The sequence below is a fragment of the Meleagris gallopavo genome, chromosome 24 (genome assembly GCF_905368555.1).
Source record: "Meleagris gallopavo chromosome 24, MGAL_WU_HG_1.1, whole genome shotgun sequence".
NCBI lineage: Eukaryota > Metazoa > Chordata > Aves > Galliformes > Phasianidae > Meleagris > Meleagris gallopavo.
Window position 1 is genome coordinate 4,439,131 of NC_139427.1, and position 71,754 is coordinate 4,510,884.

The window sequence follows — 71,754 nt, forward strand, 5'->3', positions numbered from 1 at the left end:
GAACACAACCATCCCTGTGCTTTCCGGGGAGCAGATTCAGGTAGAACTTCTTTCAACTCTCAGTAATGTAAGAGTCACTACTTCCAAAGTTTATTAGACTGGTCTCAAAGCAAAACTGCAGATACTGAACTCTGATAACTCCAACTCCATCACTTGTAAAAGAGGCCCGTCTCTCTGCTCATTAGTGTTCCCAAAAGGACATTGTAAATATTCACAGTAGCTTCCATTCCAAGACCTAAGACAATAAAGATTGATTGCTGTTGTATAATAAAAGTCAGATGGGTTTTCAAATGCCTTTGGGTTCCTACCTTGAAGTGCTATAAAAGAGCACAAGCCATACGCCTCCTTTCGGAAATGGCAGCCCATGAATTATCTTAGCCAGACATTTAAAATCAACAACCTCATTTAAGAACAAAATGTTTGTTTCTCTCTAAGATTAGCCATTGTGGACTTGTAAACTTTAGATTTCAAAAGGCAAGAGAACTTAATAAAATGGCACTCCATTAAACACTCACATTACTTTATTTTGCTGCTTTACGTTGTAATCTTTGGAAGTGGTAACATTAGGACAGCCTCAGGTAGGGGAAGGCGAGAGAAGAGATGCAAGACTAATAATCTAAAGCAAATAAACTCTAACAAATCAAGGTTTCTCCAATAACTAAGTAGAATATGGAAATACATAAACCTGGGGCCATTACAAAACAAGCTTCATTTGTTACCTTAGCCTATCCTGAATCTTGATATAAACAAAAATAAGAAGAAAATACCCTGTTGTGTTGTGAAAGAGAACTCTGAGTACTCGCTACTCCATTAAAAATGCATTCTTAGGAACAAGACATCACATATATCACTCCCTGCTAAGGAAGGGCTTGCATCATTAAATTAATTCAATTTCTCCTGTTGCTCACTTCAGTGTTTCACTACTTGAAGTGAAATTCCTGCTATTTTACAATTGGTTCCAGCCTCTTATTAAAAGGAGCCTTACCTTCCTCCAGATGGTCTGTGCTAATTATCAGCCTTTTGCGCTGCATTATCTTAGTCTGCATTGTGAAGCAAAAAGATTCATTTTAATCACACAGTAATAAAATCATCTCCGTGGGGAATTCCACAATGTGGGTTTTTTTTTTCACCTACAGAATAGTCTTAAGCATTTAATGATTTATTGATGGAGTTGCTTTGGCTTTATAAGCTTTTTAATTCTCTTTAATATGCATAATGCCTTCCAGACCCTTGATTACACCACTCGCCTTAATCATTTACAACTTGACATCATCTTAGCAGGCTCTTACCAAGTTCTGTTTCATAACATTTGGCAAATAAATATAAACAACAGCAGTAAACATTTATTTTTCCTATTAATTGAGGTTCTTGTATTGTGACCTCTAGCAATGGGATGCTGTACCCTCATCATTAACAGGACCAAGTCCTTTAGGACAGAGATCGTCTACTAATTACACTGCAGAAATTCGTACTACTGCAGAAGTACTGTCCTCCTCCCATGAGAATAAATGTCTTCTCTGCATGCCAAATTCTCATCTGGGTCTTACAAGTACTAATCTGTTGATAGCTTTGCAGCATGACTTCTATTCTCTCATCATATTTCTCTATACAGAGATTCACTTGTCGCCTGTAACTGGATAACATGGGATACTCAGAGCAAATGGGATAAGGAACATCAGTGCTGACCTGGCAACTTGGAACATAAAGATTATTTAGTGCAGTCGAAGCTATTGGTCACATTGACAATATGAACCAAAAGGAGAAATCAAAACATGGTTTACAGTAGTAATGATGATCACACTAGTGAGCTGTTGCTGCCACAGTTCAGCATGAGGTCTAGACAAAAAACATTGGGAGAAAATGTTTGTATGTGCATCCTTAGACACACACACACACACACACACACACGTGTGTGTCTATTATCAGCGAATCATAAAATATTCCAAGTTGGAAGGATCATTGGGTGCAGCTCAAGTCTCCAGTATACTCATATTCATCATCATCACAGATGAAACAAACAATTTATTTTACTTCTAACAACTTACTTCTGGCTCATACTCAGTGCCTGTGCATTTCCAGTGCAGGATTCCTGTATTTGCATTTTTATTAAAACCTTATCAAGCCTAATGCCTCCATTTGTCATGGTGCAATTATATGAAACTAGAGATTAGGGAGTCTTACACATCCCGTCTTTTAGGTGCTTTATCATGTCCTTGTAGTGATGGCATTCATCAAGTCAAACCCAATGGCCCCAATGACCACTTATCTGCACTAGTGTTTACTCTGCCTGTCACCTTTGTTTTCCCAGTGTTGCTTCCCAGACAGACTGTTTCTGAATAATATTAGTGCTGGAAAATCAGCACTGATTTGCCCTAGGCATTCACTGAAGGGCTGGGTGGAACACACTCTGATTGTAAGTGAACTCAATAGAAAATGTTCAGATGAGAAACCAGAAGAATCACTGTTAGCCTTTAATCCCAGCAGTTTTAAGAAAGAAGCAGCAGGTGTATAACTCAAGCAAGTTCTCTTCAAAAGCACAGAGGATATTGTGTCCCCCTGCAAAATCCACAGCTTTCCTTCAGCATAATGAATCACCTCAGCTTAGTCAGGAATATACACCCTTTCTGGAGGAAAAAAAACAACAATCAAAACACTCATTGATGCTCTTTGCTTCCTGCAAACAAAGCACTGTATCTGCAATACCCTCCTGCAGCATAAATTCAACCATTAATTGGGATCCTAAATCACAGCTTTGAAATCAGCACTGCTTTCTCTCAAACGCATTCCACCATTGCTTATTAGAGATAAAACAAGAAGCCTTTCATTTAAACACCACTGTAGCAGTACCTATGCTGGCTTCACTCCAGTTCCCAAGGCACTGGTAAACTTGAGAAGAGATTTCAGACTTCAGAGACCTTCCTACCACTTTTTTCCTCTCTGGTGACACCAACACTAATGCTCTCTCACCCCCGAGGAACTGCAGGAATAGTAGGCTCAGCAGTGAGATATCAAGCTCCTACTTGATATCCTAAAATAGTTTTTAAACCACCATATTATTTATTAGAGGAATTACAGTGGAAATATTAGCAAGCTGAAATTATTATATGATTTAACTTCGAGGATGACAAGACCATATTTTGATAGATGCCACTGTTGGACATACAAGCTCGTTGCAACATGAGGACTTTTCCAGATTCAATTTTCTCCCTGTTTTCATTGCTCTCATCGCATCACTGTGCATGTGTAGGCAATCAGAGATCAAACAGTATGTGACAAATTCACAGCTGAATCACAGAACGATGTTTTCATGATGAATACACCATCCTATGGAGGAAGGGTTTTGCACAACACAAGAGCACGGTTTTCAGAAATAAATGCAAAGCATTTGTTGGCTGAAAACCTGGAAGCTCTGAAAGGGGTAGACAGTAAGACTGGCCAATTGCCATCAACTCTGGGGAAAAGATGCCCGACTGTTCAAATTTACCCATCAAGACAGAAGATAAGGCAGTGAAAGGTATCCTCTACAGGGCCTTTTTCTTTAGGGTTCACATTATTAACCTCAAAAATCTCAACTGCAATACCAAACAGTCTCAGCTCCTAGTGAAGTCAATGGGAAGACTGGAACTGAACTTATTCAGGGAAGAGCTGAGTGATCCCAATTCCCTTCTAAGTCTGATGTGACTTGTCTGAGTAACTCCCAGGTGAATGAGAAACTGTCTGCATCTGAAGCTTGGCCTGCTTTTATCAGAAGGAATGGCAGCACTCATCTTGTAGGGCAGCTTCCCTAGCTTGCTCTTGGGCTTGCTTGCTTCAGAGAGCAGAGATCCATATTAGCTGTAAATAGCTGAACAGACACAATATTTCAAAGTGGACATGTGCAAATAGACTGAGTCATTTTTATTCCTTAGTGCTCCAGAAAAGGAGAAACCTCTCACTGGAGCAATTTCCCCACCTTAATGAAAGAGAGAAGTGGAGAGGAAAAACTGGGAATGTTTACCTCTAAACTTTTAAGTGTCCTTTTATCCTTTCAGTGAATCTCATCATGGGCATTGGAGAGAGTCATGAAGCAACACCCAGAAGTGATGAACAGCCACCTCCTTTCCCTACTTACTTCCAGCTCAGAAAGCACCAATTGGTTCCATGCAGAGCATTCCCTGAATGCAGGAGAGATGCAAATCAACATGTGGCTGGCAGAGATCTTCCAGCTGTTTGCAGTGTGGATTGGGGAACAATAGTAGGATGACATATCAAATTTCCCATTCAGCTATAAATATGCTGCTGCAATCATAATGTATCAACCATGGATTAATTCACACCCCCTTGAACTTCATTGGGAAGGGATCTTCCCTAATTCCTTCTGGTAACCTAGCTCTCTAGTTCTGAAAAGTTACTTTCCAGGTGAGCAAATGCTATCGCACCCCCCAGCAAAATCTGCTGCAAAGCAATGAGTTGGGCTGATGGTGCTTTGAAGCAAACAGTGGCTAAATCACTGCAAAAAAAAAAACCCTCACTTGGCACAAAACACTGCAAGCAGCAAAGCCAGTTTGTAGCAGCACAGAGGAAAAGAGGCTTAGCGGCCCAAGCATTGCGTTTCCAGCACTGTAAAAGCTGGTCAAATAATGGAAAAAATTTATGCAAATATAAAATCATTTGATGATAGATGGGGAGGATTAAGCTCGGTTGAATAAGTTATCCTCTGCAGAATATATTTTAGCCTTACCATCCTGCTTGATAAATAACGGGCAGATTAACTGGCTAAATTTTGCACAAGGTAATGTTTCCTAGGGTTGTAAACCATCCCGTTAATATACTAAAGTTAAAAAAAAAAAAAAAATTAAGCTTTTTTTTTTTAATCTGAAACTTGCTTTTTGAAATTTTTGCTCCTCATCTTTAAAAATTTATCCTCACAAAAGAGCACAATAAAATTAATCTGCACAAAGTCCCCAAATGGATTTATTAAGCTGTGTTAAATCCCCATGATGACTATGTGTTCATTTTAATATTTTTCATAAATGCAGTATGATAAAATGACCCAAGGCTACTCTGAATCCACATGAGAATTACAGTGTGGTTTAATTAACCCACTCCAAGTTCAAAATTTCTGTGACTTCACCAAAAAAATTCTTAAAAGAGTTTAGAAATTCGTCTGCACTCTGGCAGTCATCAGATGAAATGCAGAAGTATTATTCCAGTTCCTGTTCCAGAACGGAATATTTTCACACCAGAGTCTTTGTTATGCCAAAGACCCTCACAATAAATGATCTGCAGACATCTCACTCGAGTCCTCTGGCTGAAAGTGAATACCAATACCATTACTTAGATTTCCCATAAAGGGAGAAAAGCCATTTTTCTTGCCTTCCTGTCTGCCTTCCCCTCCCAAATCAAATAAATTTTAGATATTTAAATGAATTAAAAGGTAATAAATCCTCACCTGAGAAATGGTAGGAGTGCATAGCAAACACTGTGCTTAAATAATTTAGAAAAATGACCTGCTGTGATATTATGCCTTCTGAAGTTCAGATATTTATTAGAGTCCCTTTCTTTGTGCTTTGGTTCTTTCATGAATACCATCACATCAGCAGAGGTGTCCCATGCTGCAGTAATGGTTCATTGGCTTAGTGCACCTCTAACAGCTCCTCACGTTCCTTTCTGATGGCTGTGGCACCTTGGAATAAGAGCAATGATGTGGTCCATAAATTGTGTAAGGCCTAAGCAAGTAAAGAGAATGTAACATTTCTGATGTGCAGGGCTATGAATCTCCTCAAAATCCTTCCCAAAAGCTCAACCAAAGACTCAAGATCACTTTGCCTCCAACAGGACTACACCAGTGATGACCCTGATGCAAAGCAAAGATCCAAAGCAACAAGATATTGTAGCTCATTTCTGCAAAGGTTAGCTATGGGAAGGATGAATTTTAGCAACCATGTTGTTCCTCATCCAAATAACATCCTTGCCTCCAAAGCCAAAACAAATCTCAATAAGAACAAAAAAAAAAAAAAAAAGAGATTTCTAGAGATAGAAAGAAGGTGATTTCACTGTTTTTATGAATGCTTTTATGAAATGTTTTATGATTCTAAACAAGCCATTTTATTTCTGTCTCCCATCTGGATAAAAAGGATAAAACTACTTTTTTCCTCTAGCTGCCTTGACTGTAAATTCTCTGGAGCAACGATCACTTCTTCATATGTCTCTGGACACAAATTAACACATTGAGCACTTGTCTCTGGTGCAGCATCCATTAACGGAATTAATTAAAGTTATACAAGCACACTTTCTAAAAATGTTCACACTTCTTTCCACACTCTAAATGGATTTTTGCCACTATAAACCTGCTGCTTAGACTACCCTGAGCAAATTCCCCATAGCAAATGCCCAAGAAGGAAATCATTTACTTAAAGGTTATATATATATATATATATGCAAATCCCAGTTTACAGTACAGCCTAGGAAACAGGAAAGTATTTGAGAATTATTGTTCTTCATGTAGCATAAGGTTCTGTCAAGTGTTCTAAATGTTTCCCTGAAAAAATTGCTTTTAAATAGTCAAGACAATCAAAAGCAGAGAGAGCAGAAGGATAATTCCCTTAATTTTACAGAAGGAGCCACAGCTGATTGAGATCCCCATCTGACCCCAACCACTTCCAGTCATTCTACTCCCTCCTATCCTAGCCTTCCATGTGGGCAGATACAACTGCTTGTGAGTTCAAAAGGCAGTCAGAACAATACTAGATTCAGGTTAAGAACAATCCTTTCTTCTTGTAGAACTAATTTTAAAGCACATTGATTACCTTGTTATTCATATATCAGCCAGACGAGTGCTTGAAGTGGATCAGCAGGCCATGACAGAACTTGAGTGGAAAGTAGAAGGCATCTGCTGCTGCCAACATCCCCATGTCTAACTAAAGAGAGGACTGAAGAGCCAACATCTTAGCCATGCATATGCTTTTTGGTACAACTTCTAGTACAATAAGGGCCAAAAGACTGGATTTTCTGGGCCCTAATTCAACAGAAGTGCTAATTCCTCATGAGAAGGTCACAATGAGAGTTCAAGCAGAGCTAAGCTATGAACAGGTAGATCCACAGGCATGCGATTCATGAATTCATTTGGATGTGGGCAAGATGATCTAGGAAACAGGTAAACTACTTCCAAAGCTGATTTGCTGAAAATTTACTTCATTAGTCAACATGTTTGATTCAGATGGTATTGTACTTTATTCTACATTCAGTAACATAGACAATGCACAGAGTCATAGAATCATAGAATGGGTTGGGTTGGACAGGATCTCAAAGATCACCTAGTTCCATCCTCCTGAAGCAGACAGGGCTGCCAACTACTAAGTGTATCTGTTTTAATATGCAGTAAACTCTTGTCAGTTTAGCAAATGGACCATCTGATAAGCGTGATCTGTTATCAAATAAGAAATGAAGTCTTTTTGGATGGATTGCTTTTTTTTTTTTTTTGTCCATGTAAACAGTATGTTGGATGTATGATGGTTGTTGGGTGACACACACCAAGCCACTTCCCAACTCCTTCATTTCTCATCCTCAGCTCAGAGCCTTCACATTTCTGAGAATCCCAAACAAGATATTTCATATCCATTTTATAATAAATACCCACTGATAGATATTGAGCCCACACTGGTGGGTAACTTAATCAACAGTCAGTTTCCAGCAAATTATAGCTGGCATTTAATGGAACTGTAAAGCAGAAATAGCTTTAACACACCAGTTGGTATTTTAAACCACATAATAAATTCAGTGCTACCCAGTTACATATCAATTAATAGCACTAAACATCTTTAATGTATTAACAAAGAAGTCATTCCGACATTAAAATTTGGATTAATTAAAGCAACAATGAGGTTATAACTGCCTGATATTTTAGAATTCACCTGATCTTTTCAGCCATTACAAAAGGACCTTTAGCCAACATATATCTGCCTCATGAAATTTAAACTCTAGAGAAAATTAAAAACATGCACTTGCAAATATTGCCACGGTGCACTTGACTCCGGGTCAGCACAGGGCACGGAGGCAGCCCAAAAGCAGCAGAGTGAACAAAAGAGCCTTTCCAGAAACTGTGTTATTATTTGAGGTGTTCTGAACCTGCAGCAGACCCACACACAAATGGAAATCAAGTAAACTGTTCCATTAAAAATCTCACCAGTGACTCTATGTATTTACCCAGTGGTTTGTGGCTGGCTGGCTGGGTTGCACAGTTAACTGGGAAAAAGCAAACAGGAGCACCAGAGCCGTGTCTGCAATGACACCTGCTGACCTGTAAATATTGAGGCAAAGAAAGGAAAGAATAATAGGATGGACTCACCCTGACACAAGCTTTTAGCACAGAGGTTCCTCCAGGATGATTATGGCCCATTTGTAGGTGTACTTTTTTGTGCCGATGGTTTCACAATTTGCAACTTGTCTGTGTGCTTGCTCCCTAAGGCCAAAAGGAAATGTTTACAAGATCACCAAGGCAGTGTTTTTCCCTCGCAGATCTTTACACATCGTCAAAAGAGACGTATTTACAACGGACCTTTTGCCTGTTATTCTCAGGATACTTTGCACAGGGATTTACAAGACCTGAAGGTAATGTAGAAAAGCTGCCTTCACTCCAGGACTAGCAAATTGCACTAATGAATTTAATATAATTTTCCTGCCTTCGCCTGATTAGTTCGGGGCCCAGGCTAAATCAATCAACCTTTATACTCTCAGGTCATCTCCATCTCTTTCCTCATGCTCTCTCCCATCTTATCCCATCTCACACTTTGCTGAGAGCTGCACAGAAGCTGCTGATGCTCAGAAATACTTTCCTGTGTTGCTCAGAAGTCCATCTTGGGACTGGTACTCTTTAACATCTTTATCGATGACATAGACTGTTGGATTGAGTGCTCCCTCAGCAGTTTGCTGATGACACCAAGCTCAACAGTGCAGTTGACCCAATAGAAGGGAGGGATGCCATCCAGAGGGGTCTGGACAGGCTCAAAGAAGTGGGCACATGAGAATCTAATGAGGCTTGACAAGGTCAAGTGCAAGGGATTGAGGTGGAGCAATCCCAGATATGAGTGCAGAGTGGGAGAAGAACCTGAGCAGCTCTGCAAAGAAGGACCTGGGTGTTCTGGTGGATAAAAATTGGGACATGATGCAGCAGTGTGCTCTTGGGGCTTGGATGGTCAAGCATCCTGGGCTGCAGCAACAGAGGGTTGACAGTAGGGGGTTGACAGCTCTGCCCTGCCCTTGTGAGGCCACATCTGGGGTACTGCATGAAGCTTTGGGGACTCCAGAACAGAAGGGATGCAGAAAGGAGGGCCATGAGGATGCCCAGAGGGCTGGAGCACTTCTCCTATGGAGACAGACTGAGAGAGATAGGATTGTTCAGTTTGGAGATGAGAAGGCTGCAGGAAGATTTCATTGTGACCTTCCAATATTTAAAGGGAGATTATAAACAGGAGGGAGGTCAACTTTTTACATGAGTAGTTTCTAATAGGACAAGAAGAAATGGTCATAAACTATGGGAGAGAGGGGAGATTTGAGTTTTCACTGAGAGGGCAGTAAGATGCTGGCACTTCTGCCCAGAGAGGTGTGGGTGTCCCATCCCACAGAGTGTTCAAGGCCAGGCTGGATAGGATGCTGGGCAACATGATCTGGTGCTTGATTTAGCAGTCAGCAATCCTTCTCATGGCAGAAGGAGATGGATCTAGATGATCTGTGAGGTCCCTTGCAACCCAACCCATTCTATGGTTCTATGAGAGTGTAAGCATCTTACCAACCAACACCAGAACTGCTTAGAGGTGTTGTAATGCTAGGTTACAAAAAAAAAAACAACAGGGGAGGAGGGGGGGAGGTCTAATTAGAAAGGCTAATCAGGCAGAACTGTTTCCTCTCATCACTTTCTTAGCAGATGGATCCTAAAATTTTGTCCCTCACTACAGTGCACAGACCTTCAGCTCTTGATTCCCCCCAGTCAACAAAGCAATGGGATATGCACAATACTGTACAGAACCAGAGGGCATCAGTTGATTTCATGGTGCCACTTGAGTCAAATTGCCCTCTGCATCTGTATGCAAAAAATGTATTCTGCCTGTTCCAACTTGTGCCTGCACTCACAGACAAAAGACTGCTGGATTCGTGTCCACGTTCTGCTTTATGTTGAATTCTAGTGCTGGAAACACTAAATCCTAGTATCTACTGTGATTTACTTTCCTTTTGAATAGCAATCAAATTAAGCTTGACTTTTACTTAACCGCCTCCAGGTGGGCCCCCATGGCCGAGGTCTATCACTGAAAGCAGTAGGTGTGTAATCAAATTGAGTTAGACAGTGATTGATATTTTGCATACCCTCTAATTATGTTATTAAAGATCTGGCATGTTGTTTGATGTCAAATAATATGTGGTTGCTAGAAATGAAATGCAATTCATTTCTTAGTTTGGAAGGGGAGAGAGAGGCTGATAATAGGTTATGAGAGACACGAGTCATATTCTGCCAGCCTTTGGGGTGCATCGTGTGCAGTTTTGATATTCATCAGCATTAATCCATCAGTGTGCCTGGACTGAGCAGATTGTATATTGGTACAGTTCTTTATCTGATAGATCTTTATCTGATATAATGACATATCCTAATGTATCTGGCAAATCTGCACCAATAGGAGCTTCAGCGTAGCACAAGAAACACAGATTTGTTTTTCAGCCATTGTGGAGCTGTTATACCTACAGTACAGCCAGAGGGATTTCCTCCCAGCATTCCCAATCCTGTGACCAGGCTCCAGACTCCCTCCATTATGGAAACCATTACCAGAAGACTGTATGAGTGGCAATTCCTCATCCCCATGGAATAGATCTCATTCGCTTTCCTCCACTCACCCCAGATAGAAACCAGCATAACCTACAAGCCTATCTACACTTGAAAGTTAATTCAAGGTTATAGTAGAGCGTGAATTTAAAGAGAAAGAGATAATCTTTAATAACCACACAGAGGCAGCTATTCTGGAATAAAAGGGTTGTATTTAGTTTAATTCACTTTCTTTAATCACTAATCCTAAACAGGTGATTAGCTCTTTATTAACACACTGAAACTATATCCCAACCCTTCAAAAGCCATTTATTAGAATTCCCTGGATAACAAGCCTGGTCACAGACTGTAATTAAGCTCAGAGTGAGAAAGTGTTGTTCTGTGTGGCAGAGCCAAGCTGAGCTGACCGGGTGTCAAACTGGAGCTATGCTTCAAGTCCCACAGCCACGTCATCTTTCTTTTGTTGGTAATTGCAGCTCTGGATAGAGAGCAAACTTGTCAAAAGAAGTGTTAGCTAAACTGCCCCCCTGTTTATTTGCGCGATCAGGAGGAGTGCTTTGGAAATGAGGTTTTTATGATCCGTTATAACAACCCTCCAGCACAGAGACTTCGCAACCAGAGGTTTCAATTTATTTGCATGATTGTTTTAGAAAGAGTTGCCCACAACAAGATGCCCTTAGAGCATCATAAATAACGCACTGCTAAGGCTGAATCTTTGTAAGAAATCCCTCAGCAGAAGAGAATGAAAGAAATTTGCAGAAATTCCAGAAATACAGAAATTACACAGGAGAAATAACAGAGGCAATATTCTTTTAAGCTTTCACAAGGAACTATCAGCATTTCATTCTTGGATAATTTACTCCTTTTATTTAAATTAGAAATGTGTGTAGAAAGAAAAAAAAAAAAAAAGGAAATTGCCATGTTTTCTGAAACAGTCTTGCAACAGATACAGCCTCACAAGCCTGGGATACTGGCCTTGGATTTAAGGGTGGAATCCTGAGAAACCAGACCCCCCCCCCAACTCTCCCCAAACCCCTGAAGTGTCACTGAGCAAGCCTTGCGGGAAGAAATTTGGGAATTTGTTAATTCCCATGGACTTAACACACTTTTGGAAAAGCAAAAACACATATCTCTGTGACCCATGTGGTTTGCACAGCCCCGGATTTCCCAGGGGTGTTTGGAAATAAAAATATATCAACCCTGAAAGTATATTTGGATATTTTGGTAGGAGACACCTGTATCATGAAAAGGACTAAAAAAGGGAATTTAAGGGCTTCACAAAAATAAATCTTGCCAAATACATAGATGTAACTTATCCTGTAGACTTGTTCACGTAGGATACAATTATCTGCTCTTTTTAATTTAAAATGATAGAAAAAAAAGAATTAAATTAAGTTCAAGAGAGCTTTGCAATCAGACCACAAGAAGCCCAACAAAAATCCTGCAGTGGATTACTGAAATGGATACTCAAAGCAGGGGAGCCTTTGAAAACTGAATCCATATCTTAAGTAATTTATATTGGCCTTGTAAAGCAAACTGTAAGGACCTTAATGTAGAAGAATCTTGTGCAGAGGAAGCCCAGCTTTTAGTGTGTCATAAGATGAGAACTCAGACCACAGTGTCACAATGATGAAGACTTTGATCAACTCCATCCATTCTAAAGGTGCAGTCCCAGTCTGTAGGATCACGTAATGCAAGCTGCCTCCACCTCAATTCCTCAATCTGTTTTTATTTCCTGTGGGAAAAGGTCACTTCATCCTCTGCTTGCCAAGCATTATAAACAGTGGAGAGGCATAAAAGCAAAGTCTGGGCACCCAAACTAAGACAGACTTTCTCTATAACTTTGGAGCCATGTTGAGCCAGGTTGATAGTGTTGAGTTTTGGAAGGCTTGGGTTGCTTTTCAATCTCAGATGTGATTCTGGAAGTATAAAACAGTTATAGCAGTATTTGGGTTCACATCCATCTCTACAATCGAAAAATAATGAAGTTCTCTATTGCAAATTCATTTGGTGTGAGAAGGCCGAGGATTAATCTTCCTTCTCTCAACTGAAACTGAGACATAGGTGTACTGGGGAAGCTACGTTGCTGCTCTAGGTGTGCTTGACCTTTTGATATTAAATCTGTGATTGACTAAAACTGGTGCTTTCATTTGGTTCATTTTGTACGCTTGGTCGACAACGTTTGTGCACATAAACTGCCATAACCAATGGGGTTGCTCTGCATATTCAGGAAAGATAATCTTCTCCCCTGTTGTTGCCATCTCTTGTGGTTTTTACCATTTGGAAGTTACATTCAAGACTGTTCTGTTGGAATATGAGATATGGGATATGAGAATATAATTTTGTTCAGTTATAAAATACTTTAAGACACTGGCCAAAGATTGAAAAATATGATGTCAATGAATTAGAAGACAAAAAAATAACTGCATTTAACAAGAAACCTCTCCCTTGTTACACTGAGAGATCCTGGTCCATTATTTTGAATATTTTGTACTGGTAATGGATACTAAGGTGCTCAGATACAACTTTAAACCCTAACATGAGGTTGAAGATTTTCAGATTGTGGCCTTATCTACTATTTCTTTTCACTGCATCAGTTAGTATGGAATCACAGAAGGGCTTGGGTTGGAAAGGACCTTCATGATCATCTAGTTCCAATCCCCTGCCAGGGGCTTGTTGCCACCCACTAGATCAGTATAACCCACAGCAGCCAGAACAGGAGGCAGAAATAACCAGGCAGAATCCCAAATTCCAATTCAAGATTGTTTGTGGTCTTTATTCATCCCACTGCAGGTCATTCTACCCGCAGAAGCTGTTTGTATGTGTATGAGCCTACACTTGTCAGCCAGATGGAATCACATTCATGGTCCAGCAGTAAATACCTTTTGCACAATGAACTAGATCTATTGGTTCCATTTCATACAATGCTGAGCCTTTAAATCAAGGGAATAATTCAAACTGACTCCTTGCACACTCACAGCTAAGCACATACTTAACACTGTAGAAGTTGGGCAGGCTCAGGATATTCTACCCTTCCTTCCCGGCAATCAGAATTGACACGAGGCTTAGGAACCTCACTTATCTTCATTAAAAGCCACCACTGGGACTGTATAAACCTTATCTGGGCTTTAACAAAGCTGATTTCACAACTGCACCGAAGAACTGCAAAAATGATGCTAATGCTCAAGGCTTCAGATTAGCTTTAATTCTTCACACAAAAGCTTGAGAAGAGCCTACTCTTGGAGAAATACATTAGAGGCTGCAAGGCTGGAATGATTTCTGAGGACTATTTATGGAAAATTCAGTAAAATCAGAATGTCCAGAAACAAAATGTGACAACTGGAAGCACCAGTTTAACAGCAGCACCAGTTAATTCAGCTCCAGTTCACATCATTGGCCATGATGACACAGTTCAGTGCATGTCATAAAATCATAGAATCATTAAGGTTGGAAAAATCGCTAAGATCATCTAATTCAACCATCAACCTATCACAAGGACAGGTTCATGAAAGAATGAGATTCATGAAATGACCTGGGTTCCTTCTTCACTCTCTCTGAGTGGGTTTTCCTCCCCCTTTTAGCTATTAGGAATGAAACCCTTTCAGAACAACTTGTTTAAGAACACAAGCGAGATCAATGCAAAGATGGTAGATAGGCATGAATAAAATGTAGAAGTAATAACACATTTAAAAAGTTGTCACTCATTCCATTTTCTTAAATTTCCAATTTATTAAAGCTAACTTAATCATAACATCTATTGTATTATTATTATTATTATAGTATCCATCCGCCATTGTTTTTTCATAGGTAATTTGCATGTCCTTCAAAGTAAATCTTCATATATTCAAAACAAAGATGTGGTAACAAGACACAGGATATTTACATAACACAAAGCAGGTCAGCATTCAGAGAAGAAACAAAACAGCAACTCTCAGCACAGCAAGGTACCAATTTTCTCCACTATTCCAAGGTATTCTGCAGAAAACAAGCTACTGCGTCCAAAGGGAAACGTCAAAAAGTTCACAACTGCAATTATCACTTTCACCAAATGCTTAGCACCCTGCAGCTCAATTAAAAATAAATAGGTCAGCTGGATTGAATGAAAAAGCACTAATTAAGGCATTTTTTATTTTTTATTTTGCCCATAAGAACTGAATACTCGGCTAGGATTTTTATTGAAGCTACCTGATTTATATAACGCTGAATTAATTAATTTTGAACCACTATTTGATCTCTTATGATATTACTTTACTTTCTTCCTCCTGCTTGCAAAGAGTGATTAGGCTGTGCCACTAATGAGAAACATTAATTTAATAGTTTTAAAATACATCATTAAACTCATTTCTTGAACACATTAATATTTCTGATTTATTTTGAATTTAAACACCAGCTCTTCCCCTTTAAGCAATGAAAACTTCACTCTGCATTTCTAATACAAACAGCTGATGGTGTGTAGGGGCATCTGCCTTCCCTGTGACTCTATTGAAGTGCAGAAATTGCTAAATTCAGAGACCAACTCTTTCTTCCATGTCTGATAGGCACGATGACCAATAGAGCAGATAACAGGAAAATTCCTAATGCATCGTATAGCCCTAAATATTCCTCATCCTACAGCATACTCTATATTTCAACTGCAGATCAATATAATCACTACGGTCAGATCTCTCAGTACACCAAGCATTTCATTAATTCCTAGGAAGAACAATTCTGCCAACACACTGCAGCCAAGGAGCTCACCCATGGTTTTAAATATTGCCAAGCAAAGTATTTGCCCTGTACCAGATCTCTGAAGCCAGTGCTGTGTCTGTTGAGAGATGATTTACTTTTATGACTGTAGAAAAGGAGAGATAAAACCATTTTACAATAAGGGTGGGGATTTATTTAACTTATCTTTCTGCTAAGTCACTGTGATACATCTTGATGTAATACACTGTTGTGTCCCATTAAAAGGAAGAAGAATCTGAAGGGGAAAAAAAAGCAGAAAAACAAAATTACATTTCTTCTAGGTTTTCAGTAACCTCTTCTGGCGTTTCCTATTTCATCTAATTTTGGTATTACTAACAAAACAATAAAGAGTATAGTTGTCAGCTTGTCAGCATCTGAAACACAACAGTCTTCAGAAGGCAACGCATTCCTGTCTATCTTTTTTCTTCTTACTATCAATGAATAGTGCAAAAGGAAGAAAAAAAAAAAAAAGAAAAAAGAAAAAAAAAAGTGCTACCCTTGGAATCACACATAGCAAAAAGAGCAGAATAAATGAAACCAAAAATTATTTCAACTGATGAGGATGCCAGCTCTAAGACAAATGATGTTGAACATAGCTGTTTCATCAATTTCATGAATCCATCTCTCAAGGAAGTTTCAGGGGTTTCCAGGTTTGTATTGTATCAGTGGTTCTGCACAGTTCATTGCTTTCAGATGTGCTCACTTCAGATTGTTTGACCGCAGCTGGAATTCATTTGGTGATGGATTGTACTGAGAAATGTAAGGAGGCATTTAATAGCAATCGCATCAGATCGCTTTGCTTGTGCAGTCAAACAGAAACATATTACTCTGCTAGGGTAAAGCAATAATGGATTTAGGCAACAGGGCATAGATACATGTGTGTATGACACTGACCAGTATCTCTGAGCTACCCATTCTTTCCTTTACTTCTATGGAAATGAGAATGGAGACCAACCGGTATGTATCAATCAATTAAAGAAATCCAAGAACAAGAAATAAAAATAGGCACTACTTCATTAGTAGTAAAACCAGATGCCAACATGTCTGAAGTTGAGCATAGGTCTTACTGCTGGACAAAGCAAAGTGGATGGAGTAAATACTAATTAGAAAAAATAGGCTCAATTGCACTGATTTTACACTAAAAACACTCTCCAGGTATCTCCAGTTTATTCAAGACATAGGGTGTGAATTTAGGAGCACAACCTTAGGAACATGACAAAATTCAAACACATTCAGTGCACATTTAAACCGTTGCTGAATAGCTAAGTACTGCAGCTCATGCTTGAGTGAGTGCACTTCACTAATTGGTCATGTTGAATGGTCTTGTGCCATATTTTGCTCTTTATCTACTGCAGTAGGTGGTGAGAATATCACATAAATGCCTTCCTACCACTCAATCCTCAACACAAGACTGGGGGTCATCATGCTGTGCTGGACTCATAGTAAGATAAGAGGAAGGTTTTGTGCTTTTATACGCCAGTTAAAAAAATGATTGACATTCAATTTCCTTGCAAAGCTTTGTCCCTTTGTAAAGAAAAAGGGCCTTTTCTTTTCCTTTCCCCCATTCCTTCTCCTGATATTTAGATGTGTTTTAAGCAGGGAAGATCAACTTCCACACATGCATCCAGCTCTTGCTGTCACGATGCCCATCTCCTAGATGCAATACAACAACAACAAGTAGAGTGGAACTTCTTTCCAAGATCAAGCCCAGTGAGAGTGGTGCTTTTGTGTTTTTTTTTAATTGCAGATTAATTTATTGGTAAACAATAAGGGTTATAAAAGCAGTCATCTCAAGGTTAACGTGCTACTCAAAAATCCAACAGTCAAGCAGAGTGAATAATTCATAACTAATTGCTTATTTAATTGCACACTCTTTGTACATGATGCAAATGTAATATTCCTGGAGGCTTCAGATTCCCCCCTTCTTTTCAGCAAGCCATAAAACTTCTATATCTGGTCTCTAAAACATGTGCTCTGCTGCTTCACTGTATCAAGCAAGGGATATTTCCATTTCCCAAATAGTTTGCTTCCAAAAACATTAATTGTAGCATTATAATAACAACAACCCAGTGAAAACTTTGTATAATCCATTTTTAAACGTTGGCTGTATTTTCTTCTCTTTGTTGGAGAAATAATTGGAATCAAACATGGGGCTTCTGAAGGAAAGAGACCCACACTGAAGATCTCCAGTGAAGGAAACAAGAAGAGATTATCTCATGTTTCGTCCTGCATGGTCTTGTCAGCATTATTTATCAAGCAGCGCAGGTAGTCCCAGCTACCCAAAACTGAAGCATGGGGTAGCATGCCACAAGCTAAATTATAAGCCCAGTTTCAATGATTCCCCTACTCATTGCCCTTTTCTTCATTTTTTTCTTTTTTTTTTAAATATCAAAACTTCATTATAATATATCAAATATCAAAGCTTCATTATAATTCAAACATGTTTACCTTTGAAACTTTAATTTATTTACTCTTTATCTATAGGCACATATAGGAATATCAACATGTAATAATATCATTTAATTTTTCTGAAAAATGACTATGGAATATCCAATTTGTGGACCTAAATACTTAATACTGACTTGTATTTCTTACATACTTTAAGTCCCCTAAACTGGATATGCCATCATTCTTAATCTACTATAGGTAGATACTAAAGGTATATATAGTATATATAAAAACTATATAAAGTATACTATACTTTAAAGTAGAGATTATAGTCCTAAGCATCCTTTGTGCAGGTACTACTCTAAAATGTATTACCTCACACTACAATCTTGTATCACTATTTATAGTTTCTCATAGAAGGAAAGTCTGAGCTGAAAGCAAAACCCTTTTGGAGCTCTTCCAGGTTCTTCCTGACAGATTTTGGGTTCCTCTTTTCCACTATCTGGAATACATTTTCTTCCTTTTCAGACTACCCCAATTAAAATCAGAGCCCGAATCTTCCACACTTGCTGACAAACTTCAAGCACAGTGTTTATAGAATTCATTTTAAACTTTATTAACCTGTTGATATGGGTTCTGAGGAAGATGTAGGAGCACATTATCACCTGCTGTCCATAGGTCATAGGCATCAGCACACCCCCTCATGTCCAATGCAGATGTTACTATCACCTGCCTGAGTAAAACACATTTCTATCCCAATTTACCTAATTGCAAATGGAATGTGCTGTCCCACTGCACCAGCATCAGATATCAGTTTCTCAGAACAGACACAACTTTGCCACTATTTCTAGCTCAAAACATCCATTCCTTTACTCTTCTTTCTCCATGTCCTTTTCTAAACTGACCTCTAGCAGACAAAATATCACCCCCACATCTGGATGATACCCACAAGTGCTCACAAAAGAGCAATGACATTTTACCATTAGCCAGCACATGCATTTTGCTGCCTACATACAGCAGAAGAGAGGGGTGGTGATATATAAAGATTCTAATTCTATTCATACTGACATTTACTGTGGAATTCCAGCAACAGAGAAAACCTCTCATTTTCAAATCCTTCTCACAGACAAGTAGTCTAGAAAATGAGGTAGAAGTTTTAAACCCCTGCAAGGAATTTGCAAAACCAAGTGACTTGTTACATGAAAATACCAGCATGTTTTAATTAATCAAAATAAATATATTAAAAGTTTCCAAATTAAAGTCTTGGAAAGGAAGTGATTTTTATGCTAAAAGTTAGTTATTAGGCATATGTAGGCTTGGATTTTTAATGTATTTTTTAAGTGAAGTCTAGCCACCAGCATTACAAGACCCCAATTCAGACAAAAAAGAATTGGACAATTCTGCCTATACATATCTGTAAGGAGCTTTTTGGTGCAGGAGCCCATCAAGTCATGGCAGTCAGCAGTGTCTGCACAAAGGGTCCCACAGCTGGAAATGAGAGAATAGTTTCTTTTGACAACAGGACTACAGGAAATAATTTGTAGTTACAGCTTGCAAAACAAAAAGTAATTCTTTCCATTACTGAATATTGTCATTTATTCACTGTATTCTGCCCACTCTGCAGCACGGTGCAGGAACCCTATCAAGGTAACTTCTGCAGGACTGGAAGGTTTGGAACAAGCTGGCTGGCCACCCATGGGAGCAAATCCCAGCTTTTAGTAGATGATCTTTCAATCAGCAAGGCACTCCAGTCTGGTAAACCCCCAAGTCTGGTGACATCCCATCCAGGTGACAAGTTCTTTACTCTTTGTATGTTAAAGATGCTTGCTATGGGAAAGATATTGCCCTGAGAGTACTCTTGTCTCCAGAAGTCTCCAAACTGGCCAGCCACTGGACAGAAGGCTACTGAGCAAAGCTTTAAGGCCTACAGCTCAAAACACAGCCCATTCTGTATAAAATATCAGTACTAAAAGGCAAAAAAAAAAAAAAAAAAAGTATTGCAGATAAATCCATAGATTCACCTTCTTTGTAAAGCTATTTGACTAGCTCTCAGTTTATCAAGGTGCATCAGCAAGTGTTCAAGCCCATTTCTATATAACCTACCAGTTAAATATGAAGTAGTGAGCATGTTTTTCAAGTCCCAAAAGTTGTTAGGCTCAATCCTCTGTTTAAAATGAACGAGGTGCTTCATTAAATCAGAAAAAATCTCATTTCTCTGGATTCCATCATGCACGCTCACGAGGATGCATTTTGCATATTGCAATAGTTGCTCTCACCACCAGAGACTGATTCCGTAACTGCAAAATCAGGTGATAGATATGATTTTATCAAGAGCTTCCAATAGTATTTCCTTTTAACTTATTCCAGTAGCTCATGTTATGGAGAACCTGCTAACAAAGGAAATAATTGATTTCAGCAGGGTACCAAAGAACTTAGGCTCATCCAGATGCAGTCTCTTTGCTTGAATCCATCCAGCCTAGTTGATCACAGTGATTTAATGGGAAAAAGTCCATTTCAGTTATGCTCCAACCGCACACCTCCTCTCTTGGCAGAAGACACTCCCTGAAGCCGTTACTCCATCCTCTTCTTCTTAAGTGATATGATTCCCAAAGAAAACTGGAGAAGTAATTCAAGATTAAAACATTGTTATTTTTTTTTTTACTCTAAGAAATGAAGATGTTCAAGCCACTACCTGCCTCTTGGCAGTAATTTGCATGCCAACAGATTATGTGGGGTCTTTATATGTAATTGTTTTGTAATTCAAAATGAACTGTTGCCATAGCAATCCCTACACACTATCTAAGATGTGTGTAGTGTCTCAAAGAAAAAGCTTACCCAGACATGCATTCACAGCTTCAATAGACTCCATAAGCCAACCCATACATCTCGACATCTGCATACTCGAGACATTTCAAAACCAGAGATTCAAAGAGAAGGAGGTCAAAAGAACAGACCACTAGAATTAGCCATTTTTTGATTCCTTCTTTTACAACAAAACTCTCATACAACTGATGTACCTTGTGAATTATTTTCTAGTAGAGGAGCATTTTGACTTTAGGATTTTTCTATTCTTATTTATTTTTTATTTATCTCTAAACCTCTAGGTGGGGACCGGGGTCGTAAATGCCCCCCTCCCGCTGTGAGGACAGAGCATGTCCCATCCCTCCTTTCAAAATCCCCTCCCCTCCTCAGTCAGCACTGGGTTGCAATACAGGGATGGGGAATGGCTGGCCTCCAGTCACTGCCTCCTCAGTCAGCACCATCCCCTCCATCTCTGTTACAGCAGGAGACACGCACAGCTCCATACAGCTACAAACACGTGGAGTGGGGCAGGAAATCCCCCCACTGTAAGGGGATTTGATGGGTGGAGCACTGATGGATAAGGAATTGGCTGAAAGGCCGCAGACAGAGGGCGGTGATCAATGGCTCCGTGTCCAGGTGGAGGCCGGCAACGAGCGGCTCCCCCAGGGCTCTGTCCTGGGACCGGTGCTCCTTAACACCTTTATCAGTGACAGCAATGATGGCATCGAGTGCACCCTCAGCAAGTTTGCTGACAACACCCAGCTGAGTGGTGCGGTCGACACGGAGGGAGGAAGGGATGCCATCAGAGGGACCTTGAGAGGCTGGAAAGGTGGGCCCAGGTGAACCTGATGAGGTTCAACACAACAAAGTGCAAAGCTCCTGCAGAAGCTGGCTGCCTGTGGCTTGGATAGGTACCCTCTTGGCTGGGTAAGGAACTGGCTGGAGGGCCGGGCCCAGGGAGTGGTGGTGAATGGAGCTAAATCCAGCTGGCAACCAGTGGTGTCCCCCAGGGGTGGGTGCTGGCTGTCCTCTTCAATGTCTTTATTGGTGACCTGGATGAGGGCATCGAGTGCACCCTCAGCAAGTTTGCAGGTGACACCAAGTTGGCTGGAAGTGTGGATCTGCCTGGGGGCAGCGAGGCCCTACAGAGGGATCTGGACAGGCTGGAGAGCTGGGCTGAAGCCAATGGGATGAGGTTCAACAAGGCTGCGTAGAGGAAATGGACCTGGGGGTGTTGGTTGATGCTCGGCTGAACACGAGCCAGCAGTGTGCCCGGGTGGCCAAGAAGGCCAATGGCCTCCTGGCCTGCATCAGAAACAGCGTTGTCTGCAGGAGCAGGGCAGTGATCGTCCCCTGTACTGAGATCTGGTGAGGCCGCACCTCGAGTACTGTGTCCAGTTCTGGGCCCTCACTGCAAGAAAGACATTGAGGCCCTGGAGCGGGTTCAAAGAAGGGCAACAAAACTGGTGAGGGGTCTGGAGCACAAATCCTACGGGGAGGGGCTGAAGGAGCTGGGATTGTTCAGTCTGGAGAAGAGGAGGCTCAGGGGAGACCTCACTGCACTCTACAGCTTCCTGAAGGGAGGTTGTGATGTAGAGGGTTTGGCCTCTTCTCCCAGGCAACAAACAGGAGCCGAGGAAATGGCCGCAAGTTGCAGCAGAGGAGGTTTAGGTTGGACATAAGGAAGAACTTTTTCTCTCAGGCACTGCAATGGCTGCCCAGGGAGGCGGTGGAGTCGCCGTCCCTGGCAGCGTTCGAGAGGCGTCTGGATGAGGAGCTGCGAGATCTGGTTTAGGGCTTGTGGTAGCAGCGGTGATGGGAGGGCGGTTGGACTGGATGATCTTGCAGGTCCTTTCCAACCTTGTGATTCTATGATTCTATGGTTGTATGTCACGGGGGCACTGGGCAGGACTGGTGGCCCTGGGAAGCAGGGAAGCTGCTCTGGGGGGAGGCTGTACTGCGGTCATCTCCGGAGGCCCCTTCCAGCCCCTGTCCTTTGTGACAGGCGGATGTGTGAAGGACACAGGCAGCAGGTGGAAGTTTGGTGGCCCTCCAGAGTCAAAGCACGGCAGCCCTGCGATGCCACTGGGAGTTTGAGTGTCGTCAGCCACGTCCCTCCCTTTGTCTCCATTCACTGCAGTGGGACCTGGGCACCCACGGGCTCTCTGGGCAGCAGCGCCCGGTCCTCAGCTGCCTCCGTGATGAAGTTCCCTGACATCTAATCCCAGTCGCCCCCCTTGGCGTTAAAACCATTCCCCTTAGTCCCATCACCATCTCGACACGTAAAAAGCTCATTTTCATCACGTTTATCATCTCCACCGAAACAATGGAAGGCCACAACGAGCAGCCACAGCAAGTGTTGGTGACGGGGCAGGCACAGAGCAATGCCTGTGACAGTGTCACAGAGAGTTCTTGTGAGCTCAGGGCAGAGGGGCTGACCCCAGCGCTCACGGAACCCCCCGCTGCCACTCTCGAGCCCCCTTGGCAGGTAAGGCAGCAGGCTCCTCTGCTCCTGGCACTGAGGCCCTCCAGGGGATCCCAGTGCCCCAGATCTCACCCAGCGCCCATTTGGGCATTTCCCCACAGAGAGAACCCCTTCACCCACGCCGACGGTGCTTCCGACACCCGACGCCGCTTTCTTTGGATCCCTTGTGCCACCACCGGCCACTGCTGCAATGCAGCCCAGCATCGGCGCAGCAGTGCTGCTGTCCTTCCAACCCCTCTACGTCCCCACCATCACCTACGTGGTGCCTCAGGCCTCCGTCTGGCCTGGGGTGCCGGGTGTCCAGGGACAGGGAGCGCAGCTCCCACCTGGGGAGCTGCCTCCATCTGTGGGTCAGCTCCCACCTTGGGGGCTGCACCCAGCTATGGCTCCCCCCACGGCCTCCGCCCACGGCTGCATCCATCACCTGCAGGCAGGGCCGTGGCCTGGGGCCGTGCTCCACTGGGAGCCCCCGCAGCCCGCAGGCAGCTCCCCGCTGCAGGACCCCCATCGCCACGTCCTTCTGCCGGCACCTCCAGTGCAGCAGCAGGTGCTCCCCGCGCCCTGCACCCTGCCCAGCAGCCGGGAGCGGGCGGTGGGGCCCTTTGGAGATGCCGTGGTGCTCACGGAGGACCGGGGGCACCCAGCACCCACCGACGCGTGCCCCCAACCCAGCACGGCTCCGCTCGGTTGCAGCAGCACAGCGCTGGAAGCAGGTGGTGAGTTTGGGGGCTGCAGAGCGGGCGGCAGGCTGTCCGCACCGGGTGGCAAAGCTGGCACTGCCTCACTGGGGATGGTCTTGCTTTTCCAGCAGCGACAACGAGCGCAGCCGTCGCGGAGGACATCGATGATCTGCTCACGTGGATCAGCGGTGAGTCTGTGGTCTGCAGAGGTGGCGGGGGGGCGTCCGCACCGAGTGGGTGTGGGAAAGCTGGCATTGCCCCCGTGGGGATTTTCTTGCTCTTTGCAGAAGTGACATCCAGTGCAGACATCCCAGTCGACGCCGCGGAGATCGATGACATCCTGACGTGGATCAGCAACGGTGAGTTCAGGGGCTGCAGAGCAGGCGGGGATGTCTGCACCGAGTGGCTGTGGGAAAGCTGGCGTTGCCCCTGTGCGGATTTCCTTCCTTTTTCCAGAAGGGACACCCGGCTCAGCCATTCCAGATGACAAGTTGGAAATCGACAGCGTGCTCACCTGGATCGCTGGTGAGTTCAGGGGCCGCAGCGGTGGCGGGCGGATGTGCGCACCGAGCGGCTGTGGGAAGGCTGCCATCATCGTTCTGGGGGTGGTTTTGCTTTGACAGAAGCGTCGAGCTGTGCGGAGGTCCCCCAGCAGCCACTGCCAGCCGTCCCCAGCAGCCTCAGCACCTCTCCTGACATCGGAGCAGCCCCTGACTTTCCCAAGAGCAGCAGGGAGCTCAGCAGAGAGGCGCAGGCTGACGCCGGGCCCCTCAGCGAGCCGTTCTCAGGGCAGCCAGCATCCTGTGGGCAGCTCTCTGAGTCGCTGCTCCGCAGGCATCTGATGGAAGAGGCGCGGCAGAGGCAGCCCCGGGTGGTTCTCACCCGCCTGGCACTGCCGACCCCCCTGCATGCTCGCGTGCCTCCTTCAGCCCACGCTGCACGGCTGATAGAAGAGGCGAAGCAGAAGCAGCCCCGGGTGGTTCTCACCCGCCTGGCACTGCCACCCGGCTGCACCTCCTGCCGTGTGCCACACAGCCACCACGAGGATGGCACCGAGCCGGCCGAGTGCCCAGCGCCCGCCTGCACCACCAGGAGAGGCAGGAGCAGAGGGCACCAGCAGCGCAATGACAGCGTCCCAGCCAGGAAGAGGAAGCTGCCGCGTGGCCAGGACGCTCCAGGGCAGAAACGCCGGCGCTAAGCGAAGCTGGGTGGGCTCAGCACAAACGGGAGCCTCTGCAGAAACCGGCCCACCTGCTGCAGCAGGAGGTACGGCCACGGCCAGCAAATAAGGCTCCCTGTAGCCCTGGGCTCCTCGCCGGCCCTGCGGCACACAGAGCAGCAGCAGTGCTCCAGGGGCACCAGCACCGGCCCCAGCCCTACCCCTCCCAACCTGGGCTTCCACCGATGTCATCTTGGACTGTTAAGTTCTGTTACATTATGTTAAGTTACATTAAATTATTAAATGTTTTATATTCACTTTCCTACGCCTCCACTTGCAGTCGTTCCTGCAGCACTAAACCCCCCAGAGCCCAGTGCCCACCTGCGGGGCAGGACGGGGCAGCACAAAGGGCCGTGTCCCAGAGCTGCCCCCACCGGCCCCATCCTTCCCCTCCAAAATCCCCTCCCCTCCTCAGTCAGCACTGGGTTGCAATGCAGGGATGGGGAACGGCTGGCCTCCAGTCACTGCCTCCTCAGTCAGCACCATCCCCTCCATCTCTGTTACAGCAGGAGACACGCACAGCTCCATACAGCTACAAACACGTGGAGTGGGGCAGGAAATCCCCCCCACTGTAAGGGGATTTGATGGGTGGAGCACTGATGGATAAGGAATTGGCTGAAAGGCCGCAGACAGAGGGCGGTGATCAATGGCTCCGTGTCCAGGTGGAGGCCGGCAACGAGCGGCTCCCCCAGGGCTCTGTCCTGGGACCGGTGCTCCTTAACACCTTTATCAGTGACAGCAATGATGGCATCGAGTGCACCCTCAGCAAGTTTGCTGACGACACCCAGCTGAGTGGTGCGGTCGACACGGAGGGAGGAAGGGATGCCATCAGAGGGACCTCGAGAGGCTGGAAAGGTGGGCCCAGGTGAACCTGATGAGGTTCAACACAACAAAGTGCAAAGCTCCTGCAGAAGCTGGCTGCCTGTGGCTTGGATAGGTACCCTCTTGGCTGGGTAAGGAACTGGCTGGAGGGCCGGGCCCAGGGAGTGGTGGTGAATGGAGCTAAATCCAGCTGGCAACCAGTGGTGTCCCCCAGGGGTGGGTGCTGGCTGTCCTCTTCAATGTCTTTATTGGTGACCTGGATGAGGGCATCGAGTGCACCCTCAGCAAGTTTGCAGGTGACACCAAGTTGGCTGGAAGTGTGGATCTGCCTGGGGGCAGCGAGGCCCTACAGAGGGATCTGGACAGGCTGGAGAGCTGGGCTGAAGCCAATGGGATGAGGTTCAACAAGGCTGCGTAGAGGAAATGGACCTGGGGGTGTTGGTTGATGCTCGGCTGAACACGAGCCAGCAGTGTGCCCGGGTGGCCAAGAAGGCCAATGGCCTCCTGGCCTGCATCAGAAACAGCGTTGTCTGCAGGAGCAGGGCAGTGATCGTCCCCTGTACTGAGATCTGGTGAGGCCGCACCTCGAGTACTGTGTCCAGTTCTGGGCCCTCACTGCAAGAAAGACATTGAGGCCCTGGAGCGGGTTCAAAGAAGGGCAACAAAACTGGTGAGGGGTCTGGAGCACAAATCCTACGGGGAGGGGCTGAAGGAGCTGGGATTGTTCAGTCTGGAGAAGAGGAGGCTCAGGGGAGACCTCACTGCACTCTACAGCTTCCTGAAGGGAGGTTGTGATGTAGAGGGGTTTGGCCTCTTCTCCCAGGCAACAAACAGGAGCCGAGGAAATGGCCGCAAGTTGCAGCAGAGGAGGTTTAGGTTGGACATAAGGAAGAACTTTTTCTCTCAGGCACTGCAATGGCTGCCCAGGGAGGCGGTGGAGTCGCCGTCCCTGGCAGCGTTCGAGAGGCGTCTGGATGAGGAGCTGCGAGATCTGGTTTAGGGCTTGTGGTAGCAGCGGTGATGGGAGGGCGGTTGGACTGGATGATCTTGCAGGTCCTTTCCAACCTTGTGATTCTATGATTCTATGGTTGTATGTCACGGGGGCACTGGGCAGGACTGGTGGCCCTGGGAAGCAGGGAAGCTGCTCTGGGGGGAGGCTGTACTGCGGTCATCTCCGGAGGCCCCTTCCAGCCCCTGTCCTTTGTGACAGGCGGATGTGTGAAGGACACAGGCAGCAGGTGGAAGTTTGGTGGCCCTCCAGAGTCAAAGCACGGCAGCCCTGCGATGCCACTGGGAGTTTGAGTGTCGTCAGCCACGTCCCTCCCTTTGTCTCCATTCACTGCAGTGGGACCTGGGCACCCACGGGCTCTCTGGGCAGCAGCGCCCGGTCCTCAGCTGCCTCCGTGATGAAGTTCCCTGACATCTAATCCCAGTCGCCCCCCTTGGCGTTAAAACCATTCCCCTTTGTCCCATCACCATCTCGACACGTAAAAAGCTCATTTTCATCACGTTTATCATCTCCACCGAAACAATGGAAGGCCACAACGAGCAGCTACAGCAAGTGTTGGTGACGGGGCAGGCACAGAGCAATGCCTGTGACAGTGTCACAGAGAGTTCTTGTGAGCTCAGGGCAGAGGGGCTGACCCCAGCGCTCACGGAACCCCCCGCTGCCACTCTCGAGCCCCCTTGGCAGGTAAGGCAGCAGGCTCCTCTGCTCCTGGCACTGAGGCCCTCCAGGGGATCCCAGTGCCCCAGATCTCACCCAGCGCCCATTTGGGCATTTCCCCACAGAGAGAACCCCTTCACCCACGCCGACGGTGCTTCCGACACCCGACGCCGCTTTCTTTGGATCCCTTGTGCCACCACCGGCCACTGCTGCAATGCAGCCCAGCATCGGCGCAGCAGTGCTGCTGTCCTTCCAACCCCTCTACGTCCCCACCATCACCTACGTGGTGCCTCAGGCCTCTGTCTGGCCTGGGGTGCCGGGTGTCCAGGGACAGGGAGCGCAGCTCCCACCTGGGGAGCTGCCTCCATCTGTGGGTCAGCTCCCACCTTGGGGGCTGCACCCAGCTATGGCTCCCCCCACGGCCTCCGCCCACGGCTGCATCCATCACCTGCAGGCAGGGCCGTGGCCTGGGGCCGTGCTCCACTGGGAGCCCCCGCAGCCCGCAGGCAGCTGCCTGCTGCAGGACCCCCATCGCCACGTCCTTCTGCCGGCACCTCCAGTGCAGCAGCAGGTGCTCCCCGCGCCCTGCACCCTGCCCAGCAGCCGGGAGCGGGCGGTGGGGCCCTTTGGAGATGCCGTGGTGCTCACGGAGGACCGGGGGCACCCAGCACCCACCGACGCGTGCCCCCAACCCAGCACGGCTCCGCTCGGCTGCAGCGGCACAGCGCTGGAAGCAGGTGGTGAGTTTGGGGGCTGCAGAGCGGGCGGCAGGCTGTCCGCACCGGGTGGCAAAGCTGGCACTGCCTCACTGGGGATGGTCTTGCTTTTCCAGCAGCGACAACGAGCGCAGCCGTCGCGGAGGACATCGATGATCTGCTCACGTGGATCAGCGGTGAGTCTGTGGTCTGCAGAGGTGGCGGGGGGCGTCCGCACCGAGTGGGTGTGGGAAAGCTGGCATTGCCCCCGTGGGGATTTTCTTGCTCTTTGCAGAAGTGACATCCAGTGCAGACATCCCGGTCAACGCCGCGGAGATCGATGACATCCTGACGTGGATCAGCAACGGTGAGTTCAGGGCTGCAGAGCAGGCGGGGATGTCTGCACCGAGTGGCTGTGGGAAAGCTGGCGTTGCCCCTGTGCGGATTTCCTTCCTTTTTCCAGAAGGGACACCCGGCTCAGCCATTCCAGATGACAAGATGGAAATCGACAGCGTGCTCACCTGGATCGCTGGTGAGTTCAGGGGCCACAGCGGTGGCGGGCGGATGTCCGCACCGAGCGGCTGTGGGAAGGCTGCCATCATCGTTCTGGGGGTGGTTTTGCTTTGACAGAAGCGTCGAGCTGTGCGGAGGTTCCCCAGCAGCCACTGCCAGCCGTCCCCAGCAGCCTCAGCACCTCTCCTGACATCGGAGCAGCCCCTGACTTTCCCAAGAGCAGCAGGGAGCTCAGCAGAGAGGCGCAGGCTGACGCCGGGCCCCTCAGCGAGCCGTTCTCAGGGCAGCCAGCATCCTGTGGGCAGCTCTCTGAGTCGCTGCTCCGCAGGCATCTGATGGAAGAGGCGCGGCAGAGGCAGCCCCGGGTGGTTCTCACCCGCCTGGCACTGCCGACCCCCCTGCATGCTCGCGTGCCTCCTTCAGCCCACGCTGCACGGCTGATAGAAGAGGCGAAGCAGAAGCAGCCCCGGGTGGTTCTCACCCGCCTGGCACTGCCACCCGGCTGCACCTCCTGCCGTGTGCCACACAGCCACCACGAGGATGGCACCGAGCCGGCCGAGTGCCCAGCGCCCGCCTGCACCACCAGGAGAGGCAGGAGCAGAGGGCACCAGCAGCGCAATGACAGCGTCCCAGCCAGGAAGAGGAAGCTGCCGCGTGGCCAGGACGCTCCAGGGCAGAAACGCCGGCGCTAGGCGAAGCTGGGTGGGCTCAGCACAAACGGGAGCCTCTGCAGAAACCGGCCCACCTGCTGCAGCAGGAGGCACGGCCACGGCCAGCAAATAAGGCTCCCTGTAGCCCTGGGCTCCTCGCCGGCCCTGCGGCACACAGAGCAGCAGCAGTGCTCCAGGGGCACCAGCACCGGCCCCAGCCCTACCCCTCCCAACCTGGGCTTCCACCGATGTCATCTTGGACTGTTAAGTTCTGTTACATTATGTTAAGTTACATTAAATTATTAAATGTTTTATATTCACTTTCCTACGCCTCCACTTGCAGTCGTTCCTGCAGCACTAAACCCCCCAGAGCCCAGTGCCCACCTGCGGGGCAGGACGGGGCAGCACAAAGGGCCGTGTCCCAGAGCTGCCCCCACCGGCCCCAAAAAATCCCTCCAAAATCCCCTCCAAAATCCCCTCCCCTCCTCAGTCAGCACTGGGTTGCAATGCAGGGATGGGGAACGGCTGGCCTCCAGTCACTGCCTCCTCAGTCAGCACCATCCCCTCCATCTCTGTTACAGCAGGAGACACGCACAGCTCCATACAGCTACAAACACGTGGAGTGGGGCAGGAAATCCCCCCCACTGTAAGGGGATTTGATGGGTGGAGCACTGATGGATAAGGAATTGGCTGAAAGGCCGCAGACAGAGGGCGGTGATCAATGGCTCCGTGTCCAGGTGGAGGCCGGCAACGAGCGGCTCCCCAGGGCTCTGTCCTGGGACCGGTGCTCCTTAACACCTTTATCAGTGACAGCAATGATGGCATCGAGTGCACCCTCAGCAAGTTTGCAGGTGACACCAAGTTGGCTGGAAGTGTGGATCTGCCTGGGGGCAGCGAGGCCCTACAGAGGGATCTGGACAGGCTGGAGAGCTGGGCTGAAGCCAATGGGATGAGGTTCAACAAGGCTGCGTAGAGGAAATGGACCTGGGGGTGTTGGTTGATGCTCGGCTGAACACGAGCCAGCAGTGTGCCCCGGTGGCCAAGAAGGCCAATGGCCTCCTGGCCTGCATCAGAAACAGCGTTGCCTGCAGGAGCAGGGCAGTGATCGTCCCCTGTACTGAGATCTGGTGAGGCCGCACCTCGCGTACTGTGTCCAGTTCTGGGCCCTCACTGCAAGAAAGACACTGAGGCCCTGGAGCGGGTTCAAAGAAGGGCAACAAAACTGGTGAGGGGTCTGGAGCACAAATCCTACGGGGAGGGGCTGAAGGAGCTGGGATTGTTCAGTCTGGAGAAGAGGAGGCTCAGGGGAGACCTCACTGCACTCTACAGCTTCCTGAAGGGAGGTTGTGATGTGGAGGGGTTTGGCCTCTTCTCCCAGGCAACAAACAGGAGCCGAGGAAATGGCCGCAAGTTGCAGCAGAGGAGGTTTAGGTTGGACATAAGGAAGAACTTTTTCTCTCAGGCACTGCAATGGCTGCCCAGGGAGGCGGTGGAGTCGCCGTCCCTGGCAGCGTTCGAGAGGCGTCTGGATGAGGAGCTGCGAGATCTGGTTTAGGGCTTGTGGTAGCAGCGGTGATGGGAGGGCGGTTGGACTGGATGATCTTGCAGGTCCTTTCCAACCTTGTGATTCTATGATTCTATGGTTGTATGTCACGGGGGCACTGGGCAGGACTGGTGGCCCTGGGAAGCAGGGAAGCTGCTCTGGGGGGAGGCTGTACTGCGGTCATCTCCGGAGGCCCCTTCCAGCCCCTGTCCTTTGTGACAGGCGGATGTGTGAAGGACACAGGCAGCAGGTGGAAGTTTGGTGGCCCTCCAGAGTCAAAGCACGGCAGCCCTGCGATGCCACTGGGAGTTTGAGTGTCGTCAGCCACGTCCCTCCCTTTGTCTCCATTCACTGCAGTGGGACCTGGGCACCCACGGGCTCTCTGGGCAGCAGCGCCCGGTCCTCAGCTGCCTCCGTGATGAAGTTCCCTGACATCTAATCCCAGTCGCCCCCCTTGGCGTTAAAACCATTCCCCTTAGTCCCATCACCATCTCGACACGTTAAAAGCTCATTTTCATCACGTTTATCATCTGCACCGAAACAATGGAAGGCCGCAACGAGTAGCCACAGCAAGTGTTGGTGACGGGGCAGGCACAGAGCAATGCCTGTGACAGTGTCACAGAGAGTTCTTGTGAGCTCAGGGCAGAGGGGCTGACCCCAGCGCTCACGGAACCCCCCGCTGCCACTCTCGAGCCCCCTTGGCAGGTAAGGCAGCAGGCTCCTCTGCTCCTGGCACTGAGGCCCTCCAGGGGATCCCAGTGCCCCAGATCTCACCCAGCGCCCATTTGGGCATTTCCCCACAGAGAGGACCCCTTCACCCACGCCGACGGTGCTTCCGACACCCGACGCTGCTTTCTTTGGATCCCTTGTGCCACCACCGGCCACTGCTGCAATGCAGCCCAGCATCGGCGCAGCAGTGCTGCTGTCCTTCCAACCCCTCTACGTCCCCACCATCACCTACGTGGTGCCTCAGGCCTCTGTCTGGCCTGGGGTGCCGGGTGTCCAGGGACAGGGAGCGCAGCTCCCACCTGGGGAGCTGCCTCCATCTGTGGGTCAGCTCCCACCTTGGGGGCTGCACCCAGCTACGGCTCCCCCCACGGCCCCTGCCCACGGCTGCATCCATCACCTGCAGGCAGGGACACCGCAGCCCCAGCAGCCGATGGGGCCGTGGCCTGGGGCCGTGCTCCACGGGGAGCCCCCGCAGCCCGCAGGCAGCTGCCCGCTGCAGGACCCCCATCGCCACGTCCTTCTGCCGGCACCTCCAGTGCAGCAGCAGGTGCTCCCCGCGCCCTGCACCCTGCCCAGCAGCCGGGAGCGGGCGGTGGGGCCCTTTGGAGATGCCGTGGTGCTCACGGAGGACCGGGGGCACCCAGCACCCACCGACGCGTGCCCCCAACCCAGCACGGCTCCGCTCGGCTGCAGCGGCACAGCGCTGGAAGCAGGTGGTGAGTTTGGGGGCTGCAGAGCGGGCGGCAGGCTGTCCGCACCGGGTGGCAAAGCTGGCACTGCCTCACTGGGGATGGTCTTGCTTTTCCAGCAGCGACAACGAGCGCAGCCGTCGCGGAGGACATCGATGACCTGCTCACGTGGATCAGCGGTGAGTCTGTGGTCTGCAGAGGTGGCGGGGGGGCGTCCGCACCGAGTGGGTGTGGGAAAGCTGGCATTGCCCCCGTGGGGATTTTCTTGCTCTTTGCAGAAGTGACATCCAGTGCAGACATCCCGGTCAACGCCGCGGAGATCGATGACATCCTGACGTGGATCAGCAACGGTGAGTTCAGGGGCTGCAGAGCAGGCGGGGATGTCTGCACCGAGTGGCTGTGGGAAAGCTGGCGTTGCCCCTGTGCGGATTTCCTTCCTTTTTCCAGAAGGGACACCCGGCTCAGCCATTCCAGATGACAAGTTGGAAATCGACAGCGTGCTCACCTGGATCGCTGGTGAGTTCAGGGGCCGCAGCGGTGGCGGGCGGATGTCCGCACCGAGCGGCTGTGGGAAGGCTGCCATCATCGTTCTGGGGGTGGTTTTGCTTTGACAGAAGCGTCGAGCTGTGCGGAGGTCCCCCAGCAGCCACTGCCAGCCGTCCCCAGCAGCCTCAGCACCTCTCCTGACATCGGAGCAGCCCCTGACTTTCCCAAGAGCAGCAGGGAGCTCAGCAGAGAGGCGCAGGCTGACGCCGGGCCCCTCAGCGAGCCGTTCTCAGGGCAGCCAGCATCCTGTGGGCAGCTCTCTGAGTCGCTGCTCCGCAGGCATCTGATGGAAGAGGCGCGGCAGAGGCAGCCCCGGGTGGTTCTCACCCGCCTGGCACTGCCGACCCCCCTGCATGCTCGCGTGCCTCCTTCAGCCCACGCTGCACGGCTGATAGAAGAGGCGAAGCAGAAGCAGCCCCGGGTGGTTCTCACCCGCCTGGCACTGCCACCCGGCTGCACCTCCTGCCGTGTGCCACACAGCCACCACGAGGATGGCACCGAGCCGGCCGAGTGCCCAGCGCCCGCCTGCACCACCAGGAGAGGCAGGAGCAGAGGGCACCAGCAGCGCAATGACAGCGTCCCAGCCAGGAAGAGGAAGCTGCCGCGTGGCCAGGACGCTCCAGGGCAGAAACGCCGGCGCTAGGCGAAGCTGGGTGGGCTCAGCACAAACGGGAGCCTCTGCAGAAACCGGCCCACCTGCTGCAGCAGGAGGCACGGCCACGGCCAGCAAATAAGGCTCCCTGTAGCCCTGGGCTCCTCGCCGGCCCTGCGGCACACAGAGCAGCAGCAGTGCTCCAGGGGCACCAGCACCGGCCCCAGCCCTACCCCTCCCAACCTGGGCTTCCACCGATGTCATCTTGGACTGTTAAGTTCTGTTACATTATGTTAAGTTACATTAAATTATTAAATGTTTTATATTCACTTTCCTACGCCTCCACTTGCAGTCGTTCCTGCAGCACTAAACCCCCCAGAGCCCAGTGCCCACCTGCGGGGCAGGACGGGGCAGCACAAAGGGCCGTGTCCCAGAGCTGCCCCCACCGGCCCCATCCTTCCCCTCCAAAATCCCCTCCCCTCCTCAGTCAGCACTGGGTTGCAATGCAGGGATGGGGAACGGCTGGCCTCCAGTCACTGCCTCCTCAGTCAGCACCATCCCCTCCATCTCTGTTACAGCAGGAGACACGCACAGCTCCATACAGCTACAAACACGTGGAGTGGGGCAGGAAATCCCCCCCACTGTAAGGGGATTTGATGGGTGGAGCACTGATGGATAAGGAATTGGCTGAAAGGCCGCAGACAGAGGGCGGTGATCAATGGCTCCGTGTCCAGGTGGAGGCCGGCAACGAGCGGCTCCCCCAGGGCTCTGTCCTGGGACCGGTGCTCCTTAACACCTTTATCAGTGACAGCAATGATGGCATCGAGTGCACCCTCAGCAAGTTTGCTGACGACACCCAGCTGAGTGGTGCGGTCGACACGGAGGGAGGAAGGGATGCCATCAGAGGGACCTCGAGAGGCTGGAAAGGTGGGCCCAGGTGAACCTGATGAGGTTCAACACAACAAAGTGCAAAGCTCCTGCAGAAGCTGGCTGCCTGTGGCTTGGATAGGTACCCTCTTGGCTGGGTAAGGAACTGGCTGGAGGGCCGGGCCCAGGGAGTGGTGGTGAATGGAGCTAAATCCAGCTGGCAACCAGTGGTGTCCCCCAGGGGTGGGTGCTGGCTGTCCTCTTCAATATCTTTATTGGTGACCTGGATGAGGGCATCGAGTGCACCCTCAGCAAGTTTGCAGGTGACACCAAGTTGGCTGGAAGTGTGGATCTGCCTGGGGCAGCGAGGCCCTACAGAGGGATCTGGACAGGCTGGAGAGCTGGGCTGAAGCCAATGGGATGAGGTTCAACAAGGCTGCGTAGCGGAAATGGACCTGGGGGTGTTGGTTGATGCTCGGCTGAACACGAGCCAGCAGTGTGCCCCGGTGGCCAAGAAGGCCAATGGCCTCCTGGCCTGCATCAGAAACAGCGTTGTCTGCAGGAGCAGGGCAGTGATCATCCCCTGTACTGAGATCTGGTGAGGCCGCACCTCGAGTACTGTGTCCAGTTCTGGGCCCTCACTGCAAGAAAGACATTGAGGCCCTGGAGCGGGTTCAAAGAAGGGCAACAAAACTGGTGAGGGGTCTGGAGCAACTAGAACAAGGCAGAAATCCCTTTCTGAGCATCATGGCAGCTGGGCATGCATATAGAATTGCTTGCACGGATGTGCAGTGATAGTATTTGCACAGTCATTCTACATTAATTAAAATCTCTGTCCAAAAACAGAGCTAATGAAGTTTACCATGGGACATACCTGTAATTATATCCAATAATAACTGGAGTTTCAAACTGACAGGACACAGCAATTCATTGGGAGAGCTTATATAATGAAGCATGAGCCTGTGCCAAACTATGTTCTTCACATGGGAAAGGAAATGTGTGAACTAAACTCTCCTGAGATCACAGACTTCAGGTAAAATGGTGTCTTTCCTAGATCCTCTGCTGTCCAGAGCAATAAAAAGTTGCCGGAAGGACCAACACAAACCTCACAAACATCACAACAGCATTTTTTAGACTGAACAGATAAAAAGGAGCTGCTGATGTCTTATCTGCTAGACTACTTGCAATTTTGAGACTATTTATTTCAACATTTTAAAAGGCATTAAATGCTTATTTTGATCTGAATAGGTTACAATAAGCAAACAAACATTGCCCTATTTTTACCGAAGAGTTGTCCGCATTCTCTCTTTCTTCAATTCTCTCTTTTCTATTTCTGCAATTAGAAGTTCTACCAAACTGTAGTCGAAGCCCTTTAGATTTATTTGCTGAACTACAATAGTATTGGTTTATACCTCCCAACTCCCAGTGCGACATATATATCAAGCTACTCTTTCAACTCCTGCATTTCCAAACATTTTAAACACCTTAATGGCTTTTCTCGCTGAACCATAAAAATTATTTATAAATTCATTCTAGGACATTCACGCAACAAGAATCTCATAACGTATCATGAAACACAAATTATGTTTACTGGAGTACAAAAAATTATTTGGGTCTATGTATATGCAACCAAGAAAAAAGCCAACTGCTTCTCAAAGTGGTCTCTTATTACGGGCAATCACAATCACCAACTGCAAGGTGAGGAGGTAATGAGTTATTTGTTCCAGAGTAATTTTTTAAACAAACAACCTGACAGGAAAGAACAATATCTTCTAAGACTTAATTTGAATTAAGTACATTTGGTGAGTTACAGAAGGATCATGGTACTTTATCCAGTATTTTTCACATCTAAGTAGCTGCAGCATCTGCTTTTCTCTAAGGTTAATACTAACACCATGGGCTATTAATCTCCACAACTGAGCAACACTCCACAATCACCCCAACACTGACATTTCAAGGGAAATGTTTTTAATCAAGATTCATATGTTACTAGGGCTCCAGGAGAAGGAGAAGTTAGTTTTTACATAACTAATGATATGTGAAGAGCTGACAGCTGGTAGTCATTTTGGAAACAGTCAGCTGTTGAAGGCATAACTGTATGAACACAAACTCATTCAATCAGATGCATAAGATTATAAAATACTAAATTTAAAATTTAAAACTGAATTCAAATTCCCCAAAACACAATCAGCAGATTTGACCTTTTACTCCCAAGAATCACGTGCCATGCTTGCTCCATTAGGCCACTATGTAGGTTATACCCACAGTGGGTCATACCTCAGTCATGGAACTTGGGAGGTAGAAGAGGGTCTCTCTTCAGTTGCCTCTGGTTCTCTGGTTCCCGTTTGTCCTTGTCAGGAGGCTTACTATTGTAGCTCATCTTGTAGCACTATAGTACAGTGAGAAAAAAAGGCTGGGAGTTGTTAACCAAGAACTTTTGGATACCCTTTTAGACCCACGTCACCTTTAGGACAACATCTCAGCCCTTTTGGCCATTCTCAAAACGTTGTCCCTCTGCCACACCTTCTCCTTCCCTTTTAGTGAAGAGCACAGAGATTGCCACAAAGAACCATTAAAGGATGATAATGACAGAGGGCATGCTATCTTTTTAGCATTGATGGAGTGGGATTCTCTTCTCTGTAGCAAATGGCTCATAAAATCCTTTTTGAGTTTAGTATAAAGTATTTCAAAGCAAAGCGTAATCTGCCAGATCTATAATGTAGATTTTTAGTAAGATCCTTTGTGCAAGAAAAAGGACATAAACCACCTGCCTTTGAATTCAGATGGAAACACTGATGATCTAAATCATCCAACCCTGGTATATAAATGAAAGGCAACAACCAGACCAGGGACTGATCCCTGGAGAACTCCTTTATGATTCACTGTGGAAGATGAAAAGCTGTCTATGTAAACAAATTGTTTATGGTCTGTTAAGCGAAAGTAAAACCAATGGAGTGCAGCAGATGCAATTCCAGCTGAGGATTCAATCTTACAAAAGTGCACGGGTCTGACCCTGCAGCCCTTTTTCATAAGAACTGCTTCCCTGCAGACACTCAAACAAGCAAGGACTGCAGTACTTGCCATCTGTGCCCGATTGGTCTCCAAAGAAAAGAGTCAAAGCTTGAAGCAGTGCTTTGTGTTCTGCCATCTGAAGGAAAGCAGAGAAGCTGCAGCCAAAGGCAAGCTCTGGGAGTACAACAGCATCACTCAATTCCTGCATTGCCACCATGATCATCCAGAGAAACCTTACTTTTCCAGAGAGCTTTACTATTCCAGGTTCCTGTTTTAACTCAATTATAGAATCATAGAATCCCTAGAGTTGGAAGGGATCTTTAAAGGTCATCTAGTCCAACTCCCCTGCAATGAACAGGGACATGCATGGCTAGATCAGATTGCCCATGTTCTGACCCAGCCTTACTTTGAAAGTCTCCAGGCATAGGACATCCACCACATCTCTGTTCAACCTGTTCCAGTGTCTCACCACTCTCAGTTTAAAAGACTTTTTACACAGAATCACAGAATGGCCTGGGTTGGAAGTGACCTCAAGGATCATGAATCTCCAACCCCCTGCCACACGCAGGGGCACCAACCTCCCCATTTAATACTAGACCAGGTGCCCAGAGCCCCATCCAACCTGGCCTTGAACACCTCCAGGGATGGACGGGGCATCCACAGCCTCTCTGGACAGCTGTTCCAGCACCTCACCACTCTCTCTGTAAAGAACTTCCCCCTGACATTCAACCTAAATCCTCCCTCCCTCAACTTAAAACCATTTCCCCTTGTCCTGCAGTTATCTACCCTTTCAAAGTGTTGATTCCCCTCCTGTTTGTAGGCTCCTTTTAGGCACTGAAAGGCTGCAATGAGGTCACCCCGCAGCCTTCTTTTCTGCAGGCTGAACAAGCCCAGCTCCCTCAGCCTGTCTTTGTAGTGGAGGTACTGCAGCTCCCCGATCATCTTTGTGGCTCCTCTGGACCCCCTCCAACAGCTCCCTGTCTTTCTTGTACTGGGGGCTCCAGACCTGGACACAGTACTGCAGCTGGGGCCTCACAAGAGCAGAGTAGAGAGGGACAATCACCTCCCTGTCCCTGCTGGCCACCTCTCTGCTGATGGGGCCCAGGATACCATCTGCTTTCTGAGCTGCAAGAGCACACTGCTGGCTCATATTAAGCTTTTCATCCATCAGGACCCCGAGGTTCTTCTCTGCAGGGCTGCTCTCAAGGACCGCTCCTTCCAGTCTGTATGGATGCCTGGGATTCCTCTGGCCCAAGTGCAAAACCTTGCACTTTGCCGTGTTGAACCTCATTAGGTTCATCCGGACCCACCTTTCAAGCCTGTTGAGGTCCCTCTGAATGGCATCCCTTCCTTCCACTTTTTCCTTATATCCAACCTAAATCTACCCTCTTTAAGCTTGAAAGTTAAGAGCAATCTCTTTGTTTTCTGATGGTTTTTGGAGCATGTACACAGAGGACTATAAAGATGGTAGACATTCAGACTGCAATTCTGATGAGCAACCTCATAATTTTCCTTGTCCTTTACCCCACCAAAATGACCTCACTGCGATTCTCAGTGAAGGACCTAGAAGGATATGTTCTCTAACCTGAGCACAGTTTTCCAGTGATCTTATAGTGGCAGATGCATTTTAACAGCATTAGAGATCCTTATGCTCTTCTAAATCAACCTTGCCTGACTTTCACCATTTCACCCTGCCATTTCCTTTTTATTTCCAGACATCATCACATTCAACCTCAGATTTCTTCATTAATCCAAGAAGCTGGTATTTCCCAGGATTGCGTGATAGCTGCACCACGCTGAGCGGAGGCAATAAAACATCTGCGTGCTCAGTGTACTCATCTGGTCAGACAGGAGCAATGGGGATTCAGCTAATAATCCTGATGTTCTTCCACGCTCACCTGGCCTCCCTTATGGCATCCTTTAGGGCATTATACCTCACACCACTTTTTCACTTTGGTTTTAAAACTAACAACCCTTTGACATTTCCAGTTTACAGGCTCTTGATAATTGGTACTGTGCATAGATAGCAAGAAAGAATAAACACTGCCCAGCTGAGCCCTGGGGAAGGGATTTATGATTGCATAACAAATTTACAGGTAAAATAAGGTATTTCAAATCCATTCTTGTACTCATCATTTGAGTTTTTAGGGTTTGTAACCACCCCATGGGTCCCAATTAAAACTGGTCTCTGCAGATCTGTACCACAAGAAATACCAACTCTCCTAACAGAATATGGATAAGTAAGTGCCTGGCACTGGGAAACATTCAAAAATCTAATCGAGCATGAAATATGGGATGCTGAAAATAGAAACAGATAAACTGTATTAAGTAGTAAATAAGTGAGACAAGGCACGCATTGTTCAAATGTGGCCGCTGAGCTAGGGAGAGCCTGCTCTACACAGATAATTGTCTTTAGGAGAAAAGTGGAAAAGATTATGAAATCTGTAGTATTTTTGTACTTGTCTGAGATGCACACAAGTCAGTCATTCTAATTACTTCTGAAGGGGACGACATTTATCTCATTACTAAATTAGTGCCAACAGCAGATAAGGAAGATGCAATGCCAAACCAGCTCTTAATTCTCAGATGCATCTCTAAGAGCATTGTCTAAATGTCCATATCTCCAGAAGGCAAAAAAAAAAAAAGTCATAATCACAGGACAAATCTGATCTTAATAAGCAGAAAATCGTAGGAACTTCCCACATCTGTTTTCCTCTTATTAGATTGGAGGTGGTGTCACATTCTATGTCATGCCACTATACACTGACCTTCAGCAACTTAAAAGTCGCTGAAGTTTTTGGAAGGAAGCTTTTGGAAGCTGCTTTTCTTGGCAAGGAACACATATACACAAACTGTATAAGCAGAGATATCTAAGAAGTGCAGGACTAGGGATATGGGGGAGCCCAGTTGCAAGTATCTCCAGCAGCCCTCAAAGTTTCTCTGACACTTGAAAAGCATTTGTTTTAAAAATGAATTTTAAAACCAAATTTTTGTACTTTAGCCACACGTGGAGGAAATGCAGAAAGGAAACATCCCAGAGTCCAACAAGATCTATTGTGCAATTATGCACATAAGTAGGTGAGCTGTGAAACTCAATTTCCTCCATTGGTGTAACCAAACAGCCCTTGAAGTGCCTGGCTACAGTGGTATCTCATGTGAAGTCTGCAATTTAGAAATGAAAGAGCTCAACTCCTGAAAGATATTCTGCAATGGCAGCAGAATTTGAACATTTCTCAACATCACACATCTGTGAAACCTCACCTGCTGAGCTCAACCACGTGTTTGCAGCACCATCTGGGATTAGAAGAATCACTTTTGGGGTTTGATGCTGAATTCTCTCTTGGCCTTCCATCAGATATAAGCACAGGTCTTTAGGGACCAAGAGAACAATGTTTAGAAATTGGTGCAGAAGATGTGAACACACAGCTGTCCTGCACAGGAAGGAGTTTGTAGAACTCACTCAGATCTCCTGGAAAGCTTAACAGAAGGTCATGACTTTGCCCTGGCCATTACAATCTGGTGGAGCAGCCCTAGAAAGGTTTTTGCTGCTGGCTGCAAGTAAGGACAGTTTAACTTGGAGCAAAATGTTGCTTAGCGACTTGAAGTCTGTGAATGTCACACTATTTCTGAAGCTGTAAAAGAGTCTGGGTGATGCTCCAGCAGCTAGGTTCTCATTAATGGAGAGGACTATGTGTACTAGGCAGAATTCCTCACCAAGACTCCTCTACGCTGATGAGCACCATGTTCTGCCTTGAAAATGTCTATTTTTGCACTTGGACTATTTTATTTCCCTACTGTTAAAATGAAAAATTGGCCAAACCATTTCAGCAGTGCCTGTCACACACTTGCTTTCTCCTGCAAATCCTGAAGCTCTGATTCTCTTCATTAAGTCACTGACAACATAAAGAGGGGCCTCTATGTAAATTATCACCAACAAAGTTAAATGCACTGAAATGATGTAGAAATTGTACTGTAGTATCACTGAAGTACAAACAGAACTTTCTGAAGAGGAAATACTTCCGCATTCCAACCCAGAACTCAACACAAAACAATAATGACCTGAATTTTCAAAGCTTTCTTCTATTAAATGCTGTGACAGGATTCAAAAGCTTTCCAAACTTTATTGATCATGTAAAACGAATAATAGCACAAATAAAATAGCCCACCTCCACTCCACACCAATAAAGCCATCAGCTGTGAGAAGACAAAAACAACAGAGTTATTAATCACTCCTCCCCACAAAAATGCAAGCCCAGCTGAAGGTCAATCCAATAGTCTGCCAAGCCCAGTTTATCTGGTACTGTATGCTCAAAGAACAAAGTAATCAGAGATAAGCACACAATGATACGTCACTCATTCTCATGACAGATTTGCAACATATCTTTTCAGAGCTGGAAATACCACCTGAGACAATGCTGAATGCATCCTCCCAGAAGCCCTTTAACCCTTTCTTGAATTAATCTATATTTTGGGTTTCTGCCTCACCAAGTTGTAAGAGTCCCACAATTTAATCACTTCTCTTCTTCAGCACTACTTCTACTTTTTAAACCCACGGCTTTATAATTTTATCTAGTGTCCCTCTGCTCCTGGTATTGTGATAAATAAGATTAAACAGTAATCATTGGCTTCTCATGTATTTCTGTTGCTTCATCTGAAATGAAAAGCCATGCATCCAATCATCCTTGTCATGCACAGGAGCTGGTATGGAAGTATAACCAAGCTGTACCCTTACATATTCATCTAATCTTTATTAATAGAGCCAAATGAGTGTCCATTCAGTGAGAGGACAGGATGAAGATTTCTATTTTCTTTCCCTTTGCCATAAAGCTTGACATGTCCATGTCATTCATTTTGTCAGAAGAATACAAAGAAGAGTATGGTAGAAGTAGTTCTATGGCTCTAGGAACAGCTCCCTGTATGGCCACCAGTTCCCCAAGCACCAGCTGAGCACTTGTCCAAGATAAGAGCTGCCTCTCATCCTGAACTGAGCAGTTGGAAGTCAGCAGGGAGATTACAGCTGCTGAAATTAGTCCAAGTGTAAAAAGATAAACAACAGTTTATCCACCCTTTATTCTCGTATGATTGACTACAGTTAATGCTACTAACACCTTCAACAACACACAGTCTGGGTCCAAAAGCAGCTCAATTGTTCCTACCCCCTCCAAAAAGTTGGTTGAGGTCCTTCCTTCATTTGCATCCAGATGAGATGCTTGATTACTGAATATCAGCTTTGCTTCTTCCACACAGCCCTGCATATCCATGATTGGGAAGAATTCCATTTTTTTTCCATCTTGCATTGGAACGCTGGTCATGTTCTTTCATGTTATATTCAAAATCACATCAGTGGGATAATGCCAGAGACTGCATTTATTCCATAGGACAGTAAGGTCTTCAAACAACACAGCTAGGTCTCAGTGGAAAATAAAGAAAAAACAATCTCTTCCATTTGGTGGTGTCTTTCACACCCTTTGCCAAAATGCCCCCTCCGTCCTTTTCCTGAATATCTGCAGTGATGGCAACAGTGCAATGCACGACGTTTCTTGGAGCAGGAAGTGCTTTGTAAACAAATAGCCAATCTTCAAGTACAAAACAAGCAGATCCGACTTTCAAACATTTGGCAAGGTGCAGGTACATGATGACAGCGTGTTAAATTCATTATTCAACACATTGCAAAGTGTAAGGTGTCAGAGTGACAATTTATACTGTACTTACCCCCAGTCAAAGGTATTGGAACTGCACGATGGTGCTTGAGCTACAGAAGCAATACAGCAGAAGAGACATCCAACCTGGAACAGCAAAGAAAACACTTATCAGAAGTAAACATCTTCATAACAAAGAGGAATTAAAGGAAATATTTTGAGCTGGAATAATTTTGTGGATAAAACCATTGCATTTTTTTTTTTCCACAGACATTGTCTCTTATGGAAAAAAAACTTGCAATCATTTCCAGTATCCCTAGAGAATCATATAAAAGTGGGTTCCCAAATGATATTATACAGCACTTCCCTTTTATTCTTAGTGGTCCAAAGAACCCAGTTGGATTTTCTGCTTTTAAGTCTGCTCAGACAAAGATGTAGGTCTTCCAGGCTGGATGTGGCTCTGGGCGGCCTGGTCTGGTGACCCTGCACATAGCAGAGGGGTTGAAACTAGATGATCTTTGAGGATCTTTTCAACCCAGGCCATTCCATGATTGTATGATTCTTATCTGTGTCCTTGCTGACAGGACCAGAACCCGGAGGTTGGCACAGTTGGATCTTCCCAGTTCCACTGCCAGCCTGCAGGCTGACCTGGAGTTGTGGAGGTCTGTCTGGTTTTAAAGTGAGGATAACACTGATACTCACTGCCAAACTCTTGAAATGAGTCAAAGTAAAACACATTCTAGTAGGTCAGACACCATTTTTTGGGTTAGTGCTGCAATCAAGCACAAGACCATTTCATTTCTCTTGTTTAAGAATTCTCCCAGCTACAAGCAAGCAAAACATCCTGAAAATACTTAAGGTTTAAGTTGATAAACAAGAAACCTCTGCTGCAGGCACAAGGGCATAAAGGAAACGACTGCCTTCACAGCCCAGGTAAACTCAGCCTTTAAGGCTGCAGAAGTCGTCAGTGCCAACAAGTGGCAGCACAGGGCTGTTACTCATGTTTATCATAAATCATTCATTAAAATGGATGTTACCCAACGCTAAAAGTATGTTTGGTGTCTGGGTACAATAAAAATTAATTTACCATTCACAAAGCTTCTCATTTAGTTAAATCAGCTGTGTTCCAGCTTCGTTATCTGTGTGTTTCTAATGTATTTCTTCCTTATATTTTTGCAGAGCTGGCTCAAACTGAGCTTTATTTTTTATTATTAATTTAATGTAATTCGTATGTATTCCTGGGAGTAGGCAATGTGGTAACAATTGTACTGCTGCATTGCCATCTCCAGGCAAGATGAAGAACTGTATAAGAAGCTCTCTCAGAACTGAATACAGACATCCATTTACAGGATTTTTTTTCAATTAAAAAACACTTTTTTGTATATTAAAATCAGTCTTGGAAACCAGAATGACAACGGTGCATATTATATCTAAGCTGACAAACTCTTGTTAGGTAAATGCAATGCTTAGCCAGAGCACTTCCCATTGGGGAAGAATACAGCTGAAACGTAGGCAAATTAATGTGCATACATAGGAACCAGATGAGCATTTTTATGCTTAATATGTTTGCTACTTGTTTAAAGGGTCTTCTTCTCTCATCTCTAACATAGATGCCAAATTAAGAAATTGGAAATATTACATTTCTAGGTGAGAAATTAATAGCCCCAGAAGAGAAATACAATTACAGAGTGAAGAGAAACATGGTGAACTGATGGCAAATTTTAAGGTCAAAACAGGGTCTCATTTTCTTGATCAAATCTGAAGACATCCAACCCTTGATAGCAAATGACAGATTCCTGCCCTTTCTTTTGTTAAACCAACTCTACCTCTTCACCACTGGCAAATACTGGAAATCATCAGTAAAACAGAGTAAGTTGGGGTTACATACAAAGCACTAACGCTACACTCCAAAGCAAACAGAAGAGATTCACCACTGAGGACCAATTAAATCAGAACATCAACATGATACACTCTGTTTTACCAATGCTTATATGAAACATCAAGAGGCTAGGTGAAACTACAGATTAACTCAGGTATCATTTTCAAACTCATTTCCCATCTTGTGAAAAAAAAAAATGTATGCAGCACAGAAACAAACACAGAAAGTTTCATGCTTCTGAGCATATTCAATGAGATCGGTTGACACAACAGTGTTGTAAAGGCCATCCAAACCTGTTTATTCTGACTAATTTCCATAATCTATTGTGCCTGCATCTGGAAGCGTTTGACTCCATCGCTTTCAGAGGCAGCTCAGTTTTCCAAACCCCTTATTTTCCATTCCTTTTCACTCATGTCTTATTTCCTATTTTCACTCATTCTTTTAAAGTCATCTTCATGTGACTGATCCCTTTGGATATAGCATAGAGAATATAGCAGTCCTGAGGGAGTTCAGAGTTGCAGTTTCCATAGGGTAATATCTAACATCCTATCCATAAATATTAATCACTACAATATTTAAGGAACAAATCAAGGTAAAAGAAGTCTTCATATAGCATTCAAAAAAAACCAAAAAGCAAACAAAAAATGTAAGTCTGACATTAGGCAGAAGAACCACACTCATTTTAGATCCAGTAACAAATTCTGTATCCGTGTCAGTGCAGCATTTCATTATGGCTAAGAACCTCGGATCACACAATGGTAGAATCATTAAGGTTGGAAAAGATGTCCAAGTCATCTAGTTCAACCATCCACCCATCCTCACCATGCCCAATTACCTACATCCCCAGTGCTGCTTTGAGACAAGGAAAGTCTCTCTGTGCAGCACCATGTTCTGCCCTCCAGGTATGCAAGGATCAGTCCCTGCTTTCACCACACAGCAAAAGTGTGTCCACAACCACACACCTTCCTCTGTCATAAGATCAGTCCTGGCACTACAGAGAAGTAGAGAGAAACCCCAGACTCAGCATAATGGTGATTAACGTGCCAAACCAGACATGCACAACAAAAGAAAGGGCACTTGTGCCAAGTCTGCACAAGGCAAAAGGCCTTTCCAATTCTTTCTCTTGACAGTTAACTGAGATCTAAATTGGCCCAGGTGTTTCATTTCTCAAAAGTGTTCTCCCCATCTTCAACATGATGGCAATTAGGAAATAATTTTTTCACCAAGGGAGTGACGAAGCACTGGAACTGGCATCCCAGAGAAGTGCTGGAGAACCATCCCTGGAACTAATTAAGAGACATATGGATGAGATTTAGTGATGGGACTCAGCAGATAAGTTGCTGGTTGGATTTGATGACCTAAAGGTCTTTTCCAGCCTGAACAATACTAAGTGGGGCAGACTGTGCATATTCTGTGTCACAACCAAACTAAAACAGAAACATTAAATGTCCCGTGTGTGTTAGCATCCTGGAGCAGCATCAGGCTTGTCTCAGGAGAGATGACTCAGATAATCACAGTTCCTTTGTCAGTGAACTGCAGTTTCATGACATTGCAGAAAATCAGACGTAATTCTCCCATCAGTGAGACAGTAAAAACCTCATGATTCTGAAGTGCCCCAAGTTGTGTGAGTGAGAAGTGCTAAGTGTATTATTATTACTCTTCACAGCCATCAATCATCTACCTTTCAGCAGCACTAAAAATTCAGTCCAAGCTAAATCTTAGCAGGATTGCTCCGGAATAGGTCAAGCTACATAATGAGTATTCTCTCTTTTAGGACTGATGGGCTGATACAACACATACAAGTCCTAGCTCAGCATGCTGCTCTGCTAATGCTTCCTCACGTACCCAATTATACTCTTGTATTTGTTAATGTTACATGAAAAATCTTTACAATTACAGTAAATAACCCACTATGAATCCTGCAGCTGAAGTTTTTTAATGAACATTCATTATAGGAAGAAAACATCTCCTCAGGCAAAACCATGGGGGGAAAAATAGTTTTATGGCACATGAAATTCTGGCTTTCCTTGTCTAGTATAATTTACTTAGTATATTTAGCCAAGATGCAGCTCTTACATACACAAAATGCAGATGTTTAGCTTCCACCCAATCAATTGGTAACTGGGAAAATAAGCAGTATCACTAAGATTCTGGTTTCATTAGAGCAGCCAAAACATCATCAGAGCTTGGCTATTTGCAAGTGTCATAGCAAGCTTAGCTGGCATCACTCGTGGCTGAAGTGAACCACAGGGAAAGGATTTATTTTGGTGCTTTGAGTCACCTATAAGCCCAAGAGCCACTGAAATACATTTATGCCAAAAACACACCATGTTCTATAATCTCAGCTAATTTAAGAGTATAGGTTTCCTTTAAATAATTTCTGAGGCATTTCCCCCACAGGACTCATCACCATTGATGGAGATGTCTGCCTTGCTGGCGTTAAGAGGGTGAGACCTCCCAAGCAGACTTCTTTCCAACTGCTGTGAATAACTGGACTTTTATTTGTGGTCTCTGAAAATCATCTTGTTCTGAGTCCTTCTAATTAGCTTCAGCAGTGGCTGAGAAATTATTTACGATAAGAGCGACCGTGCTTGCATTAAGAAGGTGAATTAGAAACTTATAATTCACACCAAGACGCAGTGGGGGGGGAGGAGAGCAAAACCAGGACACGCTTTGCAAAGCTTTTCATTGCAAAGCAAGCTGAGCAATCAACATCAATGATACTGCCGTTTCATCTCTGACGGTAATGCAATAACAAGGCACCAGGCCTTCTGTCTCTTTTTGCCAAAGCACAGCTCTGCTACTCCCTGGGAAAGCATAAAGAGCCAAAATACAAGTGCATCAATGTTGCTTGTACTGAAATTTAGTCGAAATTGGGAAAGGGAATAGTAAAACCATTGGGCAAAGCTATGTAATAAGGAATCCTCCTTAAGTAAGGATCTGCCTAAAAATGCAGAGACAACAATGTGGATACAACGATCTGGTTATTCACTAGAGAGCAAGTGTTTGTGGGTGCAAATGCAAATCAATTGACACGAAAGGACATGAGCAGAACAAATAATTACACGTGGGGATTTCAAACAGACACAGTCACCGTTGTGAACTGAAAAGCACTTTGGGGAATCTTGGCTTGGAAAAGTGCACTATGTGGTTTAAAATCATACAAGACTCATGGGTTAGACTAATAGCTGCTTCCTTGTTTCTTGAGGATCTGAGACCTAATTCAATACATACATTTGGCATTTCGGGTTTTAGTGTATCTACTATATGCTCCCCCGGATAAAGCTAAGGAGGTCTTTAAATCTGCAAACTAAATAAATCAACTTCAGGAAAATCAAATTATTTCAGCCATATAGAATGGAGGAGTTGCAATATCATATACCATCCCATATTGGAAGGGACCCATGAGGATCATTTGAGTCCAACTCCCAGCTCCACACAGGACATGAACTCTTGATTAAAGTAACTCAAATTGAAACCAGAAACAAACTGCCCTCACCACTTCCTCAGCGCTCTTAAGACACTTTAATTAATAAAATGGCAAAAAGATTAATGAATCACTCAGGAATTTGACATGAGAGAGAGCCGCCCTACCCAGTGGCAGGCATGGCAGGGTAAATTGGATCGTGCCACCTGCAGGCAAATTGGTGGTCTGCTCCCACCCCCGATACCTGTTGTAATTTGAAATGCTAATTATTATCGTGGCTGAGCTTTATTTGGTAATGGGGGGGAGAGATGGGTCTTTAGAAGCTGTTCATTCTGCAGACAAGAGAATCAAAGCCATTACGTCAAGAAACAGCTCAATTACTGCATTTGCTGCTACTGGAAACAAATCTGTGTGCCAGAGGCACAGCAAACAACTGCGGCACATAAACGAAGAAATTAATTCCAGCAGGTAATGAAATTCAGATGGAGTTACATATCATAACCATGAGAACACTGAACGAAGAGCTCACTGCAATGTGATGGGAGTGACAGCCATGAGGATGAGACCTCCACCTCCAGCCTCCCATTTCAGGTTTCAGCCTTCTCTACTTTAAACCTTAGCCTGAAAAACGTTCTAAGAAATATTACTGTTAATTCTCAGCTTGTTTTCTCCAGAAAGCAATATAATAGCTCTACTAAGTGGTAGGTGGAAGAATAACAGACAAACACCAACAGCCTTTGGTGCAAAGATTAATAGATGATGAGGCAGCATCCCTGCAGATAATGCGAATTAGTGATAGCTGCAATAAGTCCTTATCATGCATTCCTCCAGGTACCAAAAAAAGAGGAAAAAAAAAAAAAAAAAAGGAAAAACAAAGAAAAGGGTCAAAAAAAAAGTGTAATTAATTAGTGGTGGAGAATTGGAAGATGAAGGGTAAGTCTCCGGGCTGTAAAATGGAAAAGGTTTTGGTAAAAAAATCTTTTATCACATCTGTTCCTCACTCTACAGGAAAACAGCCTCAGAGGGAGGAGAGGAGCATGGGAGCAGGAGCTTAGCTGGGCTGGAAATTTGTCACGGGATTTGGCTGCACAAACCGGATTTAAGGAACGAGTTATCTGGTCTGACAAATTGACCAGTAGACCCCAGAGAGATTTTCTAGGAGGTCCAAAAGCTTGGGTCTCAAGTCCTTCAAGCTGCTTTTTTTTTTAATTTGAGTGATGCTGGATCAAGCTTGGTTGAAAAGAGAATCAGAACTGAGCTTTGTGTCCATACAAACTGTGACATGTGCCGTGGGAGCAGTCAAGACCCTCAGATGTCAACCATAAGCAAAGTTACCAATGGAAACTCTTCTTACATCTTCATTGTACCTTAGTGTATGAGCTCAGCTCATAAAGAAGTAAAGCAAGATGCTGCTTTTCTGTGAATGGCAGAGTCCTGCCAAGTCGGAGATGGGAAAGATGAAAGCCATCTAGAAATCATTATGCAAATTCCCTTGTTGGCTTCAGGGGGAAATGACATTAAGGTCATTTTGCAAGACCTTGAATATTTTTAATTCAAAATATGTATCACGTTTTAATCAAAGTGGCTTGCTGCTATTTCTATACAAGTAATTTGCGTTCTGGCTGTGTCATGGGGGCAGTTATGAGTCAGCTAAGCTCTCTAATATAATAACTATCAGAAAATTGTCTTTCATTATTCATGTTAATTATGCTGAACCAAACACTATGGACAGGAAAATGTATTTCCTGTCATGATATTTTTTTGCCTCATAAAGATTTTAATAATCAATTGGACCAGGTTTCTTTCTTAAGACTAAATCTTCAGAAATCAGCCATGTCAAACACACATGTGCCTTTGCAAACAGTGGGAGAGATATGGGTAGATTTTTTTGAATAGCTACGGTGTATAGGTTTCATCTCCCCTTAAACAACTAAAATGAACAAAAGCCAGTGCCCTGAATTAGCAACACACTCAACATTTGCAGATGCCTGGAACATGCAAATAAAGCATCTGTCAAGAAACATCATAATTTTCTTGGCTCACCTCCACTACAGTCAGTCTTTATTTTGACTTTTAATTTAAAGTTTTAAAAAACTGAAATTCAAATAAACTGAGCTAGCATGAGCCAAGTTTGGATCATCTTTTCCTATAACACTCCTTTACCAATAAGCTATCTGGAAAAACATCCCCACACTACATCCTATCCCAGTCAGTGCACCCATCCATCATTTCAGCATTTAGACCACTCTCTTTCTGCAGCCAATATAATCAAAAACAGAATTTTAAAAGTTACTTCAAAAGGTGAAGACGACATCCCTCATCTACCCCACTACAGGTATACAAGGGTCAATTTACCACTATTGGCTGTGACAGGGGTTTAGCACACCTTGTCACATTTTATGTTCATTAAAAAGTCATTATCCCAACATTCTTCTATCAGGTCTCAGTCACACAAAACTATAATTGCAAAAGGAATCCCTGATGTAAAATGTCACAAGCACTATTGTCAATAACTGTTAGGAGCTTCAGCAGATGGCAGTCAAGAACACAGTCAAATACTCCACTAGAATCAACTAAATTAATTACTTCCTTTGTATGAGTGTTGGGAGTTTTGTTGTTGTTTTTTTTTTATTGTTGTTGTGGGTCTTTTTAACTGAACTCTTAGCAGGTTGATTTTTGTTTGTGATGTTATTGAAAATTAATTGAGGTCCCTTGGTTGTTTGCACACCCAGAATTTCTCCTTCAAATTTCTAAAGAATTAATCTTTAAAAATAACCTGGTCTGGCTGGGCTACCAGCACCCACTGTTAGCAGCTCATCTGTAAGATGACGTCTATATTCTTGTTGTCAGAGCCATATGAAAGTATCTTTCTGGAATGGCATGGGAATTAATGGGTTAATGAAAATGGAGGAGGAGAAGGGAAGTCTTCTGTGCTTGAATTTCACAACTGTGACATAAGCCTCAATGAAGCAGTTAGGTAAATATGAAGGTGCAAGGGCTGAGGGAGCTGCTTTTAATTCAGGAAAGTGGAGGAGGTTATGTTCCATTTGCACGCCAATATATCAACGGTGAGTAACACAACAAAAAGAAATTTATCAACATTAAGTCAGCCAACTCACAGTCATTTTGCTCCACATAATCTCAACAGCTCTCCAGAACCCCATTATCACCATATCCTTGAGGATGTCTAACATAAAAGACTATTAGCTCCTGTTGTAGGTGGAGACCTGCGCATAACTGCTGGCAGATTTATGCTGCTGCAAATACTTGATCAAGTGTGTGATCAGTGAGACAGATTGATGGCTTGAGCACACTTAACCCCAAAGGGCAGATGATCATACTGAGCCTTTATTGCAGTAATTCAAGAAGTATGTTTTGGGTAATTATCTTTGGAGGCTTTACGTAATGATAATTTGAGTTTCCAGTTAGTTTGTGAGATACAGGCTGAGGCAGAATGACAACATACAGAGATTCTCCAGAGTTTTTATGAGAAAACTTGTATCATTGACTGTCTGCCAATAAGTGCCTTCAAATTCAGAAAGCTTTCTTGTAAAGGACAAAGCAATACGATACCTCCACTGTTTATCTCCTTCAACAAAAGAGGCCATGTAAGAAATTGAAGAGATCTATGGTTTAGAGCTTGATTCAGGAATCCTTTTATATACATGTTTTCCCACAGCTTTTATTGAGGAAACTTGCAAGAACCAAGTTTAGCAAAGAAATAGAGTTGAGTCTTAATGACTGCCTATTATTCTCATACCAGGCACTGGTAGGCTTTGGAGACAGCAGGCAGCACCAAGTGCAGCAAGCATCAGTGTTTATTTTTTAAGAAATGCAAACTGAAGGTAATAAAAGAATGAACCTGACATACAAGAACAAATACTCAAGATTAAACATGTGTAGATAGGACAGTTGCCCGTGACTCTTAGCTTCTGGATAGACCATTGTTTTTGCTTCTATAGGAAAAAGGCATACCCAAAACGGTCTTGATATTTTAGTCAAGCTTGCTGGTATTTTACCATTAATCACTGTAATTACTGAGTAAGAGATCATCCGGAGGTAGCCCAAATGTTCACTATGCTACATCCTTAATTGCATTTAGAAGAAAAACTCAAACATTTGCTCCAAAAGTCATAAGCAGTCACTAGCAGTCACTGCTTCTAGTACTTTTTACTTAGCCCCTTGACCCTTGCTGTAGAGCTATTCCAGCTCGTACCTACTGTCTCCTCTATGCACCATACTTTCATGTCATGTTGCCATCAAGATCTGGGATTAAAACTCGCCAACCCCAATAACAGGCCAGAAAGCAGACATCATTTTATTGCAGCACTGCTGCATGGAGATTGCACCTCCAAGCATGCACACTCGTGATCCAAAGCAAACAGATCTTATACATTTTAACATATGAATATCCCTACAATTTCTATGAAGTGCCCATCTATACCTTACTGTACATATTAAAATCTAGTTTTGATTTGGGGTTCCAATAAGGGGTTTCTGGTGGTCGCATGTTACATAAGCCATGTCCCATGCACAATCAGAAAGCTCTTTATAAAAAATATGTATATTGGTTTTAATTGGCACTTCTACATTGTTGTGGTGCCTACTATCAACCTTAGCAGGGTACAGGTACCTCCTACCCAAAGATGGTGTAGTGTTGAGTCTCTGCCTTTTAGGCTCCAGATGCCCCTCTCCTCTTAACAAAAACTTCCCCAAGAAAGTAGTTCCGCTGAGGCAGTTAAATTAATTACTGGAAGTCCTGAATTTATTGTTAGTGAAGGCCCTGAATGTATTGACAGGTATCAGTAGGTTCACATGGGCACAGATTTCATGAGCCTGAATGTCAGCCAGCACAATTACCCACTGCAACAATACACCAATTATCAGGTCAACTGAAGATGTAGTAATTCTTCTTAAGAACTTAAATAACCTTTTTACCAGCTAAATAAAAAAGAAGGTCAGCCAATGCTAATTAAATATAATGCTGCTTTGTACAGCAAAGACAAAAGACCATGCAAGACCATTAACGAGCTAACAAAATCAAAATTAATGGTTTTATGCAACTCCTCCCATCAATTATTTTGCAGTAAGCTTCTCAGCATACAGCAAGTTACCCAGACTGAAGTTTACCTAGCTATTTTCAGTTTGACATAAGAATTCATCCAACAAGTGGGATATTACACAAAGTATAAGGACTAGGGGATTCAATGAGCTACTTAATCTTTGTGCTTCTGGATCATACCCCACTTCCAGCTTAACTTCCAGGAGCTATTTCTTGCTATACACCATTGACTCATGTATAAAAGCATCTGATGAGGTTTTAAGTTCTGGTTGTAAAAGCTACTGAGATAGATGTCTGCACCAGTAGAAAACCATGAAGAGGATGGTTTCACAACTTGGTTTATATCAACGTCATCTGGAACTTTGAGAGATCAAGAAATGCCAATTCAAAACATCACTCATTTAGGCTCCTAATGGACCATTAGGCAGAAATTTGACCTTGTACTTTGGAATGAAATCTGACATGGCAACATGGGTAAGTCCACTGAATATCTGACAAAGATTAACCAAAACCTGAGAGTTCAGACTTCTTGTTGTCTGTCCTGAGATAACATTATGCCCTGAGTAACTCTAGGGCAGTTGCAAAATATAGGTTTCACTGGCACTGCTTGGGGAGCAATAGGGTCTCAACATAATGAGGACACAAAGCAAAGTTTTTAATCATCAGACCACGTTCCCTGCAGTGCAATATTGTATTAGCAGCAATTCCCTAGATATTTACTCATATAATTATACTAAGCCAATAGGAGTAAAAATTAATTCTCCAGTATTTATGAAATTTTCCTTATTAGGAGAAATAAATCAATTTTCTCTGGGGTTTTCTAGGCCTATCTATAGCATTAGATCCCTTCAAGTCTACCACAAGTTGCACCACTCTTAACCAAGTCTGTGGATCTATGATGCACAGTCAGACAGACTGTGGCTGTACTATGACCAGCTGGGATTTACACTGCTGTTTTAAAGTCTCTATCTTCCTACTCCTTGGAACAAAGTTTTGAGAGCTGTTACCAAAGTGTCGAGGTATGTCACAGGGATGTACATGGAAAAGCTTTTACCACTAATCCGTGTTTAAAAGGTTGCTTGATCATTCAGTAGGATCTAAACCCTTGACAGAAGGAAAGAAATCCATGGCTAAATGATGATGAATTTACTGTAGGAAATGATAAATCAGTTTTTGGGTACAGATGATACTACAAACTGTGAGAACAAAACTTACATGGCAGTCTTAGTTCACAAATACCAAGTTCACTGCATTCATCTCCACTCATAGCTCTGTCTATAAATCTCCTTTGCTACAAGCAATATCAGGTTTCCCAGAGGCACCATTTACTGCTACAAGCTGCATTCTTCAGATGATTTTGTGCAAGAAATTATTCAATTTAGGAAGTTTGCTTTTAGAAGTTTGCAGCTCAGTCTTTTCAACAAATATAGCAAAGTTTTAAGCAAATTGAATTTTGATATCCAGTCCCAGCATCCCTTTGCGTATCTGAAAATCTTCAGAATTGCTTTCCCTCCTCTATTTCCTTCTGTTATTTACAAAATGCAGAGACATAATTTAATTCATATTACACTTAATATCTTCTCTAACTGTCCCAAAATTTTTCCCACCAGTGCTCTCCCATTATTTTCTCTTTCCCATTGCTCACTGCAGCAGAAGGAGGACAACCAGCCACAGCAGAGCTCATGCCATAAGCTCCCATCTCCCTTGAATGGATTGATCTGGGTTTCCAGCGTGCCCAGACATCTCTACACTTTGGTTCCCATAGTAGTTTGAAGACGCATGCCTCAACTGAAAGCTACTTGTGATGTCAACTATTTATTCAGATAATAAACTGAAGCAAAAAAAATCATGACTGCGCACTCAACCAGGCCAAAAGGGAAAGGCTTTGGGATTCTAACAGAATAAAGTGGCAAAATTTTAAGAAATGAAGAGTTTATTTCTGCACGTCTCGTTACAGCCAGCTTCCCAACACAGTGGGTGAATAGCAGAGCAGAGATTGCTTTCCCATCACAGCAAACTGAAAATGTGTGATTATCCTTTTGTGCCGTAATCATGCAAACACACAATTTCTGTTGGCAGCCACAGGGAGCTGCAGGACATGCATTTACCTTTCTGCCTCACATTGGTGGCTGGCCATTTGCGTGACACCACAGTGAGCACTGCAGTGCATCTCCATCCAGAGGAAAGGAAGAAAACTGGTTGTTGTTGCTGAAGGACTGCAATTTGGAAAGCCCAGCAGCGTCTTCAGAAAGTAAGCTTCACTACAGGAGACAAAGATGAGATGTGACAATTACTGCAGAACCATCTATCGCAAGGAACACTCAACAACCTAAAAATGTCAGCTCTTGTCATGTTACTGACACCGCCGGTGATTTTAATTGCCTTTCGTCCTTCTCAAGTGAGCCATATAAAGGACAGGTGGAATATTAAATTTAAGTCCCTCGAAGTTTAGTCCAACAAACATAAAACAAATGTAAAACCTTTGTCACATCCTCTGCAGCAAGAGAGGCTGTCAACGAGCAGCTTCACAACCCCGGGGCCAGGAAGAAATCTTCTAATGGGAGAGTTTTGTCCAAACCCCTTTGAAATTACAACACAGCCAGCTGTGTTCTACTTCCAGGTCTTTGACCATTTGCAGCACACAAAGGGAAAAAAAAATGTTCTACTAAATGTGAGTTGTTTAACACAACTATGGTGAAATGCTGTAGAGTAAACCAAGGCATGGTGAAGGATAAGAAATAGATACAACTGTGGCTGAGCACTGTTCTCAGCCAGAACCCAGATGGATCAAAGAGCAGGATGGAGAACACAGGAGAAAACTGCATCAGGCATTTCATTCAGTCATTAAGGATAACATGGATCAACATTCATCAAAATACTCTACAGCAACTGGAAGACACATCCTGATCTTTTAACTCTGGAAAATCCCTTTTGACCAAGGAGAGGAGCAATGCCTCCACTGTCCTTGTTCCGTAGAGGATAGAGCTTTTCCTAAAGCTTCTTCTCATGTCAATGTCAGCTGTCTCATTTTCTCTCCAAAAGGGCCCCAATAGTCAGAGGTAGTTACATGATTTTGAATGACAACAAAGTGAGGGCGATGCTACACCCTCCAAGGATCCTCTTCAACAGATTCAGGACATTCTCCTCCATCATTTTTCTTTTCAGTCTCTATAGATCAGGAAAATGATATAGTTTTGATGTTTATAATTAGTAAAGAAAAAGAGAACAGGAAAAATTCTTGAAGATGTCAAAACTAAGTTTTCATAACAAGTTTTTTATTTTCTCACTATCTGTAATCTATTTTACATCAAGATTTCCAAATGTATTCAAACTTCTGGGAACAGATTAAATGTTTCCTAGCAAAAAAAGGCACTTTCTATTCTGAAGCATTGTGTTCTTTAAGCCTCACAAAACCCAAGACTGAGTTCAGATTTGTCAGTAGCATTTTGTAAATCCTGTGCATGTGTCAATTGCCGTGGGCATCTGCACTTATAATTCCCCATACAGCTGTGTTGCAGCACAGCTGTAATGCAGCAAGATTTGCACACATACTCATGGCACTATCTCTTCCCAGCATTCACTTGGAAAGTTTCTAACTTTAGTCCAGTGGTTCCACAAATGCTGTCAGTGTATCCTTCATTGATGAGCATGCTAGCATAAATCCCAATAAATTTGGAGAAACTGAACTCTGAAAGCAAATATCTCAGCTGTCAGAATGCAGATCTCACAAACCACCATGAAGCACATCCCTCTGGAAAGCTACTCTTCAGGAAGATGGTAATAGATGAGCTCACAAAGAGAAAAATCCAGGAGATTTGTCTACTGAGACTTGCAGTGTGGAAAATTGTATTTAGATATATGGGAAGGAAGCTTTCTATTACACTGCTGTCATTTAAGACAGTTTAATATAACTGAAGCTCTATTATTATGAGGACCAGTGATGACTCTGGATGGCTCTAGTTTAGAGGAAGTTTACTGGTGCAGGAGGGGTTCACTGATACAAACTACAACACACAGCTGAAATGTGTACCATTTCATTTTTATGAGATCAGAAGTTCCCAATATAGGAAAACAGAGCACAAGGAAGTGAGGGAAGAGGCCTCTGTCACACTTGAGCCAATTTTAATCTGGGTGGTGATCATCTGAACTCTGCAGAGAACAACTTAAAGAGCACACAGGTACAAGCAAACCCTGTAAACACCCGTACGGAGATGCATGGCTTTTGATAATTTTGCATGTGATGCTCATGCACCAGAGGTTACTGCCCTTCCAGGAGCAGAAGATGAAGCCTCTCAACTCTTCAGCTGCAGCTCAATTAGCTTCTTATTACCCTAAACTGTGGCATGAACACAAGAAAACACAAACAGAAGGAGTAGACCACACTGCACTTGGAAGGAGAGATGCGATCGATAAAACCCAAAAGCTCTGGAGCTCAGGCCAGTAAAACCCCATTGCCCCTCTCAGAATTTGCAGCCTAATGGAAAGTTTCCCACTGACTTCAGTGAGCTCCAGGTCATGCCTTGGGCTTTGATAAGCATCCTGGCCCCCAGTGCCCATTTCTCTCTTGGATTACACTGGGCCCTGGGGTGATTTATACAAATAACCCCGCAGGCCAAAGGTTATTCAAGGACCAAAGGTGGTCCTTGAAATTAATTCCCTCAGATATTTCTTCCAGCTGCATTTACTGGAGCACTAAGCACCAGGCACAATGTAAGCGGTGTGTGGGAACTCTTAACCCACTGCAAAGTTTTGAACCATCCAAGAGCTCTTTATTTCTTGCCAGAGTTTTCAGGCCCATTAACACTGCAAAAGCAGCTCAGATGTTTGAGCATCAGCTGGAAAGTTCAGAAGGATATGGTGTGTTCAGATCTTGAATGGAAAGAGCCAATTCTGCAGGAGCATCCCACACCACGCAGGCTTTTATTCCAAGTCACTATCCCTAACTCTGTCAAGACAGACACATATACAACTATTAAGCAAAAAAAAAAAAACAAACCTAAATATTCAAGACCTTATTAAAGTAAAAATCCCAAAGCACTCAACTGTACTCAGTTCCCTTGAAAAGAGATACGATCAGAGAGGTTTGTAGAAAGACAAACTACTCCAGGGGATGCAAAGACATAAGCTCAAAAATAAAGTGTTTTTTTGTTATTTCTTTTCCCCAAAAAATGCCTTCATAAAAGTTGGAAACTTGGAATAATCTTGAGCCATTAATTTTCTTTGCAAAGTAAGTTTCTGCCACTCAGCATACTCTTTCCTATCAACAAATCTAGAGGCAACTCATTGCATTTCTATTCAAACAGCACAACAGCAGTGAATCTATGGCATCGAGGAAATGTTCCTCAAAAAAGGGTGAATTAAATCTCAAAATGTTGTTGGGAAACAGTAATACATTATCTACACAGCTCTCTAAATCTTGGGAGCTCTACCAAGCCATGGCTGGGGCAATGTGAGAACGTTTATGATGTGTTCTAACATGAGGCTTTAAGCCAAACTTCAAATTGCTTTTCTTTCAATTTGAAATACAAATGTCGTTTTTCTTTTCTTCTTATAACTTCTTACTATGAAAGTTGTAGGGTAGAGTTGGCACCTAAGGGTTCACTGATCCAAATCTTGGAGGGTTGCTAAAAAATGGCTTTGGTAGCATCTGAATGTTAAAAAATTGGCTCTGGTAGTATTTGTATCTATAAAATAAGGACAGCTTCACCTTTTTATAAAGGTAGGAGAGTACTTAGATTTCCCAGCAAAACTAATAAATCAGATCTTGCTTTGTATGAGAACCAGCAGGGAGCCAAGTGATGGACCATTGCTTTAAAGGAACACCTTTATCCCTGGGACCTTGGACTTCATACCCAAAGAACAGGACAATCTTCAGGTTTCTGAAGAAATCTGGATTTCAAGGGGCTTTGAATTGAGGCTTACCTGCACATCACAACAATATAGTGTGAGATGAACTGCAGAAGTGCAGCTTTTTACAGCTGTGCATCACAATGTCCATGACACATACCCCCTAAGGAATGTAGTGGGATGTCTAGCACAGCCTAGCTGTGGATGTCTCATTTGCTTTAAGTTCATTACCAGAGCTGCAGCAACAACTTGATTTTTTTCCCCTTTATCTTACACACATGCTGAGAACTTCTCCAAAGTTACTCATGCAATATATTTCAGGAGGTTAATTCAGGACAAAAATCCCAGGAAGCGAATAGCACAGAAACTACCAACAGATTCCCTTTTTTATTGTTTCTGACAATCAGTAGTAAAATGTGTTGTTGCTACCAAGGGAGCCAGTTCTAGCATTACTCATTTTACATTAGGGTCCAGAAGAATAAATCCTTCCAGAGCTCTTGCTGGCATTAAGCTGAAACATAAGTCTAGATTTGTAAAGGAAATGTATTAAACAGACGAGACAGCAGTAGAATACAGATTTAAAGGAGACAAGAGATGTTGTATCTTCCTGCCCTGTAAGCTATTAAAGTATAAACAGAAGGGAACCACATGGAAACAGCAGAGCTGCAAATAACTATCAACTGATAAATAGTGGTGTCACCCTAATGAGAAATAAATCACTGCATTTCCACTATGTTTCAGTTAGAATCTGGAAGTTTCTGCAAAGTAGATAGAGTGGTCTGGGAGTGAGTACCCATTGTTTTGGATTGAAACTGTCCTAAACTTGTTTCCTATAGAGAAGTAGAAAAAACACAGAATGTGAAAACAACATAAAATTCAAAGTTTTTTTTTCTCCTGGATAGGATGGAAGAAGTGGTAAGGTGGAAGCAGAGGGATTAAAACCCTGCTCAGATGCTGCATCATTTCCTCCCCTGTCACACAAGGCTGCTCAGTGCAGCTGTTTGAGCAGAACAAACCCTGTGCTGCCCAGACAAAGGGAGAGAAAAACCACACTGGCTGTCAAAGTGGAGGAACACAGTCTGTGATGTGCCAATGGGTGGAGCAACCACAGGAATTATCAAGCACAGAGGAACAGCAACAGCATAACAGATAACATGCTGGTATTGCACCACACAAAGGAAGCTCAAGAAGAGGTGGGGATGGGATGGTGGGGGAAAGGAGGCTGCTTGGCTTGCAGCAGCCTGCTTCAGATCACCGGGATGTGTGGTGATGCAGGAATCTCCCATATTAGAATGCAAACAGCAGAGGGATTTGGAAGGCACACAGACATCCTAGTGTACACCTTCTTGGGACAGATTTGGTCCAGTAAGGCTGCCCAAGGCTGAAAAATACTCTGCAGACCTTCAGCACATAAAATTCATTTATCTTTGCAAAGCCTTTTATCCAACCCACCTTAAATAACTGATATTTTCTTCTGCTGTTAATAGGCAATGTTATCTGCAAAGAAATGACTTCTTTTGGATGACTGCCCTTCCTGAACCTTTATAAAACTGTTGGACAAGCCAAGAAAGCAAGTTGCTGAAATGCAATTGCAGGGGGTTGAGGACCAAGGAGGGAACCAATACTAGAAGTTCACACACAAATAATGTGTTATTTTAAGTACTTCCTTGCAAGTAGTAGGAAAGGGCTTATCTTTTCTGTCTCAATATCACAAAGTCTGTTCTAATAAGATGATATAAGTCATCAGCTGATGATGCTAATTACCAGTCCTTCTCTAAACATTCCCTCCTCCCCTGCAACCCAAATGCAGCCCAATACCAGCACTGACATGAGGCAGAACAACCTGTTGAGCCCACAGTATTGGATTGGTCTGCTGTGACCACTCAAGAGCAATGACATTGCCTGTGATATCCCACATATCCCAAAAGAATCACGGAATCATTAAGGCTGGAAAAGACCTCTACGATCATCAGGTCCAACCCCAATCCATCCCACCATGCCCACTGACCATGTCCCTCAGTGTCACATCTCCACAGTTCTTGAACACCTCCAGGGACAGTGAGTTACTCCACCACCTCTCTGGGCAGCCTGTGCCATCGTATCAACACTCTTTCAGAGTGTTCAACCTCCTCTGGCACAACTTAAGGCCACCACTTCTCATCCTAGCCAAACCACTTGATAGCCAAGCTCTATGGCAGGACTTGAAACTCCCAGCAACCTACCACCATACATGCATGGCTTGCACATCCCATTTCCCTGGCCTCCTTTCAAGAGGAGCATGAGGAATTTAGCATTCACACCATATACTGCAGGAAAAGTGCTTTTCTTTCTGTTCTACTATGAAATTTTTCAGTGCTCATTCACGTCTAGAGCTTGGCACAGCAAGAGAAAATCCAAGGCTTGTCTATAGCTCAAGATGTCAGTGTGGGTGAGAAATCCATCATCACTTCTACCACCTGCTCTTGGAGATCAGATCCAGCATGGATCTTGAATTTAGCAAGTGCTGCTCAAGGTCTTTGTACAACCTTTGGCAAATCTTCCCACTATCTTGTCCATCAGCCATGTAACATAGATAATGCCAACATCATCTGTGTGCCCTGCAGGAAGTCACAGCACTCTCCTAGAGAGCATTCCTAAAATCACAGAAGTTTGTCAACATTTGATTTGTTTCCAAGTCATGTTCAGTGTGAAAGACACTTGTACACATCACTAAATTTTATGCTCCTTACCTGAGAAAGGCAGAGCTGAGCAGTAAGCCTCATTCATCAACATGCTGCTCTGATACCTGGATACTTTATGGAAAGAAAAAAAAAAAAAAAAGATGAATTACCAAAAAAAAAAATTGCAGTATTTTGGACAATTTTATAAGAGCCAATACACATCTATTAATAGAGAAATCAAGAATATCCCACTGAATTTCATCCAAATTACATGCATTGAGCAGGCGACACTGAATAGTTTGGAGAACATAAGCAAACGAAGGACAAATAAAACCTAAACACTGCTTAAGCATTTCAAAAGATTCTGCTCAAGGGGGAAATTATAAGCCTAAGTAGTACAGTTACTCTCAGCTGAAACACTCATGTTAGTCAAAACTGCATTTATTTCCTACCACAGAACCGTGGTGTACGCAATTATAGGGCAGAGATTCCAATCCACTGTATTTGCTTCTCTTCACACTATATGACATTAAAGTGGCCCAACACACACACACACACACACATACAGTTACCATGAGAAAATGGGTTAGGAGTCCTCTGGTACAATAATATTCCAAACTACAGTGGTGTTTTACCATCACACTACATCAACGGCAGCCATGGGTGATCATAAAAAAGATTTGCAGGTATGAGTGGGTAACCATTATGTCTGCACACAGTGCCAGTCCATGAGGAATTGTGTTCCAAAGGTATCAAAAAGTGTGGATAGGAGAGGAATTTTCTTTTCTTTGCCACCAAGGATCATCATTTGCAGCCCAATGGAAAACTTTACGCAAACCCAAATGAAATAATTCATTTCAACTTGAGATAGAGAAGGCTGTGTTTGTTGTTTAAGTAAAGATTCAAGATAAGCGATTCAGTGAAAATGGCATAATTGAAACTGTTATTTTTTGCCTAACACATAGAATCATAGAATCTTTAACACTGGAAAAGACCTCTAAGACCATCTAGTCCAACTTCCCACCAGCATTGTCCACTGAACCATGTAGCCACAAAAAACCACACTTGCCTGGAAACTGCCATAAAACAGAAAAATCATCTGAAAAGATTACCAGCTTCAAGATGTGCCTACATCTGCTGAAAGAAGACTCACTGACAACTCTAAATACAGCCCAAGTTACTAAACTCACTCATACTCTAAATAAATACTGCTAGGCTATTCAGATACAGCATTTAGTCCTCAATTGCTTTTTTTAGTGAAGCCTTCTTCCAAGTCATGACATAACAGATTATTCTTCAATGAAACGAATTACAGTCTATACAGACTTCAGAAGCATCACATTTAATGACTATTTATTTTGAGCCAGGACTGTAAATTGTAACATTTAAACCTGATAAACCCATGCTGCTAGAGAAGAAATTCTCCTAATATCACAGCAGGATTTGACTAACCTGCTTGTTTAAGGGTGTTTATCCTTCTGATTCACCTACTGAGCTTACTTTATAGTCCTTGAAAATACATTCTATTTCTACACTGGATGACAAAGCCAGCTGTGGGATGCTAGTCACCCCTTTTTTTTTAGCTTGGTTTCTTTCTGAATGAAGCTGCTGATGTCCTGTTTGTGACAGATAGCTCTGTGCAGCATCCCTTTGCTCAAAACTGCAGCAGACCCTGGGGATAGCCCCTGCTGAACACCAGCACCATGCACTTCCCGAAGGAAATTCCATGAGAGCAGCACAGCAATCAGTGAGGGGAAGGCTCCAGCCATCCTTCTAAGCTGGCATTTGCCGATTTTATCTTCAGATTTTATCTCCAGCTGCACTCATTTGTCTTGTATTTGTCTTTAGTTGAGGGAGCTACACAAAGCTTTACAGCCCCAGGAACAACAGGCACTGTGTTGGGGTTTATTCCCTGCTCTCTCCCGAGTGTTGCCAAGTATACCCACAATTAGCTCTAACATAAAGAGGTAAGAAGAAACCTCAGAACCTCTACTTGAAGGAATTAACGTCCTCTTTGAAGCCCACTGAAGGCACCAGAAGCCTTCTTCCTGAGTGTTAAGCTATTAAGAAATGCATCCAAGCCCTCCCAGCACAAAGGTCTGCCCCCGAGTGCATGCAGTGCAGCCAATCCTTCAGCAGGGTGGGCTGAATTCAGATTTGGTGCTGTGCAGAACACAAGTTGCTGACCAGAAACTGTGGGACAAGCAGACCTTGCTCTGTGCAGCAGCATGGTGGCTGGTGGAGCAGTTCACAACCTGCTGAGAGGGCCTGGGAATAACTTTTTCCTTGAATCACTTCACTGTGAGTTAATAGTTTAATAGTTTGATGAAGTTAGTTATGCAATGGGTTGTATTTAAAGTTCAGCTTTGTCCATGGAGAGAACACAAAGCACATTGAGCAGACAAGACTCATTCCAAGGTGCTGTGCCTTCCCAGTTCTCCTTCCCCTGAAAAGAAATGTACTGAACGCATTTCCAGCCTTGACAGAAAGTAATGAATGAGGTGATAAATGTTAATGGAAGTAGTTGTGCTGTTTACAATGACTTCATTATTAGTATCAAATAATGCATTAACTTTTGTTTTATTAATGGGAAAATATAGCTTAATAACCTAAACCATTGCTAGCAGAGCAATACAGAGCTTAATTAAAATTGTGTTTCTTTCAGACTTTTTTAATCAGCCAAGCTGACCATCCTATACTTGTGCTGAGCAGTTCTAGTGGTAATCACCAAAATTTGTTATATCCCCTTCATTATGTGCTTTCCCTACAAATACCTCTGCAATGTTTAATAATGCAGTACAAAATAGATCCATCAAATTTTCAGAAAAAGCAGGCATATATGAAGAATTTATTGCACTGCACCCAAGACTAATTTTATTGTACACAAGCTCAATAATGTAGCATGTTATCTGAGTTAGTTACTCAGCAAGACTATTAGAATCCAAGATTCATACCTTTCAGAAAAATTGTATTTAAAATTAATCTTTCATTAAAGATACACAAATAAATATTGCACTTTGACAGCCAAGTATTATTTCCACGCTTATGATATGAACCAACACCTAGCATTCATCGATCTTGATGGCATCCCAGTGGCTTTCATTAAATTATCTAGGAATGGTTTTCTTTAGGGAAAAACATCTGCATTTATCCCTCATTGGTAGTAGTTGGTTCTCCATTTTGTGTGACAATCCTGGTCTCTAAGCACTTGTAAATTACAGAACACCACTCCCTTACTGGGACACTATAAAAGCAAATACTCAAACACCTTGCTCTCAACTATTCTTGGGTTGAGAGTCTCATTGGTAGAGCCAATGAACTGGTGGGATTTCCATCCTACCACAGGTTTAGGCTTCACATAGGTGGTTCTTTCACAAATCCTTGTGTGGGATCTGCCAGACTGATGGCAGAACCAAAGTCTTCTGTGCTTTAACACTAATATCTCAACCACTCTGAGCTGAAATCCAACCCAAGGCAGACTCCGGGTCAGATGCAAAGGTTTGGGCTTCAGTAAGAAAAGAACAACAAACAACTTTAAAACTGGCCTTCAAGACTTGGGGATGCTCAGAAGTTTCAAAGGACAGATTAGGTGTGCAGCCTCAAAACAGCCTTTCAGGAGCCCTCCAAGCTTTGGATTTTTTTTCCTCCATTAAAAGGGAATAGAAGCTGTTTATTTCAGATGTAGCATGGGAAGGAAAGAAAAGGACAGAGAGCTAAAGCCTTCCTGTGTGGAAAAGGAGGTTGAAACAAAATACAAGACTTACCTGCAAGGTTTATGATCATTTCTGGCTTCCTCTCATCCTGCTCCCAGAACTGATCCAGGCTACAACCTAACCCTCCACGTTGTTCCTACTTCCTTGCATGTCCCCAGAAATAAGCACTGCAAAGCAGACTCTGACATTGCCTCTAAAGCACCTTCTGCTGGGAGGCTGCCAGGCAGCATCTTCCACATAGCTCCAGGGCCACTGAAATCCTTATTTTACTAGAGCACATGAAAAGGGTTTTAGGATGACAGAATTTGGTCCCAGTAGAGAGAAAGTTTCAGAAGTTTGAAATCAAATGATTTTATGTGCCCCAAGATGGTGTTTCAAGGGGAAAAACCAACAACAAAAACAACCACTACAAAGTCCTTAAAAAATATGCGTGTTACTTTGACAGCATCCCCTCCAACCTTCAATTTTATGCATCAGATATTAAAAGAATTTGTGCATATATATTAAGGCTAAAGAAATCCAAATCTCTACTATTTTAGCCTCACCAAAGACATTCACCCGGGACATTCAAAATACAGCATGCAAAAGCCTTGGGAAGAGAGATTTAATTGCACCTGCAGTTTCCATTTCCACTCCAGCTGTCTCTGCTTGATTGCAGTAGGGCTTAAGAAAGAAGGGGAATAAGATCACAGGGACTACCAAACTATTTCTAGCTCTCTCAGCACCCAGCGGCCTCGAGCAGTGACATGTTGGGAGAACCAAAGGGCTGAGCTATGGTTCACATCTAAAATATAGAAAATGTGTACTTGCACACTTTTTCCATAGCCTCAAGAACAAGTTACTGCTCTAACTCTATTTGCAACCCTAATTGTACTGCTGTATCCGAGTGGCTAACCTCACTCATTCCATAGTCAAATTAGGACTTCTCAAATATGCCAAAGGACTCCAGCTGGAAATGCTCTTTAAAAGGTTGCAAACCATGTGCTGCCATCAGCACATAACTCCTCCCAGTGCCATAGATCATCTCTTGGCTCAAGACACTGAGCTCTTGCTTCACAAGTCTATTGCTCCACCTAAGCTGCCTCTCAGTTTCTGCAGTTAACTTGGAAGCCAGGAATAACTGAAATATATAAAGAGAGATTGCTAGCTGGCTTGATATCTTTGCCCTGATATGAGCTCTGCCTTAATTCTGAAACTCTACCCAGTGCTACTTTTATAAAATGCATTTGTCTCTCAACATATTGCTACGCGCGCTTTCTCTGCAGAAACCAATTTTAGTTCTAAAGAAGCTGTCTTAGCACAAGGCCCAGTGACACGTCTCAGCCAAGTCCAGAACTATAATTAAAACTTGTATGGGAGGAAGGTACGTGGCATCAGACTTCCAGCTGCTCTTTTTAATATATTGCTCCTGTCTGGTGCAGAAGCCCATGTGCAATACAAACAGCATGCTCCTGCTCCTTCCCACCCTTACCGTTGAATAAGGAATGCTTGCTAACTGGAGGTTAAGCACTTCTTCCAAAGGTGCAGGAAGCAAGTGGAAATTTGATTGCTATCCTTGTGAGAACCAAAATGTTCTCTATGCTGCAAGTCTCTGACAAGTTCTATTTTGCACTACCAGAGGGAACATGAACCAGCAGCATGCTAAGGCAGCCAAGAAGGCCAAGGGCACCCAGGGATTCACTGAGGTTGCCAACTTTTGCAACTGCGTCCTGTGCTTCTCTCCTTTTTTTCTCTCCCTTCTGGTTGCAAAGAAGCAAGACTTTCTATGCTCTGAAGAAATAGCTCTGAGCATTTAATGTTTGCAAGTAAAAGAAGATGAAATTACAGGCTTAAGAGAGTTTCTGAATTTCTTTGTAGCTTCCCCAGTAAAGATCCATTCCCTCACCCCTGTGCTACTGATGCTTCAGTGTTTATGCAATAAATAAGTGAGCAACAAAGGGAAACTCAAGATACCAGGTTTAAAGCACACAGAATGATACAGCTAGAGCAGATAATCTCTCATCAGGCATTCCAAGTTAGATTTTTTGGGTTGTTTTCTCTCACTCAAGCAACTTGACACCTGCAAAGGCCCAGGAGCAGGAAAAATAACCTTTGTGTCATACAAATCACTAAACATTAAGCAATGTCATTAAGTGTTTCCACATCTGTAAAGCAAATGAGAAATCAGCTGGCTGCTCAGTTTTACTGAAACCTTTGTTCGCATCCAGAACCCAATACTCATGGTCAGCTGTTAATATGGGCAAGAGCCAAGAGGACAGCAGGTCTTTACAATGGAACTGATAAGGATAGTTAAGATCCTTAACTGTGGCAGTAAAGGGAGAGCATCCTTCTGAATGAAGTACGCTGCTTCCCTGCTTTATCTGATAACCACCAAGTCTTCTGCCTGGATAGGACATTAGGGGAAGTCCAGGGAATGGCTATCGAGATGGAGGAGGTTCTGTATATTTTAAGTCAATTTTCTCTTAAACCTAAAAGCTGTAACGTTACTGTTTCCTTAGCGGTCCATTGCTTTTTCAATTTTACTTAGTCCCTTAGCCCCATCTAGTGCCAAAGTGAAAAAAAAAAAAAAGCCTTATTCTTCCAGCAGCCCAAACCTGGTCCTCACAGCCAAAGAACCAACAGTTTGTTTCCTGCCCAGTTCATAGCACTTGTGTCTCCACAAGAGGATTTCTACTCAAGCTGTGCCCCAACCAAAAAGTATCTGCAGCCCATGCTCAGAAAAACTCATCAGGCAAAACATGGTTATCAGGTGCTCCCAAGTCAGTTTGCAAGCAGGAAGATTGAGTGCCCATCTGCAAACAATATCTGCATTACAGATGGGTAAATAGTAACAAGAAGACTTTCCCCAGAGCTGACGCTGATTCCAGCAGCTTGTCTTCCCTCTCATGGCTGCTTCCAGCAGGAGAGAGGCGGGTACTACGTTGTGCCCTTGAAGCTATTATCCTCAGATACTATCAGAATTCATGATTCCTTTTTGACAGTGATTTCATCATTTTAAAACGTGTTTTCATTTCGAAACTTCCCCAGAGATCCTCCCTAAGACAAATCACCTTTACAGAGATGTCTCAGACCGTACCTTACAAATGATGAACAGCTTTCTGTAGAACTTCCTGAGAGAGGCAAACCAGCTTAGTAAATACAATCTGGCAATATTGCTGCAATAAACAATAAAATAAATAAAAAAAAATAAATATTGCTGTTCTTAACTCTGTCTTCTCCAAAGCTTATGACATATAAAATATTTTCTTGCAAGTCTTAAGTAAGAGCAACGTGAAGTATTGGGCTTTTCACTTAGTGTTAATCACAAGAGAGGTAAACCTAAACTACTTTCAGTAAAGGTGTCTTCTCTTAAAAACATATTTTCTCAATGGAACATTTGAAAACCATTTGAAAACAGTGCTTCTGCTCTCCTTTCCATCACCTTTCCTTAGATGTAATCAAAAATTAGATGAAGAGGATGAAAACATTGCATTTTAATTGTATTAAAATGAAATCAAAGGCTATATTCTCATGTTTGCTGAAACGTTGCTGAGCAGTAACGTGAAGAGCTTTAGACCTTACAACAATCCTGATTTTTATTTTCCTGCACTGAATGTCAGATCAGATCATCTGTTATCATCCTCTGCTGCCAGACTGATCTTTCAACTCTCTCACAGCAAATACACACAGCAGCCAACAGCCAAGGGAACTCAGCAAAAATACCATGCGTGATTTACACCCCCAATCAGGAATTTGGGCTTTTCATTTGGGAGTGTCAGGGGGTCCATAACTGGAATTGCACTCTAAATAAATGGTGCTGTGAGCCTTGCAGACCTCTGAGTCCCAGTTACGCAGCTATTGCAGCAGACTTCTCATAGCCGCACTGAATTGCCATTACTTAGCATGGAAACAAATGCACTGTGCATTGGATAATTCCCAGCATAATTTAAGCACTAATTAAACAAAATGGATTTTTATCATGAATCTTAAATATTTACCCAGTGCAAGAAGCATCCCCTAAGAACAGAGGCTTTACTGCACATTACTTAGGAACACAATAGTGTTACAATACTGTGCATTACCTTACTTGATAATCTTGTTGAGGGCATTGAGTGCACCCTCAGTAAGTTTGCAGTTGACACCAAACTGGGAGAAATATTGATTTGCCTCGGGTAAGGAAAGCCCTATAGAGGGACCTGGACATGCTGATTGATGGGCTGAGGCCAATGGGATGAGGTTCAACAAGACCAAGTGCCAGGCCCTGCACTTTGGTCACAACAACCCCATGCATTGCTGCAGGCTTGGGGCTGAGTGGCTGGAAGGCTGTGGGAAGGAAAGGGATCTGGAGGTGTTGGTCACTGCTCTGCTGAACGTGAGCCAGCAGTGTGCCCAGGTGGCCAAGAGGGCCCTTCACTGCAAGAAAGACATCTAGGCATTGGAGCATGTCCAGAGAAGGGACTGGAGCACAAGTGTTATAAGGAGCAGCTGAGGGAACTGGGATGGTTTAGTCTGGAGAAGAGGAGGCTCAGCTCAGTGGAGACCGCATCAATCTCTACAACTCCCTGAAAAGAGGTTGTGACAAGGGGGGTCAGCCTCTGCTCCCAGGTAACACCAGTACAATGAGAATGGCTTCAAGTTGCACCAGAAGAGGTTCAGGTTGGGTATTAGGAACAATTTCATCCCAGAAGGAGTGGTAATGCATTGGTACAGCCTGCCCAGAGAGGTGGAGGATTCACTGTCCCTGGAGGTGTTCAAGAACCATGGAGATGTGGCACTGAGGGACATGGTTTAGAGGGTATGGTGGGATGGTTGGGGTTGGACTTGGTGTTCACAGAGGTCTTTTCCAAGCCTAACGATTCTATGAAACTGATCACAAATAGGATCCAGCTGATGTTTGTATCTTGACTTACAGAAAATAAATCATGAGATTCACATGAGATCTGCCCTACTTGCTGTGCAAGCTGAGGCTTCACTTTCTGGTGTTTTGCAGCCTCAATTTGACACATATTTGAGGTATAATTGCAGTATGTTTGATCAAGACTTGTGCCCATATATGTGCTGGGATACGCTGTAAGAAAGCTGATGAGCTGAAAGTCTGCTTAAAAGAATCAGATGATAGCAAAAGAATACTCCGGGGTTGTGTATAACTGTAGGCTAACATGTAGTGTAAACATGTTAATGTTTAATAGCATTTAATGCAAAATCAACGTGTCTGTGCTCTGCTAACGTGAGCTAATATGTTAAGGTTGACAGTGAGATTTTCCAAGAGCCCTTTCAACAGAGAACATTTCCATAGCAAAGCTTAAAATCTGTAATAGTTGTTAGCAGGAAAGGAGACAAGTGCATGCATGGGGAAGTGCCAAAGTGTGTCAAGAAAAAAAGACACCAAGGTAAGCAACCTTCCTAAGGGTAATAAAAATGCTGTTTTAAGCAATTGTTGAAGCCAGTATAAAGAACAATAGGGAAAAACTTCAACTAAGGCTTTTGCACAATGTCAGACAATGTGTTAGCAGGCAGCAGCACTGCTTTCATGCCTCATGAGAACTTAATTCCCACTGAAAGAACACAAAAACTGGAGGAGGAAATCTCAAAGTCTGGATTCAAACCCAGGTGAAGGGCTCATGCCTCGCACGGATTCAGCTCTTTTGTTGGCTGGTATTTGCACAAGGTGAGTCAATGTAGGGTTGGATGGTAGATGGGCACACCAAAGCCAATTTTCAAACATTAGGCAAATTTCTTAAATCTTAGGAGCATATGAATAGAGCTGTCTGTTTTTATATTTGAGTATCTAGCACATTAACTGCTTAAACATGCACAAGCACATTCCCTATGGCTCACTTTCAAAACACTGGGTTCAAAATATGAAGCAAAGCAATGAAGCCAGGGCTATACTAAGGGGTGAAAATCTCAGCTGCAACAGATGACACTGTAAAAGCACAGCAAAAAAAACCCACCAGAATTCCCATGAGGTACACTGTAATTTTGAAAAGTGGGTAAAAACATACACTGATGTCTGTTTTCTTGTATGTAAAAGTATCCTGCCTTTAAATAGCTTCATTAAATGGACATAAGAACATTGTGCTAGAGGTTCTTATGGGAATGAAGTCAGGTAGATGAAAATAGAGGCAATAAAATA

At 44.5% G+C, this 71,754-nt stretch overlaps 3 protein-coding genes and 1 long non-coding RNA gene across 4 annotated transcripts; 3 read left to right on the forward strand and 1 right to left on the reverse strand.

The window, feature by feature from the left end:
• Positions 1 to 22,995: 22,995 nt before the first annotated feature.
• LOC146542862 (uncharacterized) lies at positions 22,996 to 24,518 on the reverse strand. Its single transcript, XR_014887984.1, has 2 exons — positions 24,384 to 24,518; positions 22,996 to 24,275 (listed from the first exon to the last, which is right to left on the reverse strand). It is a non-coding gene; the product is annotated as an uncharacterized LOC146542862 (long non-coding RNA).
• Positions 24,259 to 25,067, forward strand: LOC146542863 (uncharacterized). Its single transcript, XM_085242901.1, has 2 exons — positions 24,259 to 24,394; positions 24,493 to 25,067. The coding sequence occupies exons 1-2, from the start codon at positions 24,259 to 24,261 to the stop codon at positions 25,065 to 25,067; spliced, it is 711 nt and encodes a 236-aa protein (XP_085099027.1).
• Positions 25,068 to 28,657: 3,590 nt separating this feature from the next.
• LOC146542864 (uncharacterized) lies at positions 28,658 to 29,733 on the forward strand. Its single transcript, XM_085242906.1, has 2 exons — positions 28,658 to 28,803; positions 28,902 to 29,733. The coding sequence occupies exons 1-2, from the start codon at positions 28,668 to 28,670 to the stop codon at positions 29,474 to 29,476; spliced, it is 711 nt and encodes a 236-aa protein (XP_085099032.1). The 5' UTR covers positions 28,658 to 28,667; the 3' UTR covers positions 29,477 to 29,733.
• A 2,857-nt stretch (positions 29,734 to 32,590) lies between these two features.
• LOC146542865 (uncharacterized) lies at positions 32,591 to 33,722 on the forward strand. The gene is made up of 2 exons (XM_085242905.1): positions 32,591 to 32,911; positions 33,010 to 33,722. The coding sequence occupies exons 1-2, from the start codon at positions 32,776 to 32,778 to the stop codon at positions 33,582 to 33,584; spliced, it is 711 nt and encodes a 236-aa protein (XP_085099031.1). The 5' UTR covers positions 32,591 to 32,775; the 3' UTR covers positions 33,585 to 33,722.
• Positions 33,723 to 71,754: the final 38,032 nt, after the last annotated feature.

What these genes read in the sequence shown, in the direction of transcription:
- LOC146542863 (XM_085242901.1), top strand. Translation starts at nt 24,259, where the DNA reads ATGTCTGCACCGAGTGGCTGTGGGAAAGCTGGCGTTGCCCCTGTGCGG. An exon ending in CGTGCTCACCTGGATCGCTG is followed by an intron (nt 24,395 to 24,492) that starts GTGAGTTCAGGG and finishes TTGCTTTGACAG; the next exon opens with AAGCGTCGAGCTGTGCGGAG.
- LOC146542864 (XM_085242906.1), top strand. Translation starts at nt 28,668, where the DNA reads ATGTCTGCACCGAGTGGCTGTGGGAAAGCTGGCGTTGCCCCTGTGCGG. An exon ending in CGTGCTCACCTGGATCGCTG is followed by an intron (nt 28,804 to 28,901) that starts GTGAGTTCAGGG and finishes TTGCTTTGACAG; the next exon opens with AAGCGTCGAGCTGTGCGGAG.
- LOC146542865 (XM_085242905.1), top strand. Translation starts at nt 32,776, where the DNA reads ATGTCTGCACCGAGTGGCTGTGGGAAAGCTGGCGTTGCCCCTGTGCGG. An exon ending in CGTGCTCACCTGGATCGCTG is followed by an intron (nt 32,912 to 33,009) that starts GTGAGTTCAGGG and finishes TTGCTTTGACAG; the next exon opens with AAGCGTCGAGCTGTGCGGAG.